Below are 72,089 nucleotides of genomic sequence, written 5' to 3' on the forward strand. Positions count from 1 at the left end.
GACTCAAAGCCTAGAAAGACCTGCAGGTTCCTTTTCTTTTGATAAGGCAACTGAAGCCTAAAGAAATAAAACAATTGGCTCAGTTGGGAAGTAAAGGTTGGATTTGCACTTGGGTAGAGCTCTTTATATACCCTACTATACCCTACTACCATCCCAGTGACTTGCTCATGGTCAGAGATTGTCAGCTATGAGGCCGGCAGTCAAAATTTATACAACATGTAAAATTGGTAATAAGCCACAGGATATGGATCAGAAAATGGTTCTTTAAAAAAAAAAAAAAGGCTAACACACTAGCTAGCCACAATGGATGACTAGTAGCTTCCTTCCTTCCATTTCTTTTGGGAAGCTGCTATAAGAGAACTGAAGTTCTCTAACAAAGCAAACAGTTTTAAGTCCATTTATTGAAAACAGCTAACCCCTCCAATGAATAACCCAGACTTTTTAAAGAGAGCTTTTTAAAAGGAATTACTGCCATCTTCCCAGAGATTAAAAAAGCTCAAGTTCTGTTCAGTTACTATTGCACAAAGGCATAGTAAGATATTCAGAATATTTAAAATAATCCTTATTTTGGGAAAAGGGATGGGATTCTGGACCTGCGGTCCAGAGGGTAAGTAACCCCCCCTCCTCCACTAATGTTGGCAGCTGCTTTGCAGAAGGTGCCCGGGGCATCGCAAGATCACATGAACTATGTGGAGTCATCAGAGTTGGCCCATGTGCATGTGGATGTGGACCCTCGGGTCTTCTTGACTGAGTCTGGTTCTTGTGGCCCTCACATGAGTCTCTCAACATCACTGAACCCAAAGTGGGGAGATCCTAAGTAGCTGGGCAAGCAGCGGATGGAGTGCTGGGCTGGCGGTCAGGGAGAGCCCAACACTAGCTGTGTCACTTTGAGCAAAACACAACTTCCGTTTGCTTGTTTCCCCAGCTCTAAAAAGGAGACAATACCACCAGCCAAACCCCGAGTTGCTGTGAGGATCAAATGAGGTGATATTTGTAAAGCACTTAGCACAGTGCCTGGCACCCAGTAGGCACTATATAAATGCTGTTATCATGATGTGATATTTCCATTCACTGCCTATTTCAAGGTGTTTGCGAGTGACGAAATGTGACAGACACCTTATCGATACCCATTTAGAAACATAACTCACGGATAATTCTCAAGTATACAATTTGTTTTTATTTACAATACCCTATAAAAATGTAAATTTAGAAACTTTTATTTTCATTAATCAGAACCAAACAAAAAAAGTAAAAGCGGAGGAAGAAAAAAAAAGAATGAAATGTCCACTTGATCGGCTGGAGGGAAGGAGGGGGAGAGAGGAAGGTAGAAATATTCAGTAAGTGATGGTTGGGAGAAAAACTGGATGTTAGTGGGAAAAGGAATGGTTGGGAAAGAAGCTGGAGGGTGGAGAAGAAGAAGAGAGGGTGAACCAAGAGTGATGAAAGAGAGGCTGGTGATAACGGAGGATTTCACTGGTTGTACAATACATATATGTGCAAAATGTTCATCTTTTTAAATAAAAGAACCTCTCCTCTCCACCACATTCCAAAAGGTGCAAACAGAGGAAACAGTATAGGATGATAATGAAAATTCATCAGATTAAATTGTCCTGGGAGCTATACCTGCTGGGGATGAACCCAGGGCCCCCAGATTAATTTTGCTAAAGAAATCAGGGCAATGCAAGGGGCTGTTCCAGCTGGGCTTCAAACCCAGACCCCTCAGTTATCCAGAAAATGGGACTTGAGTGAAACAGAGCAGGGACAGCATTTCTCCTCCAGGTGGGAGGTGGGAAAAGAAGGGAGGACCGTGTCAAACTCGGAATTCATGGTTCCAGCTGGAGGCCTCTACCCATGAAGGACCAAATGAAAAAGGTTCAAGAAGAGCCACAGGACAGCTTCTAAAGCATTCCCAGGAAGACAAGAGTGGGTGAGTGTGCAAAGAGGTGCAGTTAAGTTCCTACGCTGCTAACGCAGTTTATGGGAGGGAAGCAGTCATCCTGAGCAGTCTCTTAAGGAAGGGACAGGAAGCCTGAACTCATTTCTCTAATGGTTTCAGTAAGGAGGAAAAGAACTGAACACGTGCCGTTTCCACAGCAAAGAGATGAAAACTGAAGCAGGAGGAGCAACGAGGAGACGAATGAGGATTTCTGAGCAGGGTTGGGCACCTAATGAAACAGGCCATTGCTTAAAGATTTCTCTCGGGGTGGGTTACCCAGATTTGTGTAGGCCAGCACGGAGGGCAATCAGCCAAGTTAGATCTGGAGATGGCCTAGACACATCCCCCACATTCCCAGCTGGCTGTTAGAAAGAGTTGGTCAATAGCCCAATAAAAGATTTGCTTTTTTCCCAAGCCATCACATCACTCCTTTGGAACTCTGGAGACAACAAAAATATTGGGATTTCTATCTAATGTCCTCTCCTAGAGTCTTGTTAATAAGGGCGAGGAACTGGAAAGCATCAAACAGGGTGGGGGTTGGGGATGGGAGAGAATATTTTTGGTGGGCTATAATTTACTCTCGGCATGAATGTTGGAAAAATGTCAGATTAAAGAGATTACATCTGTGACTCTGTGGTCAAAAAAAAACCAGTGAAATTAAAAAGAATTGCGGGGCAGGGCAGGGCAGGACATGCAGAATTGTGACCTAGTAGTGAGGAGTAGAAACCAGCAAAAGTCATAGCCAGCCAAGTTTCCCGAGCAGAGAGGAGGAGGCAGGAGATCGGGCTGTCTCCAATACCAGTTATCGATGAGAAACAATCCCACAAGGCTTTGCTTTGGGGAAGGAGCCACCTTCCCTCCCCCACTGAAAACACTCCATTGGTGATGGCAGCAGTGCAGAGAGCGGCCACCTGGAGATACAGGTGCCTCCAGAGCTCTTTTACCGTATCCCCTGAACCAACCTAGAGAGAGAGAGAGAGAGAGAGAGAGAGAGAGAAAATGTTAGGCAAACAAATCCAAACAGGAGTCATCTGGTAGGTGCAACAAAGCAAGGAGACTTTATTAAGGCCAGGCACTGAGCTAAGCAATTATCTCATCTCCCTTGATTCTCACCACAACCTGTGAGGAATAATCACTTGCCCAAGGTCACACAGCTAGTGCCTTAGGCTGCTGAGTGCAGCCCCCAGCTCCTAGCTGCCCACACACTCTCATGACAAATGTCCGTCCTTCCTCCACTCCTCCCCCAACCCCCTTTCTCTCTGCTGGGATGTCTGTTTCATTCATCTCTCCTTTCTTCCTCAAGTTCGTCCCCTTCTCCTGTCTGGCTGCTAACCAGTTCCCCCACGAGATCTCACACCGGCTTCACTTACTGCAATTTTGTCTCAAGCAGGTTCAGTTTCTGTCGGTCTACATAGCGAGAAAAAAGGGATGCCAGGTTTGCTGGGGTGGAGATGGGCTTAGCCAGAGTGGCCTGGGGAATCCGCAGGAGCTCTCTCGTGGCCATGAACATCAGCTCTGTCCTGACAGAGAAAACCCACAAAAAGACTGTGAGTGAGAGGAGGGAAGCGCTCCCCCGGCGCCTCCCGGGTGTCCTCGGCCTGCCTTACTCACCACTGGTTGTCCTGCATTAACTCTGTTGACGTGTCTGAGCTGCAGAGCTCCTCTCCTCGGCTCAGGACCAGGTAGAGCAATGACAGGCCAAACTGTATGGAGGCAACAAAGACATCAGTCTGACAACCAGTCAAGCAAGCGGGCCTACTGTGTGCCAGGAGGCAGCAACGCGCTGGGGATGCAAGGAGAGTGGAGGACACCTTCCCTACTTACAAGGAGCTGACTGTCTGCCAGGGAGACCACCAAGGCATCAAGAAGAGAATAAATATGCCCCAACACAGGATGGTCGGGGTGGGTGGGGTGGGTGGGCCCTAGCCAAGATGTCACCAAAAGGGCGACACTTGAGCTGCACCAGGAAGGAGATGAGAGATGGAACCAAGAAATCCCCTTTGGCCAGATCAGAGTACAGGAGTGGCAGCGATTTGTAAAACTGAGGCCAGTCTGTGAACGGTTCTAAAGGCTGAATGGAGGGATTTCTGTTTTATTTAGGGGCTGAGATAGTCAGATCCGAGCTTTTAAAAATAAACTTAGGAACAATGCCAAGAATTTACTGGAAGGGGGAGAGCCTTGAGCAGGGAGACAAATTAGGACGTCACTGCATAAAGCCTAGACCGAGGTGGCAGCTGTGTGAGGTGAGCGAAGAGCTTGGGAGTGACGCAGACCTAGAAATGGAAAGCTCCGGCAACTAGGAGGAGAGAGAGTGGGGGAGTCAGTGCTAATGCTGGCTATAAACCTGGGAGACTGGCAGAATGAGGGTGCCTTCTGCAGGAACAGGAAATGGGGCACAGGAGTGGTTTGTGGCAGGAAGACAATTGCTGGTTGTTTTGGGCAAGATGAACTCGAGATGTTTCCATATGTTCAATAATGTTCAATACCAAAATGGTAGTGTGATGAAGTGGAGGGGGAGGCTGGGACAGGATCTGGAGAAGTAGGAGTGATCTTAAAGTAAACCCAAGTGAGCTGGCAACTTCCCTGAGGGAGCCGGGGAGAGAAAAGAGTGAGGAGTCTCTGAGTGACAGAGAATGAGGCAGCAAAGGAGAAGGATGAGGAGCAGCTAGGCAGGAAGGTTAGGCCAGGACAGAGCGGGGTCACAGTAGCCCAAGAGAAGAATCAGGACTCCTCTGACTCCTGCACGAGGAATCACACTGGGCAGTTTACGTAGAGATGAAATGGTGATCACATCATCAGGTGATGAGGTCAAAAGTCAGAGTATCAGCTGGGGAGGAGGAGGAAGCAGAGGCAGGGACCAGAGATGACTTTTCCCAAGTGTCTGCCTGAAAAGGTACATGGCCCAGATAGAGCACAGTAACTTAGGGATGGCTGCTGTTGAGTCATTTAAGTCATATCCAACTCTTCATGACCCCATGGGCCATACTGTCCACGGGGTTTTCTTGGCAAAGATACTGTACTTATTTGCTATTTCCTTCTCCAAAGGATTAAGGCAAACACAGGTTAAGTGGCTTACCCAGGGTCACACAGCTAGTATGTCTGAGTGTCTAAGGCTATAGTTAGGTCTTCCCAACTCCAGGCCCAGCACTCTACCTACTGAACTACCTGGCTGCCCCCGAAGGGATGGTAAGTTTTAGGAAAAGCTTTTTAAGGATAAGGAATACTCGGACATCAATAGGGAGAGATTGAAGATTAAAGAGGAGAGAATGATCAAAAGTTGTAATCTGTTGGAAAAGACAAGATGGAATGGAACCAAGGAAATACATATAGAATTTGGCTTTGGCCAGGAGAAAGATTACTGTTAGATAGTAGAGCAAAGGTAGAAAGCTTGGGAATGATGTTAAGGGATTCTGAAATGAAGAGGTGGAAAGAAGGGACACCCATGGAATGGTTTCAGTTTTCTCAGTAAAATAGGAGGCAAGATCCTCAACTGAGACACAGTGGGGAAGAAGGAAGTTTAGAAAAGCTCTGTAGTGAGTCAACTTGGAAAGAAGAAATGGATTATCTTGCTTCAGACAGAATTTAGTTGAAGTTGGATAACATGCAATTTAATCTACCTAGTCATCAAGATTGTGACTTCCAGCTCCATTAAGCAGCCCATTAAATAGGAGCAAAGAAGATAGATGGTGGAATAATGGAGAGTTGTCCATTATATGTAATCCTTTGCTGCCATCTCGAGCACAGAGACCTCAGGTAGTCACATGCTAACATTTCCTAACCCTTTACAATTTCTACACTAAAAGATGACATTGAAAAAGTCAATACATAAAGAACCTCCCTACTTCAGGTTGGCATGATGAGCATCATTCTGGGGATAAACCAGATCTGCCTAACTATACATACCGGGATGAGTTTACTGTTTCTTTTTCACTGTGATAGAAACAAATTCAAACTGGGAAAAAGTTGAACATAGGTTCAAATGAAAATAGGTGAAAATGCACCTATTATCTTCCACAATATGCCTGATGAGGTGTCCAATGGCCTGTGTGGACATCTCCAAAAACAGAAAAATCTTGCTGGATGGCTTGCATGGAACTGAAATCTGATTCCTAATAACTTATAATCAGATAATGAAAAGGAAACCACAAAAACAAATTGTGATACAGATCAAAAAAAGGAGAAAGTCAAGGCTTATAAGACTGACTTCACATGAGAAGAGAAGCAGCAAGGAGGCTTGTTTATCAAAACAGTGGAGGTAGCTTCTAAATGAGGATGCTTTTTAAAAGGAAAATCTAAAGATACATACAAACACTAGAAAGTAATATTGTAGCTACTACAAATCCAGAATTTAAAGAAAGCGCAAGCCAAGTCCAATTTACCAAATCCTGGAGTATTAAAGAGATGGAAGCACTTCTATTAATAAAAGCATGAATTTTTTTATCCCTAGAAATGTTAAAATTGAAAATACAAACAGATTCCAGAAGGATTTAGGTAAATTTACAGAAAATTAAGTCAAGACAGGAAGCTAGGGATTAGTCTTAGTACATACTAAGTACATACATGCTTTCAGATATGACATCAGATAGGAAAACCATCTTCCTACAAACTTCCCTAAGGTGATATTGTCAAAGGATTTGCTGGATTTTTTTTTTTCTGAACCAGAATTTGGCTTTCTTCATATTTAAATAGGGTGTCCCCAAAGTTTTTAAGCTTTAATAGCTCAAAACTGCATTTAAGACTTTTGAGATTTGCTATATGCTATTTTCATTGTCCTTCCAAAGTAACTAAGGCAACCTAAACTAATTTAAACTAAACTAAATTTTGTTGCCTTTAAGATATCCTTATCACTTAGTTTTTTGAAAAGAAGGTGAATTAACAGACAAAATTTATTTAATCGCTTGAATTCTAACACTAGGGAGGAACAGGATGAGTAGAATTAGATGCTTCTATTTCCACCCAGTCTATCCAAAGGTCTAGATTTTAAATTGCAATAACAACATACATGAAGCAGGCAACAGTTGCTCCCTAGGCCTTTATGCCAGGCCCCTGGAGCCTGCATGCACAACAATTAAAGGTTGAGAATATGCTTCAATATGGTATTCAGAGGGTATAAGGAGCCCAAGAGCACCTTGTTCTGGAGCACAGCAGTGAGGTGTGGGTTGGCGGGTGCTGGTGCAGTTGCACTTTGAGGTAGGTTCATTAGCTGTTGCAGAAGGCTGGTGACAGTCATCAATGGAAGATGATAAAGGAGAAGGGAGAAGGGATTCAATAAGCAAGGTAAAACCTAAGAAAGAAAGACAAAAACATCACACGTTAGCACTGGAATTCATATTCTTTCCATCCAAAGTAGAGGAGAGAAGGAAATTACACAGTATAATACATTGAATGAAACAAAATTCACTGAAAAGGGAGAAAATACAATGAGAGCATCCTACATCATTGAGGGCTAAAATTGATGCGATCTTTAAAAAAAAAAAAAGATCCTAGAGCACCCCAACTTCTTTATGTACATTTTATTAGCAATTTCACACCATTTCAAAGATATGAAATCCTTTTATGTATACACAATAGGATTTTCTTGAACTTAAAGACTATTTAAAATGTTTACTGTTTTATTAGAAACTTAACATTAAACACATTGATACAAACCACTTAGTAATTAATTTGAATCCTTAATAAAGTATAATACTTTTTCAGTACCTTATTTTATGTTCCCACACAGATTCTTTTCCTATAAATTCTCATTTATTTTTCATTATATATTTTTCATTTTGTATCATAAAAGTCTTTCTGGATTTCTCTGCATTGCTTCTCTATATCTTAGTTCTATTAAAGGATTCCATTATGCTAGTGTAATAAAATTCATTTTAATCATTCCCCTACTGTTGGGACATTTAGGTTGCTTCCAGATTTTTTTCTTGTAATTACATATAAGCTGCTATGAAAAACTCTGGACAGTTATTTTTGTCAGGAGCTGTTCCCAACAATGGAATCCTTGAGTCAAACAGTAGAATTCTTTTTGTAATTTTTTTCTATGTCTATTATTACCTTATTTATCCTCTTAATCACTCTGTGAGGTAAGTGGTATTATAGAGAAACTGATCTGTCTGCCTTCAGAGCAAATTAACTACTAAACCAAAACAAGAACACAACCTTTTTTTAATTTATTATTATTATTATTATTTTTTATGCCTTCAGAGCAAATTAACTGCTAAACCAAAACAAGAACACAACCTTTTTTAAATTTATTATTATTATTATTTTTTATAATAACTTTTTATTGACAGAACCCATGCCAGGGTAATTTTTTTTGCAACATTATCCCTTGCACTCACTTCTGTTCAGATTTTTCCCCTCCCTCCCTCCACCTCCTCCCCTAGATGGCAAGCAGTCCTATATATGTTAAATATATATTTGATTGCACTGCTGAGACAAGGGGTTCTTAGCTTTTTGGGGGTCCTGAACTCCCTTCAGGTAGCAAGCCAGTTAAGTCAATTGGATCCCTTTTTGGAATAACATTTTAAAATGTGTAAAATACACAGAATTGCAACTGAATTGATTACAATTAAACCAACTAGAAATATGTATTTATAAATCTTTTTAAACATTCATAGACTTACAGTTGAAGTGTCAAGCTCCAAAAAGAGAAAGAGTTAGAAAACTAGAAGGGCATCCAAGTGTTTATCTGTCCCACTTCTCATTTCTCTTTGGCAAAATAAAGAGTCCATACTACTACAGTTATCAATTCTATTTTCAAAGGTATTCATTCAGTGAATGAGATGGTAAAACTATTAATTTCTGTTCTCCAAATTCTCCCACTATAATTCAAATCCATTTCTTTCTATTTTATCCTTTAAGGAAATAACCTGATTAGTGTCTCTTAATAATTTTATGCCCTTTAAGAGAGTAAAGCCAGTGTTTTAATGATGCTAAAAAAAAAAATAAAAACTTCCTCAAATATAATCTCTCTAGGGTCCTTTACTTAACTCTAAAGTGAGACTTCAGCAAAGTGATCACTAAAGCTCTTTCCAGATTGAGCATCCTGTGGTTCTCTATACCAGGTTCCTGAGATTTTTTCAAACAGCAGCAATAGACTATTAAAACAGAAAGTCTTTTTTTTTTTTTTTTAATTTTTTATTGACAGAATCCATGCCAGGGTAATTTTTTACAGCATTATCCCTTGCATTCACTTCTGTTCCGATTTTTCCCCTCCCTTCCTCCACCCCCTTCCCCAGATGGCAAGCAGTCCTTTATATGTAAACAGAAACTGTCTACCATGACTTCTGAGTTCTTTTCTGCCATTCTGGTGTTCATCCCACATTTCCATCCTGTATTTATCAATCTTACTTTTGTTTTAAAAAACATCACTTTGGGGGCAGCTAGGTGGCACATGAATAGAGCAATAGCCCTGAAGTCTGGAGGACCTGAGTTCAAATCTGACCTCACACACTTAACAACTGTGTGACCCTGATCCTGGCCAAGTAACTTAACCCCAATTGTCTCAGCAAAACAACAACAAAAACAAAAAACCCAAACAAAACATCACTTTTTCCTATTAAACTTTATCCAGTTTTGAATTTCCTGAAACCACTTTAAAATATGTTCTGAGATTTTTAGCAAGTCTGTACAAGAATTCAAATATTACCTACATCACCTAAAAAAAGCGTTTCACAAATATTCACAAAACATGGGCTTCAGGGACATCACTTGATTCATTTTCATGACATTGGTCACAGATACATATTTACACACATTCTTGTTTTCTCCCAAATTAGAATGTAAGCTTCTTGCAAGTGAAATATGTCCATCTTTATACTTGTATTCCCACTGCAAGGCATTTAACAAATGCTTACTAAGAATAACCCATAGGAAGATAAAAGCTATAAATTAAATACATCAGGAAGAAAAGGTCAAATGGGACAGAATCAATACTGCAAACCCATAACAATATACTAGCTGCTTCTTTCTTGTTTATATGGGCTGTTCTTCTAACCTCCTGAACAAGTTCCTTAAAGGAAAGATTTAAAAATCTAAAATTGTTATGATCTCTAAGGTGTAATGGCAAGATGTCTCTCTGGAAGTATTTACCTCATCTTGGGCATCCTTCTTGATCAGAAAGGGCAGATTCCTGGCTGTTGCCATGAGGATGTCAACTGCTTGCTCTTTGGACAAGAAAGGGAGAATACGGGCAACCATTCTCTTCCCTTTACGGATACACATGATTTGCATAAAGTGGTCATCACTTGGCCTGTACAGGGAGAAAAAAATCTGAAATTAAGTCAAAATCAAGAATTCTACAGGGAGTGCCTAATTTATTCCAATTAAAATAGTACCAATTGAACATCCCATATAAGGTTACTTTACTGTGATTTTTTTTTTTTTTTTACCATAAACTTGGTCAAAGCCAACCCCTCACCCTCAAAAAAAGGATGAAAAATTTTCTAGGCCCCCGCAAAGGCTTTTGGTCAATTTTTTTTTTTTTTTGGTCAAAAGATCCAGGAGCAAACTTCTTACAGTGTATATCCGTATGAATATTTTTCCAAGAAAAATTCTTACTGTAAAAAGTGAACCAGTTTACTTTATAGAGGACTACACTATTCAGGTCCAATCCAACTTAAGAGGTCCAACAGTGACGCTATGCCCCCAGTTGATTACTGAACCCAAATGGGGTAGTAAGGCCAAAGGATGTTTTAGCACCTTTGCTATGTTTGATTTCTCTTCTTCATTTCTGCTTCTCCACAACAGAAATGCTTCTCCTCTGTCCAATTCTAGAAAAGACTTACTGCAAGGGAAGGGTTTGCCTACCACAGCTAAACGTTATGTTTTGATTTGGGAGAAACAACTGTTCTAAAAGCACTGTATATATACAGAGCAGATGACGAATAATCGCTTTACAGGCAAGAAGCAAAGACCTTATTCATCTTCTGCTCTTCCAGACAGCAACTCTTACCTCTCTTGCCCAGGCAATTTCCCCCTCAGGTTGTCATACATGTCACATATCTTCTGCTTTCTCTCCTCCTTCAGTGCTTTCCGCTCCTCTTCCAGGCTTAGAAGATAGCGTCTTTCATAATCCTCCACATCCAGGAGAAGACTATATGTCTAATGGAACAAAAGAGTCCTCTGTATTAGGGCATTGTGCCATCAGCCCTCCTTCCCCCCCTCCCCCCCGGGCCTCCCCAACCATAAGAGATTACAAAAATTGAATAGTACTGACATTAATTTAAAAGGTAGACTAAGATACTATAGATCTCTATTAAGTCTCAACTTCCCTCAACATTGTATTGTCCCATCTCCTTCTACTTAGGTGTAAGAAGCATTTGCTAAGTGACTGAAACACAGACTATACATGCCATTTATTAACCCCTTCTTGTAATTCCAATAAATGCAAATTTTATCATATTATACATATGTTTATTTATAAATAAATATGTATTCAAGAGTTATATATATGTGTGTGATCATGATATGTATATGTAAAAATGTAGCAATTTTCCACACTGGGGGTGTGGGTCATGGGGGGGTGAATGTAGGTTTAATTGTTAGAACTTACTTTCTCAATTGTAACGAGAGTCTTTCGTCTCTTGTCTCGAACTTGTTTCTCTTTGGTCTCCTAAGAAAAGACCGAACCTCAGTGCTATGTTTTTTTATCACAGCCATCCCAAAGCACATATTGAATATCTACCTGCAGGTAGTGTGGCAATCAGGTTGGGTAAACTAAACTGAACAAGGAGATTTTGTCTGCCAAAAGTAAACAATAGATGGAAGACAATACCACAGAAAGAAATACAGACAGCTGAACCAACAGTGCCCAAGCAGAGATATAACAAAGGACATAACATTCTATATAACTGAGAGGAAGTGCATACACATGTACTACATATACAATCTGTGTGTATGCACACACACAAACCTATAGATAGATAGATAAAGAGAGAGAGAGAGAGAGAGAGAGAAGGAGGGAGGGAGAGAGAGAAATCAAGGCAGAGACTGACAAGAAGAGACAGAAAAATAGACAGAAAAAAAAGAGAGACAAAGCTGAGGGTGGGAGAGGGAAGCAAAGAAATCATGAAGTTCTTTCAAGAACTAGACAGATGTCAGATAAATAACAACCCTTTTCTCTCCCCCCTCCTCCCCCTACTGCTGTATGGCACTGATAGGGACATGAAGAAGAAAAGGTGATAATCCAGATCCCTGTAAACAGACAGCTCTGCTAACACCTACATCATCTTCGCTCCGGGATGTTACCACCGCATCAATCATTTTCCGGGGATTATTCACACTAGAGACAGTAAGCTTTCCCAAAGAGCCCTCAAATTGCACTGCAAAAATACAAACAAACAAAATAAAAACAAAACAACCACAACAATGTTGGCAGACAGGTTTAAACTATGAGAAAAAAAAAACTAATCGTCTTATATCCAATTCTGAGTAATAGATTTCCCAATAATCTCTTATGCAAACTTTAACACATAGTGGGATGATTACTGAAAATATTTCACTCTTTATTTTAATAAGGGGTCATGGGAAATGTGCTTTTGCCACTAATGTTTGGCTGCTGTATTTTATGTAGGCCCCCGTACTGCTCCAACCTACTTAGCCCTGGCACGACCTCCAATACTCTCAGCCTCCAATTCAAGAGTTCAGTAGGATAATGAGACCCTTATTCACCTGGCTTGTAGGCATGCTCCAGCTTTGCCACTTGGGGGGTGATCAGTTTGGTACGTTCTTTCTTGGGGCCATCTCCATGTACTTCCTCAGCTGCTGAGAGTTTCTCCAGTTTTTCAAAATAGTTCTAAATAACAGAAAGGATTCCAAATTATCTTTAATACCAGAAGGCCTGAAATTTAATTTGTGTCAACTGACATAATACTTTTTTTTTTTAATGTATAAGGCAAAGAAAACAGATATGATGAAAAATCTATTTCAAAGTAAAATTATAATATAATTATAATTTTGCATATTGACATGTGCCTTGTCCATTTAACATTAATGATTCAGAAGAACAGATAAACAGAGTCTTCACCTTACTGATATTCCACATTTTGTTTTTGTCTACTTTGTGACTGGTCTAATCCATCAACAAACATGAGTAAATACTACTATGTGCCATAGTCTAGGGCATAAAGACAAAAGTAAACTCATAATTTCCAAGAGAGTCTATTCTAAGAGGGTAACAACACATACAAATACAAAATAAAATGTACAAAATAAATAGAAGAGAACATGGGGGGAGGGTGTCCTAGCAACTGAGAGAGATTAGAAAAGGCTTCATATAAAATTTGGCTCTTGAGATGAATTTTGAAGGAAACAAAGAATTTGAAGAGGAAGAGATGAAGGAGGAGAATATTCCAAAAGACAGGTAGTGTCCCGGAGATGAGGTGTTAGGACCAGGTTCTGACTGAACCAGAGGACAGGAAGAGGAATCACAGACACCAAACTAAAAGGGCAGGTTCAGGTTAAGTTGTGAAAGGCTTTAAAACTAAATAGTTGAGTTAATATTGAAACTAAAGGTAAAAGGGGTCCCTGAATTTTACTGAGAAATTGTTCAGTTGGTATTTAGTTGTATCTAACTTTTCATGACCCCATTAGGGATTTCTCTTGGCAGAGATACTGGGATGGTTCACCATGTCCTTTTCCAACTCATTTTGGAGATGAGGAAACTGAAGCAAATGTTCAGTCATGTCTGAGGCCAGATTTGAACTTGGGGAGATGAATCAGTCAGAGTCTAGGACCTTTGCTCTGTGCCCGATGGTGCCCCCTAGTGTCCTTAGTAGGAAGTACTATTTCAAGTCTGTCCTTAGGAAAATGACTGGGGACTGGGTACAAGACAGAAAAGGGGCTGAGACAGAAAAGGGAGCCCCGATCAGAGGCTACTTCACCAATCTGAATAAGAGAAGGCCTGAAGCATGGGGACCACCTGAGTGGAAAGGAGATGGGTCTAAGAGTGGTGTGGAGGTGGGATGACAAGAGCTGGCACCTGACAATATGCATGGGGTGAGGAGTGAAGACTCCCAGCTACACCCAAAAGGGTCATGATGCCCTTGACAGAAATTGGGGGCAGGGTGGTTTCAGGGGGAAGATGAAGAGATTCTCTCTCGGATTTGGTGAGCTTGAGAAGCTAGTCTATTTGAAATGGTCAAATCATTAATTGAAATGGAACTGACGAGGAGTGAGCTTTAGGAAGGAGCGGGGCTAGAAACATAAATCTTGGGGTCATCTTCATTAAGGTGACAGTTAAATCCAGGAGCTGCTGAAGGCACAAAGTGAGAGTGCAGAGAAAGGAGAAGCCCATCACAAAGTTCTGAGTGTGGCCATTAGGGGAGGGGCAAGATGTTCATTACAGAGAATGGGGAGAGGCTGGGCGGGTGGAAACCAAGAAAAGGCTCCACCACAAGGAGAAGAGAGGATCCAAGGTTAACAACAATATCAAATGCCACGGAGAGATCCTGGAAGAGAAAAAAAATGAAGCCCCAAAGCCATCACAGGGGACAATGATCCAATGTGGTGATCAGTGAAAACTGAAGATGTCAGTGATGGAACTGGAAGCCAAAGATGAGAGAAAAGTGTTTTTCCTAGGAGAAGGTAGGAAAAATATAGCAAGAAAAACTGAGGGGACGATAAGATCTGAAGGCTCAGGCACATTGTGGGGCTGATGATTTTTTTTTTTAAATAACTTTTTATTGATAGAACTCATGCCAGGGTAATTTTTTACAGCATTATCCCTTGCATTCACTTCTGTTGCGACTTTTCCCCTCTCTCCCTCCACCCCCTCCCTCAGATGGCAAGCAATCCTTTCCATGTTGGAATAGGTTACAGTATATCCTGGATACATATATGTGTGTAGAACCAAACAGTTTTCTTGTTGCACAGGGAGAATTGAATTCAGAAGGTATAAATAATCGGGAGGAAAAACAAAAATGCAAGCAGTTTATATTCATCTTGGGGCAGATGATAAAGACTGAAGACGAGACAGCAAAATCTTATTGAGGTAATCTGCTAGAAAATGAAGATAGGACGAGGTGGGGGTGTGGAAGGTTTGAGAGAAGCCCTGAATTGCTTCTGTGGTAAATAAGAATCAATTAGGGTTGGAGTCAAAGAATTAACTTGCTGTGGTGAAAACACTTTGAGATTAGGAAACAAAACTAGTAGACTTGGTCAGCTTGATTGAATGGTTTTCTCCAATTCCATTAAGATTACAGAGGAGAAGAGAAGGCAGATGGCAGTAGTAATCCAGGAATGGAGTTTGGCAAGGTTATGAACACTGGCAGGATAAGAGGGAATAGACCATATAGAACCAAAATGGTTAACTACAAGGTAGAAACTGAGAAGAGGAAAAAAAGGAAATTAGAACAGGAGCAACGGATTGGAACATTAAGGGGTGAAGGAATTTGGAATTGAGGATACGAATAGGTTTAGCTTTAGTAAATCTTAGGTATATTAAAATAACTTTAGTAGTAGGACATGAGGAGATATGTAATGGTAAGATGGTATTATCTCCTAAAAATTTCTTTGCAGGTTTTGATGGTAAGATTCTGTAAGTGATGGTAAAAAGTGTGAGGGATCCCATGTATAGCTGAGATAGAATGAAAAAAACCTGAGGAATTTGAAGCTGAAGATTTTTTGGAAACATCAATATATACTGAAGGTTCCTAGAAAAAGGGAGCTTTGTGGCAGCCCTCTTTGTAGTAGCCAGAAACTGGAAACTGAGTAAATGCCCATCAATTGGAGAATGGCTGAATAAATTGTGGAATATGAATGTTATGGAATATTATTGTTCGGTAAGAAACGACCAGCAGGATGATTTCAGAAAGGCCTGGAGAGACTTATAAGAACTGATGCTAAGTGAAACGAGCAGGGCCAGGAGATCTTTGTATACTTCAACAACAACACTATATGATGATCAATTCTGATGAACCTGGCCATCTTCAGCAATGAGATGAACCAAATTAGTTCCAATGGAGCAGTGATGAACTGAACCAGCTACACCCAGCGAAAGAACTCTGGGAGATGACTAAGAACCATTACATTGAATTCCCAATCCCTGTATTTTTGTCTGCCCACAGGATAATTGTACAATATTTCAGAGTCTGATTCTTTTTGTACAGCAAAATAATGATTTGGTCATGTATACTTATTTTGTATTTAATTTATACTTTAATATATTTAACATCTACTGGTCATCCTGCCATCTGGGGAGGGGGTGGGGGAGAAGGAGGGGAAAAATTGGAACAAAAGATTTGGCAATTGTCAATGCTGTAAAATTATCCATGCATATAACTTGTAAATAAAAAGCTATTAAAAAAAAGAAAAAGGGAGCTTTTATATAGATATTATGGCATATAAAGAAATACTTGAAGCAAGCACTGAACATCTTGACAAAAAATCCTGAATGACATGGGATGAATGAGTGGCATAAAGGAAGAAAATTGATGAATAAATTCAAAGGGAGAATCTAAAAGTGGCCATAGAGAGCATGAAGTATTCTAACACTCCTTCCAAGAACCAGTGTGCGAGGGTGGGACAAAAGAAATATAGCTGATGCTGAAGACAGTGATCAGTGATGCAGTTTTATCTAGGTGTAATCATGTCTCTGTAAAGAGCAGAAGATGGGAAGAACACAAAAAGAAAAGGGCTAAAATGAAGAAAATCAAGGAAGGAATGAATTCTGGAAGGCATTACAGAGGAATGGGAAGAACAAAGTGGAACACAGTAGAAGCAGGATGGAGGTGGATAGGGATTAGAGGATGTGAAATAGGGGAATGAGACATTTACTCTTGAATAAAAGTCAGCCTCCAAATAAGCTGAGTCATCTAAGATAAGGTTGCCAGTGTTCTTCCCTGGCAGAAGAAGACCGATGAGCAAAGGTAATGCCCAAAGGACCTGATGTATTAAACTAAAAGGGCCTATTGAAAATAACTAATATGTGCACAAAAAATCATTCTATTACATCCAATACCCACATTCAGCTTGAAAAATGGAATTTATCAAGTCGAGATCCAGTCAGGGATTTCAAAAGAAAATTTCACAGATAATTGTTTTTGGAAGGAGGCATAAAATAACATTATTGTCTAAGAAATATATATATTTGGAAACAGGAGTCAATGATGTAGAAAAAGAGAAGGATAACAGACCACCTAAATACTGTTACGGTACCAATAGTTTAAGTTAAAATATCTAGAAAGTCTCCAGTACGTGGGGTCTCACAGGGTAAGAAGGAAAGTATAGGTTTCAATATTTCATCACTGAAAGGAGTCCTGTATAAGTAAAATCATAAATTCATTCAAGTATTTAATTAGTTAAAATAACCAGTTAGGGATCCAGAGAGATATACAAAGAAATGGCAAATAACATGTACCTGGTAATAAAAGTCATCCAGGTAGGGATCAGTGCTTTGTAATTGCATCATCTGGATCTTCGAAACCCAGTCCTTTTCCCGTTGCAACATAAGGTTGGCATATGGGTCCTTTCGAAGCTGTTCCTGATGGTTGTTTCGGTGACCTCCTCGATCCCCAGCTGCACCATTTATAGTTCGATGCTGACTAAGGAAAAGAAAAACATGTTTAATTCACTCAAAGATTTAGAATTGGTGGGTACCTTGTTTTGATGTTATTAATAGGCCTCTAACCGTCAGCTCATTTGAGTAATTTCCCCCAACAACATGTGAGCACAAGTGAAGAAGGCAGATGGCAGGAGTAATCCAGGGCTAGAGTATGGCATGGTTATGAATACTGACAGAACAAGAGAGAAGGGATTTGAGATTAGAAGATAATATAAAGCTGAAATACTAGAAACAAGGTAGAAACTGAGAAAAGGAAAAAAGTAAACTTAGAACAGAGCCAATGGTTTATTCTAAAAAAGGAAAAGGACCTGTATATACAAAAATATTTACAGCAGCAATTTCTGTGGTGGCAAAGAATCAGAAATTGAGGGGATGCTCATCAAATAGGGAATGGCTAAAGAAGTTGTGGTATATCACTGTGATGGAATACTACTGTGCTAAAAGAAAATACCAAGGGGAGTGGTTTCAGAAAAACAAGGCAACACCTACATGAACTGAAGCAAAGTAAAGTGAGAAGAACCAGCAGATCATTGTGTATGATAACAGCAATGTTGTAATGATGACCAACTGTGGAAAACTTAAGTTATTTTGATGAATGCAATGATGTCAGATAATTCCAAAGGACTCATGATGAAAAAATGCTCTCTATCTCTAGAGAGAGAAAGGATGGACTCTGGAGTGCAAACCGAAGTATGATTATCTCACTTCCTTCATTTTTCTTACTTTTTTTGAAAATGCGGCTAATATGGAAATGTTTTGTCTGATTTACATGTATAATTGACATGTTGCCTGCCTTCTCATGAGGATGAGGAAAAGAGGAGCTAGTGGGAGGCAAAAAAATTTGGAACTCAAAATTTTAAAACAAAAAAGGTTTAAAATAATAAAAATCAACACATAGGAAATATTTTCCCCTCTGGTAGTGAGAATGAACTCCTAGAAAGAAGTCAATTTTTTAAGTTAAAGAATATAATTGCATACAATTGACCCAAGACTACTCTGAAGGATTTATGATGAAAAATGCTATCCATACCCAGAGAAAGAACTGATTATATCTGAATGTAGATGGAAACATACTTTTTTTTTCTTGAAGATTTTCTTTTGGGGGGAAATCTATGTTTTCTTTTGCAACATGAGTTTTATGGAAATATTTTGTACAACTTCACATGGGCGTTCTCAATGGGGGTGAGGGGAAGAGAGGAAGGGGAGAATCTAGAAGTCAAAAATTTAAAAATGTAACAAATTGTTTTACATTTAAGTGGCGAACATAAAAATATTTTATAATTAATAAATTAAAAATTTTAAAAATCTTAAAAATATTTTAAGAGGAAAAGAATACAATTGCATAATATTCTATATAAAAAGGAGTATAGGCAATAAGGAAAAAATGTTTGAAAATTGAGTTGAAAATAATCGATCTATCATTTACTATTATGTGAATCAGTAAAAGCTAAGTTCCTGGAGAGAATGGACCATTTACTTTTTATTTCTGCATACCTGGCAGCTTACCATGATGCCCTGGTACACAGGCAACCTATAAAAACTTGCATTGAGCTAATTATTGTTTCTTCATAACTCAAGTCTCCATTATCTTCCTGGTAAAGTGGAGATGAAATCTTTTGGCTCCCTTCTCCAGAACTTTGTGATAAATTAAGAAAAAGAATTTTTCAAAATTGAGATTCTTTAAGCACATAAATAAGTGCTATATCATTCTCTGAACTGTATGACCAACAAGAACAAGTTGTAACATCTGTCACTTGGTCATAAAGATTAGATTTGACAATACCTAAAATTTTTGTAGTCAATCAAGAATGTATATAGAATATTCACTATTTAAAAATATAGTACAAAATAATACATATACATAAATACATCCTATATAATGAATGATAACTATACATCTGTCAAGGCATTCCTGGAAATAATGAGGAAAAAGTAGCCAAAAATTTTTAGCAGAAGTTCCTTTGAAGGGCAGAAATGTGATTCCATGAAGGTGTGAATAGAATGTGCAAAAGGCCAAGGATGGAAAGTTATATGAGCATTAACATAGGCTCATTTGACTGATATGGTGAATGCAAGAGAAATACGAGAGTCAGAGAGACAATATGTGGAGAAGAGGAGAGTTCCTGCAGAAAGTGATATTTGAGCTGAGCTTTGAAGAAAACTAGGGACTCTATTACAAAGCAGAGGAGAGAACATTCCAAAGAGGGCCAGCCAATGCAAAAAGGCTGGGATAAAAGAAAGAATATCAGATGAGGTGGGATAAAAGAAAGAATGTCAGATACAAGGAAAAGCAATAAATTAGTCTAGATGGAACACAAGACTGTGTAGAGGAAAATAATGTGCAAGGAACCTGGAAAGGTGAGCTCAAATCAGATTATGGAGGATTTTAAAGGCTAAGTAGGGGTGTCAATATAAGATACTAGAGATAAAAGGAACCACTCAAGTTTCTTGAGGAGGGAGGTGACAAGGTCAGATCTGTATTTTATGAATATCAGTCTGGAAACTGTGGAGAATAGACTATAGAGGAGATAGAACTGAGGTATGGAGACCAATTAGTTGGCTTTAATAATCCCAGTGAGAGGTAGTAAGGGCCTGAAGTAGGGTGGTGATTACATGAATGGAGAAAAAGGAAATGAGGCAATTGTGAAGAAAGAATAAATAAGACTTAGCAGAGAATAAATAAGATTTGAGGGATAGCAAAGAACTGAGTATAATTCAGGGTTAATATGTCCATAAAAGTCTTGAATTTAAGTAACTAAAGAAAAGTCACGATCTCAATAGAATAAGAAAATTATGAAGATAGATGTTTTTTGAGTTATTTTATACATATTGCGTCTGAAACACCTACAGAACATACAGGTCTATTTAATAGTCTGTGACAGAGAAGTGCACTTTATAAAGCCCAGAGTTTTGGAGCTTGATTGGTTTAATCAGCCACAATCAGACATACTGTATAGACATCACAAAATCATGACATCACTTTGATTTTCAATTCCAAAAACAAACAACATGGGGTTGAGATAAAGACAAAGATCCTACAAAGGATACTAAGGAACAGCCACAGAAGTAGAGAACCAGGAGATATCAGTGCACAGAGGAGAAATATCTAAAAGGAGGGAATGGTTCATATCATCAAAGACTAGACAAGTCAAGAAGGTTAAAGTACTGAGCAAAAGCCACTGGTTTTGTCAATTAGGTCACTGGTAAACTTGGATAGGGTAATTTCATTTAAATGATGTGATCAAAAGTCAGAATGCAAATGTTAAGACATAATATGAGGTAATAAAATGGAAGTAATGGAAGTTTTTTCCTAGGAGTTTAGCTAAGAAGTTATTCAGTTCAAAATATTATAAGGAACCGCATTAGCAATGTGTTCAAAGAAATACTCAAGGACAGTAATTCTTGGTGCTATGTGTAGTCTGGATAAGAAGAATAAGCTAAGCTGCTGTACAAGTCCTGAAACAGATAAAGAAATAGAAAAGATAGATAGCGTGAATATTATGCTTCAAGAAATCATGCCCTCAATCTATTTAGAGCTAGAGGGCAAAGTGAAAATAGAATCCACTGACCATTTCTTGGAAAAAAAATTCCAAGAGAAAAATCTAGAAATATCACAGCCAAAATCTAGACTAGACTAGACTAGACTAAACATCCAAGGATAAGTTATTCTGCAAAACTGAGGGGGAAAGTGACCCTTCAGTATTTCTGATGAAAAGACCAAAGCTGAATAGGAACTTTGAAATACAAAAGGAAATCTATTTGAGCAACTAAAAGGGGTTGTATGTTGATGCAGAACTAATATTCTAATTGAAAAGAATAAACAAATGTCCCACTGGAACTTTAATCTTCAAAGGGTATTGAGGAAGTTAAATACAGAAAGAAAAACAGAAGACCTGGGGGTATACTGTTTCTTTCTGAGAGTTTTAAGAGAGGAAAAGGGAAGGAAGAGTATATTAGCATAAAAAGGAGGAAGAATTTCTCATTGTTGTGGTATGTGAGAAGAGTATACAAACATGGAAAAACGGCATTTGGAAAAGTAACATCAGATCAATCTCACTGTTATCTGAAAAAGAGAGAGTCTGCAGTATTAAACTCAACAGAGAAACAAATGTGGATGGGAGATGGGAGGGCAGAGGGAAGAGGGAGAGATAGACCAGGCATGGAATAGCCACAAACAAAACTTCCTCATCTTTAAAGTGATATTTGAAAGGGAAAAAAAAAAGAAAAACAAAGGCTATATAAATGAGTGCCATCAACTAGGGAATGGTTGAACTAATCATAGCATAAGATGGATGAGATGACAAATATGGAAATTTGTTTAAAAGGAAAAAAAAAAGATGAGATGATTTCAGAAAATCCTGATTAGTATGAACTGATGCAGAATGAAATGAGCAGAACTAAGAGAACAATTTATACAACGCTAACATCAGTCAAAGCAATGAGCAAGCATGTCTTGGGGAGGATCCATAACGAAGCTTCACAGAGAGGTGACACTCTCAAGGTATACAAAGAAGCCTGACTTTGTATATGGCCACCAAATAGAGTCATGGCATGCTTCCCTGGCTCTTGTCTTTCTATAAATGGGTGGGGAGTTTAAGAGAGACAGAGAGAAGGGGGAGAGAAAGAACTAGTGCCACTGAAATATTTTCATAAGTGCACAAGCAAGTTCAAAAAGAAAGCATGGAAAAAGCAGGGCAGTTTTCAAAGTAGCATATGGAACTCAAACAAATAGATTCATGCTTCCCACGCAATTCTGTGTTCTGCCATGCTTGTGGAAATGCTAGCAAGAAGAAAAGTCACAGCTAATGGGAGGTGCTAAAGATCAAGTAGGCAGGTGAGCAAGGTCCCAGAAAGGAGACCAGAAACAGAACTAAGCAGGCAGTGAACAGTGTGAAAAAGGATCAAAAGAGTGAACATCAACCATCTGTTTTTAAAGACTGTCAGGCACAACTTGAGATCCCACTATCAGATTGGCTAAGATGACAGGTAAAGATAATAATTGTTGGAGAGGATGTGGGAAAACTGAGACACTATTAACATTGTTGGTAGAGTTGTGAATGGATCCTACCATTCTGGAGAGCAATTTGGAACTATGTCCAAAGGGCTATCAAACTGTGCATACCCTTTAATGCAGCAGTGTCACTACTTAATCTGTATCCCAAAGAGATCATAAAAAAGGAAAAGAGACCCACATGTGTAAAAGTGTTTGTAGCAGCCCTTTTTGTAGTGGCAAGGAACTGGAAACTGAGTGGATGCCCAATAGCTGGAGAACGGCTGAAAAAGTTATGGTATATGAATGTTATGGAATATTGTTGTTCTATAAGAAACGATGAACAGGCTGATTTCAGAAAGGCCTGGAGAGACCTACATGGACTGATGCTAAGAGAACATTGTAGACAGCAACAATAAGATTATGTGATGATCAATTCTGACAGATGTTGCTCTTTTCAACAGTGAGGTGATTTCAGGTCAATCCCAATGATCTTAGGATGGAGAAAGCCAGAGAGAGGACTAAGGGGACTGAATGTGGATCACAGCATAGTATTTTCACCTTTTTTGTTGTAGTTGTTTGCTTTGTTTGTTGTTTTCTTTTTAATATGATTTTTCTTGTGAAGCATGATAAATGTAGAAATACGTTTGGAAGAAATGTACATGATTAACCTATACTGGATTGCTTGCCATCTGGGGGAGGAGAAAGAAAAATGCACAATACAAGATTTTGCAGGGGTGAATACTGAAAGCTATCTTTACGTGTATTTTGAAAAATAAAAGGCTATAAGATAAAAGAGAAATTACAAATTAAAAAAAATGAATTTTTTAGTTTAATATTAATACTTATGAAAATTAGAGATGAAGCTTATAGCATTTACAAGTAATTTTTAAAATTCAAATTTACAGAGAATGTTTCTTCTAAGTGATTCAACAAATTTCATAAATTCATTCATTCATTGCTCACTATTCTTATAAAGTAGAATATGGCAATAATAACTTCCATGTCTATAATGTTTTAAGATTTTCAGAGCAATGTTCTTACAAAAGCTCTGCAAGGCAGGTAGTCTAAGTTAACACCAGATTCTTGTAAAATCAAGGAAACCGAGTCTCTGGAGTTAAGTGGCTTGCCCAAGGTTACTTACATAGCTCAAATGTGCTGCAACCAGCATTTAAATCCAGGTCTTCAGAATCTAAGTCCACTACTCTTCAGGCTAGACCACACTGTCTAATAACTCTATTTTCACAACTGAATATCTGGGCACTGTAAAACTGCCCAGTTGAAATATTAGACATTTCTCCTTCCTTTTTTCTCCTATTCTTTCTTCCCTTTTCTTTCATACAAAAGGAACTAATGTATTTTCAGGAAACCTGACTTGTAACCTCAGATACTTACTAGTTTTGTGTGACCTTGACTAAAGTCACTTAACCTTGATTTGCCTCAGTTTCCTTCATCTGTAAAATGGGGATAATAATAGCACTAACTCACAGAGTTGTTGTGAGGATAATGCAAACTTTAAAGTGCTATATCAGTGCTATTATTACTTTTATTATTGTTGATTCCCTAATTGTGAAAACAGTCAGTGGAAAGTAGAATTCCTTCTATTAACACCATTCACACTCAGGAGAATTTGGTACTCACTTTCTATTCTGTTGCTGTCTCTGATGTAAGAGTCGACGATGCTGGGGGTGAAGGTGAGTTGTGTCTGGTCTGAACATCTGGGACTGAGGTCTGTGGGGGGAAAAAAATTTCTAAGAGTCATCCAAATGATAAGAAGCATTCTTGTATTAGGAGAGTCATCTGCTCTGCCTGCTCCTCGTTTAGCTGACAAATGGTGCTAATGTAGTTCAAGTTTATAAATGAACATCATTTTAGGACACTGAGTTACAAAAGTCTTCAGTGACTTCAGGAGAGCTGGTTGTGAAATGATATCAAAGACAATGAAAGTTCAAATCCCATATACTCATCTCCTAAAAACAGTCTTGACAAGTGAATGAAGGGCTAGCAAGAATATGTTTTTTGCTTAATTTCTCGCTCTAGTAACAAGGACCAAGTAATAGAGCACTATACTCTCTAAATAGAAAAGAAATCCAGTGAGCATCAGATAGAGTTACCTTAGGTTTTGCAGGTGAGGTCCTGGGCAGGGGGGATGCTGCTGTGCTGGGGGTGGTGTAGCTGGTGGAGGTGCGCCAAAGAAGGCACGGAAGCCAGCAGCTGGAGGAATCAGTTGCCCAACCCTTCCCTGAAGCAACTTAGGATTCATGGAAGCAAGGGGACTGTTTACAAATCCAGAGAGACGAGCAAACTGGCTGGGAGACATCCGTCCAGGCTGCGGGTATAAACGGAGACAAAATCTTCAATTCAGCTACAAAGGACTTTATGTTAAAGAGCAGCAGACTTTTATCTACCAGAAAGTATTTTCTGCATCATTAGCTTTGCTGGTGAGAAAAATTAAAAGACTAAATAAATAATTTTTAAAAATAACTTTACTGGGAAAAACAGAGCAGAAAATATGCTAAGGAGCGACAGAATACTAACAACCCAAATACTACATCCTGAGGCGAGAAAGCGAGAAACCCCATCTGGCAAGAGGAAAAGATAGCCACAGTTTTACCTGTGCTCCTCCTAGAAGCTGTGCTCTCTGAATAGGGCTGAGAACAGGTGTGACATTGGGAGGGAATGGGTGGCCCAGAAGGGAAGAGTTCTGGAAAGGAAACATGGAAAACTGAAGTGTATTTTAAACAAATAAAAAAATCAATAAAACACACTCAGTAGAAACATAAAATATACTTGGGTCATGTGCAAATAATATAAATTTAACAGCTTAAGATACTCAAGCTATCCCGGAGGACAGGGGTGGGGAACCTTTTTTTCTGCCAAGGGCTATTTGGATATTTATAACATCACTGCAGATCATATAAAATGATCAATTTCTTTCACCATTTCTTTACATGTTAAATAATCAGCTTTTCTCTTTCTATATCTTGAAATATCATTCCATCTCTTGTTTCTCCTATAAGCAAGGATGAGGAATGTCTGACCTGCAGGCTATATAAGGCCCAAAAAATCATTTGCTAAGGAAACTGCAGGCGATGATGAGCTGAAAGTTAGGTACAACAGCCTCCCACTGCTTGAGTTCTAAAAGGTGAGCAAATCGATAGTCTGGATTTGGAAAGAAGGGAAAGTTGAGGTAAGAGAAATAATTGAGCAGCATGAATCATACTAAGCCTTAGGATTTTGGGAGATTAAGAAATTGAAGTAGAGAGGTTGTAGAAGACATGTCCAAGTTCAGTATCTAATGGTGGTTAATAGGCAGCAAAAGATGGTTCAGAATATAAACACACACACAGTGAGTAGCAAAGTACAATACCGTGACTCCACAGAGCTGGTTTGGAGACATCCTCTCACCATAGGGAGCAGGATATCGCTGTTGCATTGGGGCACGAACATGAACAGGCTTCGGGCAAAGAATCTGTCAGGACAAAAAAAAAAAAAAAAAAAACCCATAGAATTGGACTTTAGTACAGGTCAGTTTGCCTTTCACCTACTCTAAGCATCCCTCCCCTCAGATTTTCATGTAGAAGTCAAATGGAAATCAATGGCCCTGCTTCTGAACAAGTTCAATCAAGGTCCTCCTGAAATTTCTCTCATAAACAACAATGTGCCCATTTTAGCTGAGGAAGATTTAGCTAATTCTCCAGTATCCCCACCCCTTCCATGCTGAGGGAGGTACTAGCAAATTCTCGGACTTGCAAATTCTCACTCCCTTGATGGCACATTTTGGTAAACAGTTTGGGATAGGGAATGGAGAAGAAAGCTGGAGGATTAACTAAGCCCCATTCTGCAGGCTGACATTCTGCTATGGCCTCTATGCTCAGCAGCTTCATGATAAACACTGTCACTATTTTGACTGTTTCAGATAAAAGTGATCCTGGCTGGGCCATACCAGCACCTCCCTCCCCCCATACCTTCCAAATGGGCCTTCCTTTTCAGCTGCTGGTTTCAGGTGGAGGAAAGTCTATGGAACAGGACTGCACAGGCTCTAGGGAAAGCAGGGATATCTTAAGGGTACAAAGGGATGTGGACAGCACTGTGTGTTCCCATTCCCCCCAGCCTTTAATTATCTGGCAGTGTTTTGGATAGTCACCAAAATATTTTTTAAAAAAACCATTAAGTGGTAACCAATCTATTTTCAATTATTAGACAGCAGCAGCAGCAATGGATAATAGGGGCATCTTTCTCTTTTTTACTCTAAATTGGCTCTTTTCCTTTCTAATTCAGTGCCTACCAAAATCTTCCCCCCCTCCGCCCAGAACGAATCCACTAAATGATTTTGCCCAGATTCCCAATAGCCTGGGCTGAGTGCGTGTGAGTGAGACCTACCTGCTGGTTAAAGCTGGGGACAGCCATCTGCTTAGGTGGGGTGCCTATTGGAACTGCTCTGACAGGGGGGCTCCCAATGATGGGAGAAGTTGAACGTCTTGGTAATGCCCGCTCAGAAAGGTCCCGTTCCTCTTCTGGGCCCTGTGGGGTTCTCTGAGGTAAGGCATATTCTAACACAGACACTGTGGGCATTTCCTGATTGAAAAGCAGAGGAATTAGAAAACTGGACACATGAGTGCTTTAGAAATTTCCAAAACATTTTGAGATAAATATGATCTGCTGTGGCAATTATAGAAGTAAATGGTCAAGCTGAATTTTAAAGCAGTGAAAAAGAATACCCCAAATTGGGGAGACAAATGCTAGACTAGATTTTTTTTAGCCATTACTGTATCTCACATTTCAACATACTTTAATAAATGTTTGCTGAAGTGAGTCTTAAGGACTCAACATATCAGATACTATGCAAGTCATGGACATACTAAAGTTTCCCACATTTTGCTAAAACGATGATATATTTCACAATAGTAAACTGTATACTCTGGATCATACATAATTATACAACCACCTGAGCAAGCAGTGGTCCTCGTATTCGTCTTAGAACTGCAGAGCCATCCCAAATGCTAGAATTGAGTCCTCCAGGCTGTGGTTTAACCAAAAAAAAAAAAAAAAAGGAAGAGATGAGCAATTGTTGGAACTCTGGAACAATTTGAATTCCCTGGTTGGTTTATTCTATTTACCCAAATGAGGATTCAGAGAGTTCAATCTGAGAAAACATACTTCATCACTTGGCCTTTGTGTAGGCCTACCACTACACCTATCTTTTACTTTGTATTCACTTTTAGTAAACATGAACACCAGCACAACAAAAAGTTACAAAGCTTAAGACGTCATTCAGTTCCATTGCCTGGGTGGAAATATCAGGAAAGGTCTATCTTCAGAAGGCCTTAGAGCCTGGGGGATCAACTCACCTGTACAACAGGCCTAGTCTGCAGCGCCCTCATGATCGCCGGGTCCTCTAGTTCATTGTCAATCACCATTTTACTAAGTCGTTCTGCCAGGTTTTCTTCATGGTCTCCCAGTAAGTCCATCTCATCAGTGCTCCCATTGCCTGTCTGTTCAACTGCTGCCACTGGCTTCTCTTCCAATTCAGCCAGGCGCTCATGTGCTTCCTGCCAATCATCATCTATAAGAAAACCACAAAGATGAAATACAACTAACAAAAGCACTAAAGATCTTATTTCATAAATCATCAAGGGACTAAGGTTTATAGGCTTATAAATTGTTGTTCTCGGATCTCTTATTTATCTGTATATGCTCTCTTTTCTTCCTTCAGAATTACCTCTACTTCACTAAGGGGAAAGAGTCCCAAAGGTCTCTAGCTAGTCCTGACCTCTCTTTCTGAACTACATAAGTTCCAATGAGCTTCTGCATGTTCCCATCAGGTTATTGCATCGATACCTCAACTTACATGTTTAAAGTACAATTCAACTTTCTCCTAAAATCTGCTCCCCTTTATGCCCCTTAATTTATCACGATCTTTCCCATTACCCAGGTCTAAAACGTCTAAGTCCTCATGGATTTTTCCTTCTCCCTTGCTTTCCATCCCACTAACTGTAAAGTTTTACATTTCAAAATAGTCTATATCTACAATCTCTCACAACCAGCTCCCTTTCTCTACTCCTAATGGCTAGTTCCAAGCTTCACCACTTTGTGTGTCCATTATAACAAACGTCTAAGTAACTGACCTGCCTTCAAGCTCTCCTTCCCTTCTCCCCCAAATATAGACACATGATGAGGTATCTGCAGTTTCACAAGCTGGCAATGTTGTATTTAATAGTTAATGCTTTCTGGCTCTTTGAAAGGGAAGGAGAGTAGTAGAAAAGCCTGCTCTTATTCCACCAAGCTTCCAGTAGCACAGGAATGTCCCTCAATTAGTCACAGTTGAGGGGGCAGCTTCCTATTATGAGACAGACCAGGACCCTCTTGAATCAATAAAAATCTACTGAGATAAGGGAGATGATTGAGCTAATTTAATAGGTAAGTTTCCTTTCTAAACTGTTTCTGATGGCACAGTTTTCAACTTACATGAGCTCTGTATCATCTCTAAAGTAGGTGTTTCTGAAAAAGAACACATAGCCCATCTTTTTGTGATCTAATATGACTAAAAGGAGACACAGCTTCTCGACTTTTGGCCCATAATCTTCCCCATCATTCTCTTGCCTGCTGTGGCTGCAGAGCAGGAGTCTGGAAACTTTGCTTTCATTTTTCTTTCTCCTCTTCCCCATAGCCCATAGAATGCTGGGTCTCCTTCCTAGCTCTCTTTGCTGGCTCAGATATGTTCTAACCTGAAGCTGAGCTTCATAGCAGAAGCACACTCTGCCTCTGTCTCCTTTGGACTCTTTCTTCCCTTTCCCCCATCCCCAACTCTGGTCCATGTGGATTGAGTCCAAAAGAATTAGAAGAGGTAACAGTGTCATTCTGTTAATCAACATGCACTAAATGCCTACCATGTGCCAGATACGGTGTTAAATATTTGAAATACAAAGACAAAAGCAAAATAAACACTCAATGCTCCCTTTATTGGGAAAACTGTGTTTTCTGTGTTTAAGGGTAAGGTTAAGAAATATAAATTTTATCATATAGAATTTATCATGGAGAGATTTATGTTGTTGAGTTAAGGGTCCCCTTCAGCCTATGGATTATGTGTAAACTAAGAATTCTTTATATTTGTGACCAGAACAGCACCTGGTATTCAGCAGATGCTTAATAAAATGCTCTTGATTATATCCATTAAATACCTTTCTTTGGGGAGCAAAATGCAGTTATTTTTGTGAGTTCTGTGTTGCTGGAATACTAAATCCAAGATTTCAAAGACCTCAGAAGTCCCAGAACCTGTGTAGATTTAGAGTAAAAGGAGATAATAACTTGTGCAATTTGGAGTCCATTAACAGCTAATTACTGCTATCAATTTAATCTTTCTAAGCAAAAGCTCTGATCATGAATGAACCTTCACATCTCAAAAATCATTGAAGATCCCTTCTGTCAAGTAAAGAAAGCTCAAATTCTCACTTGAGGCTCTACCTAACTTGGGGTGGTCACAATGAATCTTTCCATCCTTATTAGCCACAATTCCTGATTGAACATTGTACTCTTTAACCAAATTGCTACTTAATATGGAATCTTGCTCTGAAATTCTTTACTTGTGGGCTTTTACTCAAATTATTCTCTTTGCCTGGAATGCTCCCTATCCCTGTTTGCTTGTCCAATTCTTAGCTACTTTCTGAGCCTCTCAGCCAGAAAGAATTTTTCCTACCTATTCTAACACTTTATATGTTTCTTTAAACTCCCAATTTCATAGGCTCTAGCACCCCTCTACTCTCAATCTGGGACAGTTCTACCAGACATTTTTTTCTTGCTGCTACCACTATGCTACCCCTGTGTCTTTGAACTTCACTCTCATGATGACCAGAACTCTGATCACCACCCACCTTAGCTTTCCCAAACCACGTTTCCTTCCTTCTGCCAAAGCTTCTTTAATATAACCATTCCATTCTTACATCTATGAGAAACAGTCTTCTCAGACCAGTTTGTCAAGCTTAACCTCAATTCAGCAAAGAGCTCCCGAAATTTCTGCTTCTACTCTGAAGGTTTTGATAAAGAACCAAAAACAAACGGCATTTTTTCCCCCTAATTCCACTCCATTTAAATATATACAATGATTATTATCCATTCACAATATACAGTGACATTTCTCTTTGACTGTACACATTACATATTTTGTATTAAATTTGTGGATACACGATTAAATTGTCTGGACAGACTTTCAATGCTGTCTGTCTTGGACAAGAGATCAAAAGAGAAATTTCTAATTCTCTCTATACTTGATCTTATGTAGTACCACACTGAATAACTTTTTAGAGTTGGCCCTTCATTTTATAGATGGAATCTTAGAGCAACACACTTTACAAGAAACTCATTGAAAAGAAAAAGCAGAGCCAAAACTAGAACAGGTTTAAGTTCCTAATTCAGTCTTCTTTCCACTCAGCCACATAGAGATGAATATAAATTCCTTACATCTGAACCTAACCAAATATCACCTAAACTGATAAGTACAAGAACAGAGACTACTCATAAAGCAGCTTATCTGAACAAGATTTATACCTTTTAGACCACAAGTTCAATATGAGGCAACATTCAACAGTGGCCAGGAAAGTCAAGTTAAGTTTTCTGCTACCCTACAAGCTGGCCAGCCATGTCTGGAGTTAGTGGTGTTCAATTCTGCTGTCACATTTTAGGAAGGACAACCCTGAGCTGCAAAGTGTCCAACTAGAGGGTAAAGGGCCTTGAGATCACGCCAAAGACTGAAGAAGATGTATTTATTTGTTTAGCCAGGACAAGACAAGATTTAGGGGACTCAAATATTTAGAGGATTATTCGGTGAAAAAGTATTGTCTTCATTCTACTTTGTCCCAAGGAGCAAAACAAGTAACAATGGACAGAAGCTTTGGAGGGGAAAATTAAAGCTTGCCAAGGCCTGTGCTCCCCCTTTGTGGAGACCACCCAGCATAGGCTGGATCATCACTGCTTGACGAGTGGTCAAGTTCTTCTTCAGGCATCATTTGAACTAGATGATCTCTGAGATTCCTTCCAATTCTACATTTTTATGATATAGCATTACTCTAACTTGACTTTTTTTTTTTTCCTCTTTTGCCTTTTCTTAAGGACCAATATAAAATTCAATGTTGCAAATAAAAGAAATAATTACCTATAATCATTAATGATTATAGGTAGTAAATCAATGCAGCCTAGAATGTAATAAATAATTTCCCATACCTTATAACTATGGGAAAACTACATTTGACAACATTCCTCTTATCCACAATGTAATGGAAAGCATTGTAGCTTAGGAAACATTAGTCAGGAAACAAAGGACCTTCACTGACTCTGAAACAACAGTTTATTCTGGTACCAAAGATGGCAAATCTGGAAAAAATATGCCAAATGTGTTTTCAGATGCATTCAGATTTGTAAGTGCCTGCCACTCATACTGGATTCCTTGGCTTGCTCAACAACTCCCTGTTTATCAGAATAAATAACCCAATGAGAATTTTCATTATTATCTCCCTTTTTACAGTAAAAAATTTGACAAAGTTAGCTACAAATTCTCAAAGTTTTCATGGTACTAACTTTTGGCTGCAATATCTACAGAAAAGACAGTATTTGTAACACAGATGTTGTGTAAATAACGAGTTATTTCAGGCCATGATACTCCTTGTATCACTACACATCTTACTTGCCATTTCCCCATTAAAATCCCACTTCTTCTATCTGGGTACCAAATAAGACTGAAAAGAAGAGTAATATTTTCAAACTGTTAAGTTTATGATTCCAGAAGACTGATGGTTAAGTGTGCTACCCACTTCCTAATAAGAGAGGTGAACTATGGGTACAGAATTATGGTTCTGGACATGGGCAATACAGGAATTTGTTTTGCTTGACAATGCATATTTGTTACAAGGCCTTATTTTTATTTTTCCTTCTCCCAATCAGGAGGTATAGTTGGGTGAGACATGAAAGGAATTTTTCTATAATAAAAAGAATAAAAGAATAAAATCCCTGGTTTGTTAACTCCTCTGGTGAGAAAGTTCTATTTTAAAAATTAGATATTTAATACTGAATCAAGCAGGCATGTTTGCATAGTGTTAATGTACTATAACCATACCATTCTCATTCTTTCTTTCAATAAATATATAAATCACTTGAAAACAGTGTGTAGCATTTTGAGCTCCAGTGCACACATTGTGTGGTAACATTTTACTCTCTATACTTTTCACATGGTCTAAAGAATGCAGTTCCTCAGATATGAAAAAAGTTTGACCTCAATCCATGTAGGTCACAAGTGGCATTGCAAGTCAAGAAGAAAACAAGAGGTGTGATGGGGGAGGAGAAGAGGGAAGGAAGGAAATGGAGAAAGAAGAAAAGGAGGAAGAAAAGGTAGCTTGTACTCTTAAGTCACTTAAATCAAGGCCTGGTTTTTTTTTTTTTTTTCCAATCAAAAAATACTGCCTTTAAGACTCTCAGAGTCTGAGCTGCTTTTGGACTTAAGACAATCCCATCAGTGCAGTGATGGTAAACCTAGGTGGCCTTGAGGTCAACCCTGAAAGATCAAGGAGCAATGGATAAGAGCAGGAGAGATGGACACTTAGTTTGGGGACAATCACAGTTCCCAAGAAAGAGACTCTTACTTTAGAAGGTAAAGAAATATTCAATTTCAAGAAAGTTGAGATGACAGGCAAACAGCTACTTATCTGAGTTTGTTTGGTACACAAGTATTGCCTTTTTAAAACTTTTGCTTGTCCGAATTTATTACTCCAAAATAACACAAAAATTTAACTTCTATACAGAGCAGAATCATCTATTTTCTAAAGGAAGTCTGATACTTGGTACCACGGTAACCCAAAGTTACTAATACTGCCAAGGTGAATCAATCAAAAAAGCTGAGTCTTTGAACATAGAACAATTACACAAAACAAACTAAAGGAGATCATTAATTGTAATGGATGATATTTACACGATGCTGCTTTTTTTATTATTGAAGAGAGGTAGCGTGTGTATGTATGTGTAAAATCTGCCAACAGATTTTTAACTCTAGTCTGTTCTTATAAGTTTTTTTCAAAGATTTTCCCATCTTGGAAAATCCTTTTTTTTTTCTGGTTTGTTGAAACTGAAAGTTTCTGGACTGAAAAATTTTCCTTAGTCACACCTCCTCTCTAGGCTAGCAAGTAAGCTCAGAGGAAATAATTTTAATTCTCTTTTATTTCTGCATTCTGTTCTTTGTGTTGTTCTAAGAGGTACAGCAGTATCTATGTGGAGGGTTGGGAGAGAGAAAGGCTAAATATCATAAACTAAATATCCTTACAATGTATTATCTGTCCCACTTTTAGAGAAAACATATTCTAAGTAAATATCTTTGCCCAGAACAATACTGAAAGTTACTCAGAGAGCAAAGATCATCCTTTTTATGGTTTAAAGGTTAAAGATGTAATAATGCAATATCTACAAACCAATTCAGTCATAGTTCATTTTAATGTTGAAGAACTTGGTGAAAGAGTGAAAACAGAACATGCTCTTAATAGATAAATGGCTCTAAATGTTAGCACTCAATATTTTGTGCTATATTGTAACATTAGCTGTCTACAAATGCTATCATCATAAAGACAAGACAAAATGACAGACAACTCTCTGCCCTAAGACTCTATCTTCTGACTCCTTCACCCTGGTCGATACCAGTCTCGAACATCTTAGAGCACAGCATCCTTTTGGCTTGTCTCCACCAGAAGGCCTTTAGTCCCTTTCTCTTAAGGTTCTTCTGGCTGGAACCCAGAACAGTGCTCATAACAATTCCTTAGCTCTCTATGGAATTTACACAACTAAATTCCCATCCTTAAATTCTCTTTCACTTTTCTGTCTTCATCTCAATCTAAGATATATCGAAAGGTGCAGAGAATATCTTCTAAGGTCTTCCTTTCTCCTGTCAGCCTCAGCCTCATTCACCACTATTCACGTTCTTCTCTTTCCTCACTGCTCATATGTGTGTGTGTGTGTGTGTATGTTTCTTACTATACCTTGTCTTGGATTACTTGTGCACAAATGCCTCAACTCTATATTCCTACAGATATTTTTACATCCTAATTTTGTCACTATCATTATACTTACTTTGTCATTAATTTCATGATCAAAAGATGAGTAAACACTGCTTCTCACTTCTAAGAGAGTTAAGTCCAAAGAGCTCCATTGCCCACTGATCACTCAATTATTTCAAATCCAGTTCAAAATTGAAATTAATTTTAATTAATTTTTCTACTTGTTGCAGGGTCTCTCTTTCTGAAAGGCTGGTTTAATAGCAAAACTGAGCCCCAAGACAAGAGATGTTAAATTGGTGATTTTCATCTGCCTCAGAAGAGGTGCAAGAATGCTTAGAATGTGAGGTGGTTAACTTACCAACTGCACCTGCTCCAAATGTGTCATCATTGAATTGATCAATATCTTCATCCTCTTCCCCCAGAGCCTGAAAAGCATCATCATCTTCATCCAGAGGACAATCTTCTAGGGACTAAAGAAATAAGAAACAAGTGTCATGGTACTTGACAAGTCTACACACCCCTATTTCATTTTCACTTCTGAAAAGACCACTTTGAACTGTCTTCTCTGTTGAAGAATGTCGTCCATTCACTTTCATGGTGACTATGGTCTCTCTTCTACACAACTGAATCAACTTTCAGGACAGTCTTCTCTTTCAGTAGCCATCCTATTTCCCTTTTCTTCCCAGGATTTCTCTTATCAGAAATCTTGGTTTTATTGATACATTTTTTTGATACCACAGACACTTTCTAATACTTCAAACCCACTACACCAAGGTCCTGACAAGTACATTTTCCAAAACAGCCCAGCTAAATTACTTAATAGTCTGATTGCCTCTGACAGAGTATCACTTTTTGATTGTTAGCAGAAAGGATGACACGTGTGTTTAAAATAGTCTGGTACTGACAGTGTCTGTGCTATTTAACTCCAACTTTGTCTTTATTTACAGTATGCAATATTTTTTGACTATCATTTGACATATTTCATCATAATTCTAGTAAAGGGATTTTTTCTTAAATCTCAACTGCTACAAATCACAATGAAACTAATCCTCAACTTCCTTTTTCAGTGGTTTAAGTAGCAAAAGGAATTGAAAGTTAATTATATGACATTTCTGGCTCTGCATTTTAGGTATTTTTTCCCAAAAACTTATTTTGCACCATTCATTTATTTCTCAATCACTCCTTACTTTTAAATATTTCCAAATCTTCTCTCACCCCCCAACGAAGAAAACAAAAATGTCACTATAACAAGTTTTCAGCCTCATAATTCACTCCATTTTCCAACAAAGCACATCTTGATAAATCATCTCTGTCACACTTGCAAAAAAATTGCAAGGCAAATGAATTTATTCCCCTCTGTTTTTCAGTTAACCATTTCTGCTTTTAAAAAATAACAGCCTAATTATTCCCCTCTCATTTCTGCAATCATTGAAAGTCCATCACAAGTTAGTGTAATTGGGGAACCTTGTATTACGCCTCCAGGGAAATCTTCTTGCCAATTCTAGTGGGGTGAATGAACCAGAGATTTAGTGCCAATTCTCTAACCTAGTGGTACATTGGACAGGGTCCTGGATTTGTAGTAGTGAGACTTGAGTCAAAACCTTTCTCAAACCCTTACTAGCATTGTAAGCTGGGGCAAATCACAATCTCTGCCTGCCAGTTTTTTCCCATGTAAAAAGGAATAATAACAATATCTACCTACCAGGGCTGTCATGAGCATCGACATGAGATATTTGTAAAGTGTTTTGGGAAACTTTAAGCATTATATAAATGCGAAATAATAATTATTAGAATCACAGAATACAAGAGGTGTCTAACAAGCTGAAAAATAGCTTCTTGAGGGCAAAGAAGCCTGTATTTCCCCATTTTTAAGATGAAGGCAATGTGGTACAGTGGAAAGTATGATGAGTCTTGGAATCTGAGGACCTTGGTCTGAATTCAAACTCTACCACTTTACTATCTGTGTGATTTTTGTCCAAGTCAATTAACTTCTTTGCCCCTGTTCCCTCATCCATTGAGAATGAGAGAGGTTGGAATAAAGGATCTGAAATTGTTTCTAGTTCTAGATATAAAATCCTATAAAATTCAGAGAAGTCAATTGCTTTGCTTAAAATCACCAGGTTTGGGATCACAGAATTTTTAAACTGGACTCAGAAGGAAACTGAGGCCTGGCAAGTATGTTATTTGTAATGTACTCCCTCTTCACATGAACTTCTTAAAGAGTGTCTAACTTCCTTAAAAGCTCAGCTTAAGTTTCACCTCATTCATATATTTGCCCATCCTTCCCTCCATCTCTTCCCATCACTATTAGAAATCACTTTGTGTCTGTACTTGCATTTAAACTCAAGGGTAAGGGATGTTTAATTTTTAGTTTTGTATCTGAAGAACAGACTTGCCCAAGGTAACACAAATAAATAGTAAGCCACAGAATAGGGTTCTCTGTTTGTAATCGATGCTCTTTCCAGTAGCAGGCATTTATAGTTAGGTTGATCTCAAATCCAGGTCTGCTACCACTGAGAACCTAAATCCCCTAAGCTCTCTGGACAGAAGTTTCTTTCCTTGTAAAATGAGGGTGTTGGTACACAATGCTGATTAAAGCTGTTCCCAGGGCTTGATGAAATGGAAATTCTTGCTGTAAAGTCATCTACAAAGAAATCCAGGGGCCTGGGTGAGATTGGTTTCTAATTTGGAGACCAGGGCTCTTGGCCCGAGCCACAAAGGCCTGTGTGGGTGGGTGGAGAAGGACACCAGAACCAGGGGGTCCCACAGGTTTCTTTCCCCAGGGAAGTACTGGGGAAGACTGCCAACTTTGCTGGAAGCCTAAGGGAGGATGCAAATCCCAGAAAAAAACTCCTAAAGGGCTTAGAAGCAATATCACCACCCCTCCAAGCTAGAACCTAAAGATAATCTGCACATAAGGGGGTCCTTCCAAAGAGCCCCCCAGTGGCATGGGGCTCTCCAGGAGGCTCCCAACGGCTCAGGGCTCCCCAGAGGGTTCCCAACGGCCCAGGGCTCCCTAGAGAGCTCCCAACGGCATTGAACTCCCCAACGGCACAGGAGCTTCTCAACAGCACAGGGCTCCCCAGGGATTCCCACAGGCGCTCCCGGCCTTAGGCAGGCAGCTCAAAGTTAGGACCCCAGCGGTCAAGTCTACATGGAAGGCCTGGGGCGGGTTCCGAGTCCTCCTACCCTTCAGCACCTGTTCCCTTTGGTACCTCAGGATCAGAAGAGCCTGGGAGGCAGCCGGCCCAGGGCTCAGCCCCACCCCAAGGCTCCAGGAGCTACCAAGAGGACTCGGCAAAGTTAGAAGGGATCCCCAAAGTTAGAATAAAGTCCCCAAGACCCAAGGGAGTGCCCTAGGCTACAGAAAGAATGCCTCCAAGTTACACTGTAGCCCCTCAAAGTTACACTGTAGCTCTTCAAAGTTACAGGGTAGCCCCTCAAAACGTTAGCAGAGTCTCCTAAGGTTACAGAGGGACTCCCCCAAAGTTATACAGGGAGTCCTCCAGACTATACCGGACTCCCTTAAAGTTATAGAGGGAGCCCCTCAAGGTCCCAGAGGAGGCCCTTTAGGGCCTTCCAAGTTTATAGAGGAAGCCCCCTCCCCCAGGCCCCGGGACAGCCACCTCGACCCCCACTCTCCTCAGGCGGGGCAGCGGCTCCCAGGCCGGGGCGTCGGTCGGTAGTGTAACGGGAGTAACGGGCCCGGCCCCTCCCGCTCTCCCCCACCCAGTTCTCCCGGGGTGGGGGTCCCCCCTTCCCTCTGACCCCCACCCGCTCCCCCTCTTCCCGGGGGACCACTTCCGGTGGCCCGCGCTCACCTCGTAGCGAAACATCGTCGGGGGGAGGGGGGAGGGAGAAGGGGGGGAGGAGGCGGAGCGGGAGGGGGATGGGGAGGGAGGCGTGGGGAGGGGGGGAAGACGCGTCCGACGCCCCGGGCTCCTCCGCGCGCGCCCGCCACTCCTCCGCCGGCTCGCGACCCCTAGCCGCCGCCGTACGCCGCTTGCGTGCCAGCGTGCGAAGGGGCGTGCGCAGGCGCGCTGCACTGTGCCGCGGAGAATCGGAGGGCAGGGGGAGGGGGAGAGGGAGGGCCCTTCCCCGCTCGTGCGGCTGCGCTGGGCCGGATCTGGCGCTCCGCAGTCCTCGGAGGTCGGCGACAAATAGGTCCCAGAGTTCAGTTCTGCTTCTGCGCGTGGCTTCTCCCCACCCCCATTCCCTCGCCTCAACCCGGGGTTGTATTCCCTGGGGCGAGCGGCTGCTCCCCGTCTGGGGCGTGGCCGGCGCTCGTATCACGAGACATCAGTCCGCTGGGGAAGTCCGCGTGATCGTCACTGGACAGCGCCCCGCGGGGGTCACTTAGAGGCTGGCTTTCTTGCCTCGACCTTGAGAATCCTTCCCGTCCTCTGCCTGCCCTGCTCCGGACTTTCAGACTCCCACCCTCCATTCCGCCTTCTCTCCCCTCCTCGGCGGCCCGGCTGGCTCAGAGACAAAAGTGGAAGAAGGAGGAGGGGGTGGGGGGAAGAAGCTTTCTAGCGCCCCAAACGAAACGTCCACGTGCTAACAAAGTCATATAGAGAATCCTTAGTAGGAGCGGGAGGAATCCGGACATCCTGCAGGCTGCCCATCACCGGAGCGTTCCGGGTTGGAGCACAGATGGGAGCTCAGTGGGGCGTCAGTGACTGAAAGTCCTAGGCTGAGGGAAGCGCGGGTCATTGACTGAAGATCTTGGGCTGGGAGGGCAGGGGTCATTGGCTGAGTTTCCTTCCTTTCCTTCCTTTTCTTCCTCTCCTTCCTCCCTCCTTCCCTCCCTCCCTTCCTCTCTCCCTTCCACTTTGGTAACAAGTAAAACTGATACATAAATAACAAGATCTTACAGGATTACCGAATCTTTTGGCGCTAAAACAGTTGGTACTCTTTGTCTAGTGCTGGATTTAAACTTTACCAAGTGATGTCCCCTTAGTCATACAGCAATCAGTGACAAACTGAGACTGGTACCCAGCCCTCCTGACTCTAGCAGATCTATTCTCCTCAGCTTCCTCTCCTCCATAATTATGTGTCTTCATATCTAGCATGTATATGTATATGCATTTGTCTGTATGTGTCACTTGTCCTTGGTCACTCAGCCTCTTTTATTTGTCAAAAGCAGGGATCTCTAAGGTCCCTTTCAGCTCTAAATCCAATGGTTCCTTTGTCCTCAGTTTCCTCAACTGTAAAATGAGCAGAAGAAGGAAATACAGAAGCCTCCAAACTCCAAATGGATTCACAGAGAGACATAACTGAACAATATATAGCTCTACGTAGCTCTGCAGACTATATATCCATATATAATATGTGAACACAATATAATATGTAACAATATACCTAAATAATTTTATATAACATACAAGTATGCACATATATGTATGCATATAAACCTGTTTGTATGCTTCATTTTATGCACTGAATTTTGTGGTTGTAACTTCTACAAGGTCCATTCAACCCATAAACAACATTCCCTTCTATACTTCCTCACACACAAAACCATAGAATTGAAGTTGAACATTTCAATTTCAAGTTATGAGAGGCTCGAGAGACCACTAAGCTCACCTCCCTCATAGGTGAGGAAACCTGTATACACCTAGATCACACAACCCTCCTAGGATAACATGCCACTTAAGTGTCTGAGGCAGGACCTGAATTCAAGTCTTCCCAGTTCCAAAGCCTTTTATCTCACCCATTAAACCATACTGCTTTTGAAAGGTCTTCTGTGCTATGCCTGAAAGTCTTTAGTCGAAGATATCTGATGAGGAGAAACCTAAGACATCCCAAGAAGGCAACCCATTCCCTTTGAAAATCCAGCAAATTTTTCTTGATATTGTCTCAGTTGACCTGTTTGCAGCTTCCACTAGCCCTTGCTCCTGGTTCTATCCTCTAGGCCCAAAATATTCACGTTTAATTATTCTTTAAAGGATTCTAACTCAATTCACAATTCTGAATCAAATACTATAACTGTCTGGCCCATTCTATCTAATACTTTGTTAAAATCTTAACAACTCTACTCACAGACTTCCTTATATCTCATTTTAAGAGGTCTTTCAAACAAATGATTAAATGAGTGAATAAATAGATGAACCAATACATGAGTAAATGAATAGATAGATAAATGAATGAACGAATGAATAAATAAATGATGTCATGTTGATAAAGTCTCACTGGGACTTTGTAAGAACTACTTACTTACCTTGCTGAATCTTTGCTACCTCTTTTATGGCATCTAACTCCAACCTGGATTCACCTCTTCCTCTTTCCCTGTCATTCAATTACATTCAACAAGCATATTGCAAACACTATAGGCAGCTATTATGCTAAAGTTACCAAAACAAAAATGAAACAATTCTTTACATTTTTTTTAGGAGAAAAAATGTACCCAATACATAAGCTACGTAAACTATATGCAAAGGAGAAAAAAATGTACCCAATTCATAAGCTATATAAACTATATACAAAGTATATGCAACATAGTTTTTTTCAGGCAATAAACAAGTAGCTAGGAGGGGAGGTGAAGAAAGGTTTCATGTAAGAGATAGCATTTGAACTGAGCTTAGATTATCACTAATTTATCATCTGTATATGTATTTGTGTGTGTGTGTATAATTTGTACATAGTTGTTTGCATGTTATGTCCCCACTAAAATGAGAGCTCCATGACAGCAGGGACTCTTGCTGCCTTTTTAGTAGCTCCTGAGTTTAGGACAGTTCTTGGTACATAGTAAATATTTAAATCAATGCTTGTTTTAATCATTCTAAGAGGCAGAGGAGAGATAAGAGGAATCCACACAGGGGATACTGGTTATATGTAGAGGCATGGAGATGGGAAATGGAATACAAGTGGTGGGTTTCCCGTTATTGAGTATGTATAGGCTGAATAGCAGTTATGTCAACATTGTAGAATGGATTCCTATTCAAAGACCAGTGAGACAAGATGTCCTTTATGGATCTTTTCATTTTTGAGATTCTGTGTGACTTCTATTTCAGCTACTGCCATCTCTGTGAGTTTGGGTAAGCCATTTAATCTCTCTGAGAAGATAAACGGAAGCTTTCTGCTGTGAGCAATAAACATAGAGCTAGTATCCAGCAAGCCCCAATGAGCCAAGCCTTCACAAGCAGATACCTACCTACAGCATGATGTCTGGCAACAGATAGCTGACCCCAGACACAAAAAGGACTCCTTTTTCTATATAGCACCTATATGTGAAAAGTCTTATCAGGGATATGTCAGATCACAGACAGAAAAAGTACTTTTTCCATACAGTGCCTACGTGTGAAAAATCTTATCAATTTTCCTGTTTTTGCCCAATCCCCCTGTTTTTCTTACTCTTTCTTCTTTATCTAAACTCTATAAATCTCTCTCTGCAGGGATACTTCTCCCCTTATGGAGGGCCTGCTTGAATGTGTAAAATTTAAATAGAACAAATGTCTTTACTTAACTTGGAGATGATTTGAGCCAGAATTCTTTCAGATAACACTGTGACACCCCTGAACCCAACATTTCTAGATCTTTTTTCCTTACCTATAAAATAAGGGGACTAGACAACTAGATGTCCTAATAGAAAGGGATTTTAGACTTAGTGTCCAGAGGACTTGGTCTCAGATACTTTATATGTAAATATGGGCAGGTCATTTGACCTCTGACTCAGTCTTCCCATCTATAAAGGAGGAAAATAGCATTTATCTCCAAGAATTCTTGGGAGAATCAAATCAGATCATATTTGCAAAATACTTTGTAAAACCTAGAGACCGAGACATATAAATGCTAGATAATATTGTTGTTTTAATTATTATTAATAAAATTATTTGAATCCCATATTGCTTTGATGTGAACTTAATCTCTTCCTCTGTCAGGAGGAAGCCCAAATGGCTATTATCAGATATAACCAATTCCCAGACTATCCTTTTGTATAGAGTGATTATAAGGATGGCATTCTATCAGCCTTCACGGTCTATTCCCCCAACTTCAGTGCATACTCTTTTTATTCTGCTAAACTCCTCTATGGATCTAACCTGCCAGTCTATGGCTTATTCCACCTCATGAATTATTTCCTTTCTCCTAGTTAATTGTGAGTTCCACTGAGGAGCTTGTCTTTCATATGTTCTCCCACTCTATTTCATATTTACCATTCTTAGTATCTATTTTATCCATTTTGTTTGTAATCTATTCCCCTAAATAAACCTATCTTTTGCCAAAGAGAATGGCCATTGTCAATTTGTCACATTTATTTTGAACTAGGAATTACTACCATTGACCTTATCAGATCCTATTGAATGAGATCAGAAGCAGGAGGTGGGTTTCATTAGTTTCCAAACGCCAAACTAGATCAAGAGACCTAGAAGGCTCATAATCTTCTCTTAACTTTCTTGGAAGAGCTAACTCATTGTTAAATTTTTAGTGTGAACACTTTCAGTACTAGAATGTGCAACCTACAAATCAGAGTCTTACTTGATTGTTTTGTTGATTATCACTGGATTTAAGGAAGTAATGAATAAAATGTTAATGCAGATTAAACTTAAAAATGTGTCTTGAGAACTTCGTGTTTGTTGGAGATCTAGTTGGGGAACCCACAGCCAGTCTACTCTGTAAAACAATTTTGCTGAAGATATTCTTAAAGAGCTTAATTAATAGATAGCAACAATAAATTAATTAAAATAAGTGGGAAGTAGTAAATTTCTTCTTCAGGCTACCAAGTTTTCTTCCTCTCCTCACTAATCAGTACCCAGCTGAGTGCAATCATCAAGCTTAATGGATTCCTATTTCTAGCTTTGTTTTTGACTGCAGGACACCACCGTGGTTGTTGATTTGCCTCCTCTGCCCCTTCTATTCAGTGGTCCTCGTTAAAATAATAAGAGAACTAAAGTTTCACCAAAGCCTTTGAACTTTGGTTTTCCCCTAGGCAGCCAAGGAACTGGGATTCACTCATTACCTACCCACATAGTTTGTGGGGGGGATCATCTTAACCACTTATGTATGAGCTCTAGTATTCCCTGATGATTGATTACTTGGTAATGAGAACTGGGAGCCTCCTGGGATATGATGTGGATTGTGCTTTGAATAAAATACATTGAATCATATTTTAATGATTTAAAAGCCTCTGCTGAAATCTGGGGTCAAACCCACATCTCTGGAGAGGACTCCAACCTATAATTTTGGCATTCTTTTGCAAAGTTGAGAAGAAGCCAGCATCCTATCCCTTGAATGAATCACTTAGCCCCTCTTCTATTGGCAGAATCATGCCATTAAAATCTATGAATCCTGCATCGGTATGTACTTGACACAAGTCCTGTTCAACTATTTAGAACATAAACTCTCTGTTTAGCAGCTTTCAGGATGTAATTGGAGATAAACAAGGACAGCCTGAGGAAAAATTGTGAAGGAAGGGTTTCTCAATTCCTTCTCTGTAAGTCACTTTCCTGGCTTCTGGTCTCAGGACTCTCAAACTTTCTCACCTCCTCATTCTTATTAAAGTCTTTTACACTGTAGTGTGAATAAATGAGTCAACTTTTTTTTTTTTTTTTCTGTTTTAAGCCTAGGTGACAAATTAAAGGAGTGATGTTTATTCTGAGTATTCTCTAGAAGAATGGGGTCAAACTCAAATAGAAATAAGGACTACTAATCCTTGTGTAATAATCCCTGCCTGTATATTGACTTGGTTTTAAAATATATTGTTATTTATGTTTTATTATTATCAAATTTTATTTTGTCAAATATTTCCCAATTACATTTTATTTGGACTTGGCTACATTGTGGAATTGTATTGATTGAATTTGATTCCTCTGCTCTAGAAATGAGCATTTCCCGGTTGCTTTACTGAAGTATTAGTAGAAAGAGCAAGATTTTTTGGAATTTGAATTCAAATAAATTCAACAGGCAAATTTATTAAGCATCTTACTATGTGCCAGGAAATATGGGAGGTGCTGGGAATACAAAGATAAAATCATAATTGCTTGTGCACTCCAAGAACTTATATTCGTTATAAGCTTACTATGCTTGGCCATAAGAAGTGCTTCATAAATGCTTTTCATGCATTTTTTGCATTTTAAGACTGGAATTAAGAAGAGAGATTAGGGATGGATTTTTAGAATTGGGTGTCATCTGCAGAGATGATAATTTCCCCCAGTATAATGGGGGAAATCAGTAAAAGAGAGTTTGAAAAAAGAAGATTGAGGACCAGTCTGGTATATATACTCATAGATTAGGAATGGGAGATAGATGATGATGCAGCAAAAGAGACTAAGATTATTAGGAAGAGGGGAGGGGGAGAAGAAAGAGGGGGGAAGGGAAAGAAGGAAAATGGGAGGGAGGGAGAGGGGGAAGAGGGAGAGAGGGAAAGACAGAGAGAGAAATAGAAAAAACAGAGAGACAAAGAGAGAGAGAAAGAGAAGGGAAGGAGGGAGGGAGGGAGGGAGGGAGGGAGAGGGAGAGAGAGAGAGAGAGAGAGAGAGAGAGAGAGAGAGGAGAGAGAGAGAGAGAGAGAGAGAGAGAGAGAGAGAGAGAGAGAGAGAGAGAGAAAAGTGTCAGTAGAGTATCTGGAGTTTCAGAAAGGTCAATGAGGGTGATTACTGAGCAGATTCAGTGCTCATTGGAATTGCATTTAGCAATTAGGAGATCATCACTCCTCTGAGAAAGGGTAATTTCATTGCAGTGGTTGGGTCTGAAGCTCATTTGAAGAAGTAAGTTGAAAATGAACAAATGCATCTCAACAGAGAAATGGAGGATTCTGGGATAGAATAAGTGGGGTTGGCTAGAACAATTGAATAAATAATAGCTGTTTTGTTGTGTTTGATTCTTTGGGACCCCATTTGGGGTTTTCTTGGCAAAGATATGAAAATGGTTTACTATTTCCTTCTCTAGCTCATTTTGTAATTGAGGAAATTGAAGCAAAATTAAGTGACTTGCCCAGGGTCACACAGTTAAATATCTGAGACCAGATTTGAACACTTGAAGATGAGTCTTCCTAATTCCAAGCCCAGTGTTCTACCCACTATGCCTGACATAAGAGGATTACCCTCTTCTTAGTAGTTTAACTAATTTCTTTTATGATTGAAAGTTCGTTTGCAAATCTGAACCTTGAAAAGAGAGTCCAGAGTTTTAAGAACAGGTAACTGGAGAAATATGAAAAGTGGCATCATCAACACTTAAAAAAGAAGGAGAAAGAGAACCAGGTTTGAGAATGGGGAAGAAGACATTGGGATAAAATGACGAGCTTAGTTTTGCAAAAGTTCACTTTACTGGATGCCCATCAGTTGGAGAATGGCTGAATAAATTGTGGTATATGAATGTAATGGAATATTTTTGTTTTATAAGAAACGATCAGCAGGATGATTTCAGAAAGGCCTGGAAAGACTTATATGAACTGATGCTGAGTGAAACGAGTAGAACCAAGAGAACACTGTACTCAGCAACAAGAAGACTATGTGATGATCATTGTGATGGACTTGCTTCTTTTAAACAAGGAAGTGATTCAGGTCAATTTCAGCAGATCTATGATGAAAAGAGCGATCTTCTCCAGAAAGAGAATTGTGGGAAAATACTACTTTCACCTTTTTTTGTTGTTATTTGCTTGTTTTTTTTTCTTCTCATTTCTTTTCCTTTTTGATCTGATTTTTCTTGTATAGCATGATAAATGTGGAAATATGTTTTAAAAAATTGCACATGTTTAACCTAGATTGGATTACTTCCTGTCTAGAGGAGTAGGGTGGAAGGAAAGGAGGGGGAAAAATCTGGGACACAAGTTTTGAAAGGGTGTGTGTCGAAAATTATCTTTACATGTATTTTGAAAATAAAATGCTAGTATTAAAAAAATGGAGTTTGCTTTAGAAAATTTCCCCTCACAGAATCCTTTGTTAGATCCTCTTTTTTTGAATTAAACCTATAGATTACACTGTGGTTTAGAAGTTCCCCATCACAAAAACTTGGTCACCAAAGTATACTCTTCTGGTTGACAAGAAACATCATAAGTTGAGAGTATGAATTTGGGGTATTGGATCCAATCTCTTCAATTCCCCCTTAAAATCTTCATTAAGGAGAGATGTTACTCTTCCACATTCCCCAATAGCCAAAAAAGGTAGGAGATTCTAATCCAAAAGGGAAAATGTCTGCCTAGGGCTTATAGAAGCCCAAGATAGAATAATTTAATCAAGAAAATGATTAACACTTACTTTAAAATACTTGCAAGGACTTCAAAATATCTTTTAATTTTTACTGATGCAGCAAGTGGTATAACAACCATATTCTTAGAGAAGTGAGTTACAGGAAGAAATAGACTGCAAAACTCAATCTAACACCTCTCATAACTAGAAAATCTAACCATTGGAAAAGTCAAACATACAGACCTCTGGAGAAAATAAAATGGGATTAGAAAGGAATATACCTTTTTCTCAATAGTACATGGCACAAAAATAGAGCATGTACTAGGGTATTAAAAACCTCATACTATCAAATGCAGAAAGACAAAAATATTAAATGTATCCTTTTCAGATAATGATTCAATAAAAAGTAAAAAAATGGGCCATGGAAAGACAGATTAAAGATTAATTGGAAACTAAATAATCTAATCCTAAAGAATGAGTGGGTCACACAACAAATCATGAAAACAATAATTTTGTCAAAGAGAATGGCAATAATGAGAAATATACCAAAATTCATGGGATGCAGTCAAAACATTTCTTAGGGGAAATTTTATATCTCTAAATGCTCATATGAATAAAATAAAGAATAGATCAATGAATTGGGCATGCAATTTAAAAAGTTAGAACAAGAACAAATGAAAATTAAATACCAATTAGAAATTTTGAAAGTCAAGGGAGAGAAAATAAAATTGAAGGTGAGAAAACTAATAAATAAAAACTAAGAGCTGGTTTTATGGGAGGAAATGATAAAATAGAGAAATCATTCCTGATTTAATTTAAAAAATGAAAGAAGAAAATGAAATTACTAGTATTAAATGAAAGGAGCTAATTCACTATCAGTGAAGAGGAAATTAAGACAATTGTCATGAGATATTTTGCTCAATTATAAGCCAATAAACTTATAAATAAATAAATAAATGAACAACAACAAAAAAAAAAAAAACACTAGTGAGCACAGGGGGGAAGCTAAAACCTTCCCAGTAAGATCAAGGATGAAACAAGGATGCCCATTGTCACTATATTATTCAATAGTCTACTACAAATGTTAGCTTTAGCAATAAGAGAAAAAAAAGAAATTGAAGGAATTAGACTAGGCAATGAAAAAACAAAAGTCATTACAAAATTCTAGAGAATAAATTTTAAAAATACTTGAAATAATTAACAACTTTAGCTAAGTTACAAGATATAAAATAAACTCACATAAATCTTCAGCATTTTGCTATATTATCAATAACGTTCAGCAAGAGGAGACAATTCTACTTAAGTTAATTCATTTATTCAGTGCCATACCACTCAAACTACCAAAAATTATTTTATAGAGCTAGAGTAAATGATTACAAAATTCATCTGGAAGAACAAAAAGTCAAGAATATAAAGAGGATTAATGAACAAAATGCAAAGGAAAATTCTAAAACTATATTATAAAGCAGCAATCATCAAAACTATTTAGTATTGCTCAAAAAAAATCGAGTGCTAGATCAATGGAAAAGATTAGGTACATACTACAGCAATAAATGGTTATAATAATCTATCATTTTATTTACCCCAAAACTCCAGTTTTGGGGATATTTGACAAAAACTACTGGAAAAACTAGAAAATGATATGACAGAAACTAGTTATAGATCAATGTCTCACATGTATACCAAGATAAGATCAAAATAGGTAAATGACTTACCCTTTGATCCAGCAGTGTTTCTATTGGGCTTATATCCCAAAGAAATACTAAAGAAGGGAAAGGGACCTGTATGTGCCAAAATGTTTGTAGCAGCCCTGTTTGTAGTGGCTAGAAACTGGAAAATGAATGGATGCCCATCAATTGGAGAATGGCTGGGTAAATTGTGGTATATGAATGTTATGGAATATTATTGTTCTGTAAGAAATGACCAACAGGATGAATACAGAGAGGACTGGCGAGACTTACATGAACTGATGCTAAGTGAAATGAGCAGAACCAGGAGATCATTATACACTTTGACAACGATATTGTATGAGGACATATTTTGATGGAAGTGGATTTCTTTGACAGAGACCTGAGTTTCAATGGATAAATGACGGACAAAAGCAGCTACACCCAAAGAAAGAACACTGGGAAACGAATGTGAACTATCTGCATTTTTGTTTTTCTTCCCGGGTTATTTATACCTTCTGAATCCAATTCTCCCTATGCAACAAGAGAACTGTTCGGTTCTGCAAACATATATTGTATCTAGGATATACTGCAACATATCCAACATATAAAGGACTGCTTGCCATCTAGGGGAGGGGGTGGAGGGAGGGAGGGAAAAAAAATCGGAACAGAAACGAGTGTCAATATAAAGTAATTATTAAATAAAAATTAAAAAAAAAATTTACTAGCACACCACTCCAAAAAAAAAAAAAAATAGGTACATGACTGTATTTGAAAAAAAAAATACTATTGAGGGAAAAAATGGGCATATGATTTAGACACAAACGGTGTTACCTTAGGCAAATTAATAGAGCAAGGAATAGTTTATCTGACAGATCTATGGAAAAAGAAAGATTTATGACCAAACAATAAATGGAGATAAATAGATAAAATGATAGATAATTTTGATTACATTAAATTAAAAAGATTTTATGCAAACAAAAACAACTTATCCAAGATTAGAAGGAAAGGAGAAAGATGGAAAACTATTTTTCCAGCACATGTTTCTTATAAAGGTCTCATTTCTCAAATGTATAGTAACTTGAGTCAAATTTCTAAGAATACAAGTCATTCCCCATTTGATAAATGATCAAAGAATATGAAGAGGCAGTTTTCAGATGAAGAAACTAAAGCTATCTAAAATCTTATGAAAAATGCTCTAAATCACTATTGATTAGAGAAATGCAAATTAAAATAGTTTTGAGGTATCACCTCAAACCTATCAGATTAACTAATATGACAGGGGAAAATGATTAATGTTGGAGAAGATGTGAGAAAAATTGAAGCACTAATGCATTATTGGTGGAGTTGTGAATTGATCTAAGCATTCTAGAGAGCAATTGCCCGAAGGGCAATCAAACTGTGCATAGCTTTTAACCCAGCAATACCAGATGTGTATCCCAGAGATTTAAAAAAAAAAAAAAAAAAAAAGGAAAAGGACCTAAATGTACAAAAATGGTTATAGCAGCTCTTTTTGTGCTGGCAAAATATTAGAATTTGTGAGATTGCCCATCAATTGGGGAATTGCTGAATAAATTGTGGTATATTGTTGTATTATGAAAAATGATGAGCAAGTGAATTTCAGAAAAATCTGGAAAGATTTACATGAACTGATGCTGAATGAAGTGAGCTGAACCAGGAGAACATTGTATATAGTAACAGCAACAATGTGTGATGATCAATTATGATTGACTTGGCTGTTCTCAGCAATACAATGTTCTAAGACAGCTCCAAAAGACTCATGATGGAAAATGCTATCCACATACAGAGAAAGAACTCTGAAGAATGAATGCAGATTGAAGCATATTATTTTCTTTTTTTTTTTAAACAAAATCCTTTAATGGAAAGACAAAGTAATAATAAAGCATTTCCTCTATAAAGAACAATGTTTCACAGTATAAATATCATTAGTTAGAATAGTGGGCACAGGGAATATGCATTAATAGATATATAGATAGGGAAAATGTGTCTAGGATATTGAGGGATCATTATCACTACTACAAGCCATGGATGTTTCCTGATGATCCCATGCTCCTTCTATTGAACCTGCTCCCTGGTGCTTGCTGTTGGACACATAGTCTCTGCATCCATAGTCTCTCCTGCATGCTACAATTTGGTCCTATGTTTGTGAAGCATACTATTTTCACATTTTTTGTGTGTTTTGTTTTTTGTGGCTTTCCCCTTTTGTTCTGTTTCTCCTTTCCCAAGAAGACTAATGTGAAATAGTGTTTGCATGATTGCATATGCATTATCTATATCAGATTGTTTGATGTCTTATGGGAGTGGGAGAGATGGAAGAAGAAAATGTTTGAAACTCAAAATCTTATAAAAATGAATGTTGAAAACTATTTTTATATGTAACTAGAAAAAATACTATTTGCAAAAAGTACTCATACAGCAGCTCATTTTGTAGTTAGCAAAAAACTAAAAAATAAGAGAATGACTACCAATTGGGAAATGATTGATTAAATCATGCTATATTGATTTCATGGAATACTCATTTCAGTGTGTCTGACAATTTGTATCCCCATTTGAGGTTTTCTTAGATTAGATACTGGAGTGGTTTGACAATTCCTTCTCCAGTTCATTTTATAGGTGAGGAAACTGAAGCAAACAGGGTTAAGTGACTTGCTTAAGGTGACAAAACAGTACTATCTGAGACCAGATTTGAAATCAGGACTTCCTGACTACACTCCTGGAGCTCTATTCCATTGCACCAGCTAACTGTCCCCTAATAGAATACTACTGGACTATAAAAAATTATGAAAAATATGGTTTCAAAGTAGCCTCAGAAGACTTGTATGAACTGATACAGAATAAGTTAGCGAACAATTTATACAATAGTAAAGTGATAAAGACAAGAAATTTTGAAAGTTAAAATTACCGAATTAATATAACATACCCACATGTGCAAAAATGTTTGTGGTAGTCCTTTTTGTAGTGGCAAAAGACTAGAAACTGATGGATGCCCATCAATTGGAGAATGGCCGAATAAATTGTGGTGTATGAATGTTATGGAATAGTATTGTTCTGTAAGAAATGATCCCCAGGATGATTTCAGAGAAGCCTGGAGAGACTTAGAACTGATGCGGAGCAGAACCGGGAGATCATGATACATGGCAACAAGATTATATGATGATCAATTCTGATGGATGTGGTTCTCTTCAACAATGAATTGATTCAGACCAGTTCCAACTGTTCAGTAATGAAGAGAGCCATCTACACCCCGGGAGAGGACTGAGTGTGGACTACAACATAACATTTTCATTCCTTCTATGTTGTTTGCTTGCATTTTTGTTTTCTTTCTCAGGTTTTTTTCGTCTTTCTAGATCCGATTTTTCTTGTGCAGCAAGATAACTGTATGGATATGTATACATATATTGGATTAAACATATATTTTAACATTGACAATTGTTGGAATATCTGCCATTTAGGGTGGGGGAAGGAGGAGAAAATTTGGAACAGAAGTTTTTGTAAGGGTCATTGTTGAAAAATTACCCATACATATGCTTTGTAAATAAAAAGCTATTTAAAAAAAGTTTTAATACTAACTCAGCTTTCTATAGCTCTTTAAGGTTAAAAAAGGATTTTCCTTATTGTCACCAAGTAGTGAGTCAGTTAGTCAATATTTATTAATCACCTACTATATTCCAGGCACTGTGCTAAGCACCAAGGCTACGAATATGAAAAAGAAAGTTATATTCTGCTTTCAAGGATCTTATAATCTATAAGATGAAGAAAAAAAAGTAGGAGTATGGGGCAAAGAAGGAGTAACTGTCCCCTTTTTCATTTACCATATTTCAATCCTCTCTGTGTTTGATGCCCAAGGTGGGTACTAACATAATAAAATTTATAGACATTCAAAGGTGAAAGTAATGAGTGAATAAAAAATCATTTCTTAAGGACTTTATTACACGACAGGCACATTATTAAGGGCTGGGTGGGGATCCAAATCCAAACAGGCAAGACTCTCCAGTGTCCTCAATAAGCTTACATACTAACTGGAGAAAACAAAAGATAGGGGAGTGGTAGCCAGGGAGGAGTGTTTTGGAAACAGGAAGTCAGAGAGAATGGTTCTTGGGGTCAGAGGGCAATTAATTCATATGTTTTTAGCAAGGATAGTAAAGCTGATATGATGACTATTCTCAGAGATGGTATAAGGAAGTGTAAAGGTAAAAGTTCATCATTCTGAGCCAGGGACACTAAGATATGACCTTCAGTTCCACATAGGGATGAAGGCTAGAGAACAGGTAACATGGCATGTAAATGGCATTAAATCCAACTCCCTAACTTTATCCCCATTTTGTAGAAAATAAGATAGAGACTCGGTTCTTGTGATTCTAAATTCAATGTTCTTTTCCTCAAACTATAGAACTCAGCATTCTCAAGGTTTAGTCTGTAGGATTAAATCCCAGGATAAGCCAAGTTTATTCAATGATTTTTTTTTTTTTTTGTTATTGTCCCAGATGACTTCATCACTGGCCCCATTACATCAATTACCAGAAAAGGATTTCTCTGGCAGCTGAGTAGACAGAACAATTCTGATGTAATTCTTAAGCCCAGACCAGAGTGCACTGACAGGTGCGTCAGAATGACTTTGTGGATTGGTGGCGATTGTCCAAATAGGCACTTTGTACTTCAGCCATCTCATATCTATTTTACTCCTTTGAATATTTAGGGACGTTAGTATCTGCTGAAATCTAGAAACTGATGGAGATGGAGGTGGATTCTGGTTTAGGATACAGGAGAAATAAACTCCAGATGATAACTGACTATTGGAGAAGAAGGATCAAGTGGGGGAGGATGGGGATTATATCCCCACTGGAATGAAGGACTACCCCAAGTCACTTCATTGAGATATCAAGAGATGTAAAACTGGCAAGGGTTAACTGGGCAGACCAGGGTCCCTCTGAGGACCAAAATGCTGTGAGATCAGCCTCTGGGGCTCTCTAGAGGTAGGTAAAGGATTGAGGACAATCAGCAATGCCTGGAAGTTACCTCAAATCCGTTAGAAGGTAAGAGCTAAGTCTCCCCATCACAAATTTAAGAAAGTTGGTAAATTTCCTTGCTTATCAACGGAACCCTCTCAAACCAGTGTCTGCAGCAAAATGAGATCTTTCAACATTTTAGTGCCTATTTCTACCATTTCCACACCTCCCCAAACCTATTTATATCTAGGTGAAAATTAGTCAAGCTTTGAAGATAAGAAGTCAGGCTTGAAACTTGAGCAACATATGGAAGGAGATGGGAGAACTTGTTCCTAGAGGAAGGAAAAGTGGATTTGGAGCAAGAAGAAATGGGCTTGACCTTGACTTTTTGGTTTATAGCCTCCATGATCTTGGCAAGTGATTTAAACCCTTTTTGATTCAGGTTCCTTTTTTGTAAGGTGAATAATCTCAAGAGCCTGTACAGTCCTGAAATTCTATGGTTTCTCATGTATATATATGAGGCCCATGTCTTTTTCTTTTTAAGCATTAGTGAGCAGAACCTTTTTCTTACCTTCTGTGAGAAGCCTTTGCCAAACTCTCTTAATTGCCATTTTATTCTAATGGCCAATTTATTCTAAGTTTTGTTTGTATGTAGTTGTTTGCACGTTGTCTTTCCGATTAGACTGTGAATTCTTTAAGGGAAGAAACAGATTTCAGGATGGGTTTGGTTTTTTTTTTTTTTTTTTGGGGGGGGGTGGATTTCTTTGTATCCCTACGCTAAGATAGTGCTGAGCACATGTTATTCAGTTATTTCAGTTCTGTTAAACTCTTTGTGACCCCTTTTAGCAGAAATACTAGAATGGTCTGCCATTTCCATCTTCAGTTCATTTTACAGATGAGTAAACTGAGGCAAACAGGACTAAGTCACACAAGTAATATGTGTTTGAGTCCAGATTTGAACTCATTAAGAGTCTTCCTGACTTTAGGCCTGGAATTCTAGCTACAGTATCACCTAGCTGCTCTAGAAGGAATTTCATAAATGCTTGTTGACTTGATTGGATTTTTCCCTCAACTCTTCAATCAATCAACAAATATTTATGAATCTTATATTATGTGCCAGGTACTGTCCCAGTGCTAAGGATACAAATATGAAGACTGAAACAATCCCTGCTGGAAAGGATTTTACCTATCATCTGTTCCTTTGGCTCTTCATTACAATTTGAGAAATCTCTAAAGTCTGGGACCTAGGATGATCATCCCCCATCCCAAGTGGTGTCCATATTCAACCTGTATATCAACAAACCAGACCCATAATGTTTAGCCTTATTGTCCCCCTTCTTGCTACGACTAAATATAGAAACAGACAGGTAGGTCTCTTTTCTTCTAACAGAGGAAGACCCCCAAAGACAACTTTGCTGTGATGGACATTCAGATGTCAAAATCGATGCCTGCTTATACAGGTTACTTTATTCATTTCCCTCTTTTAAAAAAAAATGGGGTAGATGTGGAGATATTAGTCTAGGAGGATTTATGGTTGAGTAATCCTACCAGAGTTTAGGAAATAGATCCATTCAGACTTCAAGATCCAGTATAGGATACCCTAATTTGCTCTAAAACCCAAATCTCTAAACTCCTTAGCTGCTATTGACATCTCTTTCTCTAATCTCAGAAAAGAGGGCTTTTTGTTTTTCACAAGACATCTTTCCTGGTTTTACCCCAACCTCAGTTTTCTGGTCTTTACATTGTCTACCATCAAGCCATCAAGTTGGCAAATTATAGATCTACAGCTGTGAAGGAACTGAGTGGCTACTTATTCCAATTCCTGTTTACTTTACAAAGGAGGAAACTTAATCCCCATTCAGGTTAAGTGATTAACCCAAAGTCATACTAGTCATAAATAGGAGAGTCAGAATTTTTTTCAAGTTGGATGACTGACTCTATAATCAACAGAATTTCCATAGCACCATATGTCTTTCTCATATGATTGCTCTTAAATAAAAATAATGATGATTGTAAAATACACAGGTCTTTAGTGGGAATTCCTCTTTCCATTCCTCCCTTGCAGACTCTTTCCTCCTTCCCAGTCAGAGTTCCCAGAGGCTTTCCATTGAGGTAATTTAAAACATTCAGAAGGTTTCATCTAACAACAATAATTCATATTCATTTCTGGGGGACTACAAGGTTGAAAAAGCATTTTCTTTACATTAACCTGGTGTGATAGGTAGTGGGTTATTCTTCCCATTTAATGAAGACACTGAGGTATTGAGAATTGAAGTAACTTGCCCATATCACCCAGCTAGGAACTATCTCGAGTAGCATCTGAGCCCAAGTACAAAAGTAATGTGTCATCTGTTTCTGGGAAGCTGACTTTATGAGATCTCTTTTCACCAAATAGCCCAGACCTTTCTTGATCCTTTCAGGCAGCTTAGGGAATAGCAGTGTCCTAGCAGAGCTAGGAAATGGCTATTCTCCAGGTAAGGTCTTCACAGCATCAGAGAAAAAAAAATCTCTTCCCTACTAGTTTTGAGATCAAATGCTTTAAGATAAAAACGACATGTTACTTGATTAAATATCTTTTTGTTTTGAACTGTGCTCTCTGACTGGCTAGTAAAAGGAAACACATTAGTGGGGGCTTTGAACTATGATTTTGAGAGAGTTCTCACCTATGCAGTGCAATAAATCCGGGATAACTTTTCGAGTGACTCAGAAATGGGAGTGAGCGCTCTAGATTGTTGAACTATAAATGGCCTTGTAAGCCATTTAGTTCTCCCTCCATTTTATAGGCCAGGAAAATGAGGTCCAACAAAAGAAAGATGATTTGATTAAAGCTATGTTGCAAATTAGTGGCAGAATGGAAATAGGCCCTAGTTCTCCTTAAGTCCAGCCAGGAGTTCTTTCCACTATATGCAGTCTCCACAAGCGATTAATGGACCATATTATTTTCTAAGTTTTTTTTTTTTTTTAATTTATATTCACCATGTGAATAAGATTTATTGTACATCTTTATACTGAGGCACAGGAAGACATCACAGAAAACCAGTAATACCGCTGAAATGCAAATATATCTTCTGTCAATCAATGCTGTATTTGATGTAGCAACACTCAAAGCCAACCTTATAGGGGTATAACGTCATGTCAAGCACCTAGGACGTATAGTTAGTAGACCCGAATTTACATTCTGCTGAGACAATTCCTGGTTCTATGGCCTTCAGCAAGTCACCTAAGTTCTGTGAGCCTCAGTTTCTTTATTCTGTCAAATAGGATAAAAATACATACATCAGTTAGCTCAACAGGTAGTATACCAGACCCTAGCTTCTTCAATTGTGGTTTGCAGTGCCATATGGGGTCATGTAACTGAATGTGTGGGTCACAAAATCATGATTTATTATCAGTAAATATTTGATATATATACCTATTTTATGTCTACATAACCAAGGTCATGTGAAAATTTCTCAGATGAAAAGAATTGCAAAAAGAAAAAGTTTAAGAAGCCCTGTACTAAAAAGTATGCAGAAATTGAATCAGAAAGGCCTGGGTTCAAAACTTGTCTCTTGATACTTATTAGTTGTGTGACCCTAGATAAATTATTTCACTTCTTTAATCTCATAGAACTCTCAAAGACTCTTAAGTTGTGCACCTGTATTGCTTTTTGTATGAAAAGTTTTTTTAGAAATGCCTCCCAGAAACAGGTTTTACATAATTCTACTTTTACCTACTTTCTCTGACTCACATTTCTGGAGGACTTCAAGATGACCTTTCTTACAGTCACACATGAGTGGGGCAGAATGGCTAGCAGTAAGAAAACCTAACATGATGAGTATGTGCTGGGATACCCTGGGAGACATAAATTTGAATTCTGCCTCAGGCACATACTTGCTGTGTGATTCATAAATCACTAGGGATGATAACATTTGAAGCACCTGCCTTCTAGAGGGACTGTGAGAAAAGTACTTTACTAACTTCCAAGACTATGAAAAAAAATATTTTTTTTACAATAATTATTGGCATTTCCATAGCACTTTACAATTTCTAAAGATATGAATGGAAATTTTCCTCTTGATTCTCATCACTACCAGGTGAATAAGGTGCTCACTGCTTAATTAAATGTCTTTGGAAATGCTGAATTGTGTAATCTGGCTGACTAGTAAAAGGAAACCTACTAATGGGGGTCCATGAGCTGGATTCTAACCTGTGTAATGCCTCAAATCTGGCATTGCTTTTCTGATGTGAGAGAGTGCTCCAGTTGGTACAAAAAGAGCATTTGAACAGTTGAAGATGAGAAAACCGAAACTTAAGTGATAAATCTCAGAGACAGAATTTGAATCCAGGTTTTCCTTTATGGAATCAGAAAGAGATTCCCCACATTTTTCATATGAGGAAATTGAAACACAAATGTTAATTGATTTTCTTAGGGTCACACAATTACTATGTTTCTGAGGCAGGATTCAAATCCAAGTCCTCATTAGAACTATTTCTCTTTTGGGGTCTAAAATTTAATTCTTTGTGCATGTTTAACATGTATTGGATTACTTGCTGTCTAGGGGAAGGGGCAGGGGAAAGAAAGGGAGAAAAAATCTGGAACACAAGGTTTGACTTTCCTAGTAGAATGGTAGGTTAGGATTTCCTATCGTTTCTCTGAAACTTATTAAGTCATTTTTCAATCATGTCCAACTCTTTATGACTCCATTTGGAATTTTCTTGGCAAAGATATTGGAGTGATTTTCCATTTCTTTCTCCAGCTCATTTTACAGATGAGAAAACTGAGGCAAACAGAATTAAGTGACTTGTCCAGGATCACACAACTATTGAGTATCTGAGACCAGATTTGAATTCAGGAGGATGCGTCTTCTTGACTCCAATAGTAGGATGCATGTTTACTTATTCTAGCTCTTCTTCTTCTTTGCCACAATTTTAGGAAGGAGTGACTACTGTTTCTCAAAGTTCTCATTATTTCTACCTTAGCAACCAATTTTTCTATGGTGATGAAGACCAGGTTCAGAATAGCAGTTCCTTAGGTTGGTTCCATCACTTTTTAAAAAGATTTTAATAAGGTAAGAAATTGTTAGTTCATCTGCTTTGTGCAACTTTGAGCAATAGCTTTCAGCTATTCTCTGTGTAATTGAAGTCCCTCATCATTATTTCAGCTTGTTTCAGTGCCATATCCTATTCCCTTTCTGTCCCAGTAGTCTTCAGTGGCAATACCATCTCTTTTTCTGTCTCCCTTGATATTTCCTCAGTTTTTCTCCACCATGATTTTTTCCTTCTTTCTTTCATGTCCTTCTCCTTAACCTATAATGCTACAGTGCCTTGCTCCCTTCTTTACTTATCCTATTCTTTTCCATAAGATATAAGCCTCCAAAGCCATATTTATTCATGACTAACTCACTCAATAAATTCTTAATGTCACTCATTGGTTAAATTTGAGTTCACCTTGGGTATGTACTCATCCCTGGGTCATTTCATTAAGGATCTTCCAAATTGTTATCAAACCATCAATGACTTTTCTTTGGATCCTACTAGTCAACAAGTTCTGAGTCTCCTAAATAAATGATCATCTAGCCCTCATCTCTCCATCTTATTACAAGAAGAGAATTGATTCTTGCCCATTGTTTTCCTATATGTACTTCACTTCAAGGCAGTAGAGTGAAGATAGAAGGAATCTGGTAAGACCTGGTTTATATGTTCACTTCTGATACATAAATGTAATCTTAGGTAGTCACAACCTCTCAATGTTCTGGGCATCTCTCTGAGAATATAAATCACAAATAAAGTGCCAACCTGTAATAGCAGAAGGAATTTCTTCACATATAAATTTCTAATTCCTATGACAACATAGATCTAGTCCTTATGCATTTGGTTTAAATAAGTCTACAAAGAAATTTATTAATATTTTTATTAGCATTCAACAAAATCAATACATTCAATTAGAAAATTTTGTCCCTTCACAGCTTTTTTTTTACTAGAATATAGTTTTTTCCAATTTATTAATTTTGAAATTTCTTCTAATCACTTAGATCTATCCTTATTTCTGAATGTGGTTTTACTGGGGGGGATAACTGAGTTGTTTCTCAGATATTTGATTTCTTTATGGTTAATATAAATGGCATTTCTTTTCTAAACAAAAGTTTTCTTGGATTTGTTGGTAGTGTAGTAATATATAAGACTTTTGGGATAGACTTAATATGAATCATACAACTTTGTTGAACTCATTTTTTATCCCAATTTTTGGTCGAGTCTGATAGCCTGATGAATTCTTGAATATGATTTGTATGTTTTTTTCTTTCTTTCTTTCCTTTCTTTTTCTTTTTTTCTTAAGATTAAATCAACTAGGAATTTGACTCAACTATTTGATATTATAGTCAAGAATGGGACAGCTTGTACTTGCAAATCTATCTGGCAATGGAGGTTTTAAAGGAGTAAATGTTGTCACAGTTGAAGCACTGAATACATCTAGTTTCTAGAGATAGCCAACTAAATTGCAAGAGGATCAGGCTGAGGACTGAGTGTTCTTGGAGCCTTCCAAGTAAACAGGGTCTCAAGAGGCAATCAGTTCATTTGACAGAGTTGGATGACTGCATGTGTTCCTGTTGGCCACCACTGAGGAAACTAGCTTGGGAGGGAGAGGCTGTTGATTTCTTTGGAATAACTAGGAAATAGGCACTCCTGTCAAGAAGCAGTAAAGGCAAAAAAATGTATATGGAGTGTCTAAACGGCTTCTTCCTTTCTGAGTCAGTTTCTGGCTATATCTATGAGACACCCAAACAGATCAAAATAATAAGCACAATCAGTGATTCACCTGATCAGTTAACATTTATTAAGCTCTTATTCTGTACCAGACACTCTACTAAGCTGGGGACAAGGGGACAGAATTCAGCCAAATTTTAAAATCCTATAAACATTTACTAAAAAACCTGCTATAAAACCTGATAGGCTTTTGGCATCATGTAGACACGTTCCCTCAAAAACTGCCTCTTTTCTGAATTGCTAAGAGAGAAGGTGGATAGGGCTGCCTGTCATGACCAAACTAGGTTTTTGTTTTATTCTTGCCTTTCCTATAGGACCTGGCAAAACGAGAACTAGTCCTTCATGGAATAAATTTTATTTCAGTCAATTTGGCTTTAAAGAGCATTCCTTGAAAGTAAATCCTACTTTCCTATCAATTTCTTTCTTAAAAAAACAAAACAAAACAAAAACGTAGAGCTATTTTGCTATCTTGAATTGAATGGAAAAGAACTTCAAGTAATTGATGTAAGAACTCCAAGAGATTTTCCTTAAATTTGACCAAATCACTTCCACAATAAATTAATTCTATGGCTCCCTAATTTTTAAAGAGTCAAATACAAAATCCTAAGCTCATAGGATCATAGTTTTGGAGTGGAAGGCATCATGGAACCCTTTGAGTTCAATCTCCTCATTTTACAGATGAAGACACTGAGGCACAAAGAAGTTAAATGAGTTGCCCAGAATTACACAGCTCGTAAGTATCTCCTTTACATGGAATTTAAAGTTCTTCAAAATCTGACTTCAGTTTATCTTTTCAGCTTTACTAGATGTTACTCCCCAATATTATACATGATCATATTCTATATTCCAGCCAAATGGGCCTTCTTGCTGTTCCTTACACATGGCATTCTATTTTCCTTCTTCCTCCTTTTTACTGGCTGTATTCTGTGCCTGCAATGTTCTTGTCTTCTCTGCTTCTCAGAATTCCTTGTTTCCTCCAAAGTCCAGTCACATTTCACTTTCTACATGAAGCCTTTTTTGATTGCTTCAGATGCTAGTTCCTTCCCCCTCAAATCATGTTGGGTTTATTTTATATGTATATAAGTGTTTGTATCTGCATGTGTAAATGTATATATATATTTATATATATATATATATATATATATATATGCACACACACATATGTATGTATATATATATATATATCTGCATATATAAACCACATTATATATATATGCATATAGGCACACTATATATATATACATATATGTGCATTCACATATATATTCATAAAAGTTATCAATATTATCAGGCTTATATGATGTGCTGTTGACTTTTTGTGAATTCGTTCTTTTTAATTTCTTTTGTATTTCTTTGGAAGACTCTCTGGGGGAAAGAATGTATTTAGAAATAAAGGTAATGTACAAACTAAAAATGTATCAATAATTAAAAAAAGAAATTGTGCAAGTATTTGTTATTCATTTAGATGGAAGTTTGACCCGATTCCAAGAGTTACAAATGTGAAATTAGGGAATTCCCAAGCATGAAAGACTTGCCCATGGTCTATAGAAGGACAGATAACACAATTTCTGAAAAGATTCTTGGAGTAATGGGGAAGTTTGAAAAATTATCCTATGGATATGACACTAGATCCAAATCATGGAGTCAGGAACATTTGTATTCAATTTCTCTGCCACAGCTTAACTCTAAGATCCTGACTGACTTAATTGACCCCTCATGCCTCTGAGTAATTTTTTCTGAGACTAAATTACAGATGAGTTCTCCATTTGCATTTGGAAACGAAATTGGGGAATCTCCATTCAGCATTACTCACAAAAAGTGAAATCCAAGATCCTATAAACACCTGGAATGCAGAGCCTTTTCTTTTTATTCCTAGCACTTAGCCCAGTTTCTATTATATAATTGGCATTTAATAGATGCTTACTGATTGACTGAAGGTATTAGGACTATAGTAAGATGAATGGCATTGAGAGCTTAAAATCATGTTTGAGGTAAGTTTTATTATACTGAGTTTTAATATTGTCTTTTGTTTTTATACCATAGTTATTTTCTCCTAACATGGTCTATCGCTCTTCCTTCTCCCTAGTGAACCCTTCCTTATCATAAAAAAAAGCATTTCAGCAAGGTCAAACATTACAGCAACCAACTTTGACAGTATGTACTGTATTCCCTATCTGGAGTAGCCATTTCTCTCTTGAGAGGAGGAAGATGTGTTTCTTAATCACTTTTCTGGAACCTGAGCTGTTTATTATAATATATTAGAATTTGACTGATTTTTTTTTTCTTTTTTAGCCTTAGTAGCATTTAGATCATTGGAAACACAATGTTTCCTAGTTCTCTTTGTATTGCTTTATAGATGATCATTTTAGAAGGGGGGAGAACAGGGAGTAAGTAAAGATACAGAGATAGGAGAGGAAGGTGGATCTAGTGGAAAGAATGCTCTCCTGGGAATCAGGAGAGTTCTATATTCAAATCTTGTCTTACGGCTACTAACTGTGTGAACCTGGGCAAGTCATTTAACTTGAAGCTATTTTCCTTATTTTGCAACTAGGATAACAATAATAATTGATAGGGTTGCTGTAGGACTCAAATGAAATGTAGGAAAAGTGATCTCTAGCTATTGGCTGTTCTAATTAATTCATAGTTCAGGAAAAGGCTGGTTGGGGCAAATGACTTTAAAAAAACAAGGAGATTCTTTTGGATTGCTGAGGGAGTGCCAGATCATAATCTGGAAAGCTAAACAAAGGAATTAAATTTTGTCCTATTGGCAATGGGGAGATCTAGAAAGTTCCTGAGAAAAAGACTTTTTGCTCTGCCCAGTGTAATGAGAATTGTGCTGAAGGAAGATGAATCAGCAGCAGCATGCAGGAGGAGAGAAAGACTAGAAGCAGAGAAACCAGTTAGGAGACCATTGATGAAGGAGATAATAGAAGATTGAATCTAAGTGGTAGTCATGGGAATGGAAAGGAAGACATTAAAGAAACATTTTGAAGAATCAACAGAAATTGGTAATTGAGTGGAAATGAGTGGATGAAGGAAAGAGAGAGGTCAGATGTCTCTGGTTTCAAGAAATATTGCTATGTCATTCCCACGCTCAAGTTTTATATCACAAGTGAGATAGATTGTGATGAGTACTGAGGAAGGAATGCCCATATCAATGAGATTGGGCATCTATTAAACTACTAAAGTATCACATTTTCCCTGAATAAGTTTATGGCTAACGCAGGACATGTTTAAGCCTGAACTTTCTTTTAACTCTGGGGTTTCAAATTTATTCGTCCATCCTTCCATCCATCCAGTCCATCCTTCCATCCATCCATCCATCTTTCCTTCCATCCATCCATCCATCCATCCATCTATCCATCCATCCATCCATTCCATCCATCCATCCATCCATCTATCCATCCAGTCCATCCTTCCATCCATCCATCCATCTATCCATCCATCCAGTCCATCCATCCATCCATCCATCCTTCCATCCTTCCATCCATCCATCCATCCATCCATCCATGCATCCTTCCATCCTTCCATCCAGTCCATCCATCCATTCATCCTTTCATCCATCCATCCATCTATCCATCCATCCATCCATCCTTCCATCCATCCAGTCCATCCATCCATCCATCCATCCATCCTTCCATCCATCCAGTCCATCCATCCATCCATCCATCCATGCATCCATCCATCTAGTCCATCCTTCCATCCATCCATCCATGCATCCATCCTCTTTTTCTTTCAACAAACATTCATTAAGCAATAGGAAGAGTACTATGCTGGATGCTAATGAAGATACACAATTTAGATAAAACAGAGAGGGGAGAGGAAAGTGAGTATAGTGGAAGTGTATTTGACTGGGAGTCAGTCTCTATCCTTAGTGAATTTATAGTCTAATAATGGCCTAAGACCCAAATGCCGCACACACACCGATTTTAAGGTGGAATAGGCCCTTGCATTTCACTGGCATAGGGAGTTTCTGCTGGAGAACTCACTGTACCAATGCATTCATATTCTTCCACACTTGTTTGGGATCGTGGAGAGTTTAACTGACTTGTTCAGGTCACGAACCAGAATGTCTCAGAGGGAGGATCCCGGGAACTGCGGACTCTAAGGTCATTTCTCTATCCCACGTGCAGCTCTTGCCCGCTGAGTCCCGAAGAAAGGACTTTGTGTTCTGAAGCTGGGGAAGTTAAAAGTTAGAATGATTCTGGTTCCAACAAAACCCTCCTGAAACACTAAGGTCCTCATTCCTCTGACAGGCCGCAGGAGCGGTTTTCATGGAAAACCGCACGGAGACGGTCTGGTTCTTCTTCCGCCCGTTCTCGCCTCACTTCCAGGTGCAGATGCTGATTTTTGCGGCTTTCTTGGCTATGTACCTCATCAGCCTGGGCGGGAACGCCACCATTGGCCTCGTGGTGCAGGCCCACCCCTCGCTCCACACTCCCATGTATTTCTTTCTGGCCAATCTGGCGGTTCTGGAGATTTTCTACACGTCGGCCATCGCGCCCTTGGCCTTGGCCAACCTCCTGTCCATGGGGAAGACTGCGATCTCCCTCCCCGGCTGCGGCGCCCAGATGTTCTTCTTTGTCTTCCTGGGGGGCGCCGACTGCGTGCTCTTGGCCGTCATGGCCTACGACAGGCTGGTGGCCATCTGCTACCCGCTGAGGTACACGCTCCTCATGAGCTGGCGCCGGTGCCGCCAGCTGGCGGCGGGCTCCCTGGCGCTGGGCTTCCTGCTGTCGCTGCCCCTGACCCTGCTGATTTTCCGGCTCCCGTTCTGCGGCCGGAACGAGATCTACCACTTCTACTGTGACATGCCCGCGGTCATGCGCCTGGCCTGCACGGACACCCACACGCACGAGACCGCTCTGTACGTCATCAGCTTCATCGTGCTGATGCTCCCCCTCGCGCTCATCTCCACCTCCTACGTCTACATCGTGGCCGCCATCTTGCGCATGCGGTCCGCCGAGGGCCGCCGCCGAGCCTTCTCCACCTGCTCCTCGCACATCTCCGTGGTCCTGCTGCAGTACGGCTGCACCAGCTTCATTTATCTGTCTCCCAGCTCCAGGTACTCCCCTGAAATGGGCCGAGTCGTGTCAGTGGTTTACACCTTCATCACGCCCATCTTAAACCCGCTGATCTACAGCATGAGGAACAAAGAACTCAAAGATGCCCTTCAGAGGACGCTGGGAAAGTTATCGTGGGCACGGTGCAAATGAAGGGTTCCATGGCCCTGGAAAATGGGCCTGAATCACCGGCGGGGGTGGGGGTAAGGAGGGCTGGAGCGGGAATCAGTTATGTCCAATTCTCTGTGAGTCTCTGAACCACACTTGTCCCCGTTCTTGGCAAAAATGGTGGAGCGGTTTCTTATTTCCTTCTTCAGTTCATTTTACAGATGGGGAAACTGAGGCAAAAAGCATTCAGAGATTTCCCCAGATTCACCCAGCTAGTAAGTGTCTGGATTTGAATTAATCATTTCCCATCTGGATTTCTATACTAACAGTTGTGTGATCATGGACAAATCCCTGAAACTCAATGTGTTCATCTTTAAAATGCAGATTATCTGAATGACTTTCCTCACAGGATTGTTGTGAGGGAAATGTTTTATAAACCTTAAAGTGCTTTTAAAAATGTTCGTTTTTATTAAAGACTCCTGGACTCAGAGCCAGGAAACCAGAGTTTGAAATCTGTCACTTACTACCTTTATATATTACCTAATACCTATATACTCCTAGAATTTTGAGAGAAATATAACCTTACTCTAGGGGACCTAATTCATTAGTATGAATATGAATTGAGAAAAGGATCTGCAGAGTATATATGAGATTACAAATGGATTAATCCTACCAATATCTCCTGCCTTTCATAGATTTTTGGATTAAAGTCACAGCTGGTACGTTACAAATTTATGCTATCTAATTTTTTTCCATTTTAAATATGTTAAAGTATAAATTAAATACAATATATGTGTACATGTCCAAACAGTTATTTTGCTGTACAAAAAGAATCCGACTTTGAAATAGTGCACAATTAGCCTGTGAAGGAAATCAAAAATGCAGGCGGACAAAAATAGAGGGATTGGGAATCCTATGTAGTGGTTCATACATTTCCCTGAGTTCTTTCACTGGGTGTAGCTGGTTCAATTCATTGCTGTTCTGTTGGAGCTGATCTGTTTCATTTCACTGTTGAAGAGGGCCACGCCCTTCAGAATTGATCCTCATATAGTATTGTTGTTGAAGTATACAATGATCTCCTGGTTCCGCTCATATCACTCAGCATCAGTTCCTGTCATTCTCTCTAGGCCTCTCTGAAATGATCCTGTTGGTCATTTCTTACCGAACAATAATATTCTATAACATTCATATACCACAATTTACTCAACCATTCTCCAATTGATGGGTATCTACTCAGTTTCCACTTTCTAGCCACTACAAACAGGGCTGCCACAAACATTTTGTCACATACAGGTCCCTTTCCTGTCTTTAGTATCTCTTTGGGGTATAAGCCCAGTAGAAACACTGCTGGATCAAAGGGTATGCACAGTTTGATAACGTTTTGAGCATAGTTCCAGATTGCTCTCCAGAATGGCTGGATGTGTTCACAATTCCACCAACAATGTATCAGTGTCCCAGTTTTCCCACATCCCCTCCAACATTCCGCATTATCTTTCCCTGTCATTCTGGCCAGTCTGACAGGTGTGTAGTGATATCTCAGAGTTGTCTTAATTTGCATTTCTCTGATTAATAATGAGTTGGAGCATCTTTTCATATGGCTATAGTTTTAATATCTTCATCTGAGAATTGTCTGTTCATACCCTTTGACCATTTATCAATTGGAGAATGGCTTGATTTCTTATAAATTAGAGTCAATTCTCTATGTATTTTGGAAATGAAAATGGTTTATCAGAACCTTTGACTATAAAATATTTTCCCAGTTTATTGCTTCCCTTCTAATCTTGTCTGCATTAGTTTAGTTTGTACAAAAAATTTTCAATTTGATATAATCAAAATTTTCTATTTTGTGATCAAATAATAATCTCTAGTTCTTCTTTGGTCATAAATTCCTCCCTCTTCCATAGGTCTGAGAGGTAAACTTATCCTATGCTCTTTCAATTTATTTATAATCTCATTCTTTATACCTAGGTCATGAACTCATTTTGACCTTATCTTGGTGTACGGTGTTAAGTGTGGGTCAATGCCTAGTTTCTGCCATACTAATTTCCAATTTTCCCAACAGTTTTTGTCAAACAGTGAATTCTTATCCCAAAAGCTGGAGTTTTTGGGTTTGTCAAACACTAGATTATTAAAGTTATTGACTATTTTGTCCTGTGAACCTAACCTATTCCATTGATCAAGTAGTGTATTTCTTAGCCAATACCAAATGGTTTTGGTAACCACTGCTTTATAATATAATTTTAAATCTGGTGCAGCTAGACCACCTTCATTTAATTTTTTTTTCATTAGTTCCCTTGAAATTCTTTTTGTTTTTCCATATGAACTTTGTTGTTATTTTTTCTAGGTCATTAAAATAGCTTTTTGGGAGTCTGATTGGTATAGCACTAAATAAATAAGGAAATAGATTAAGAAGTATTGTCATCTTTATTATATTTGCTTGCCCTATCCAAGGAGCATTTAATATTTTTCCAATTGGTTAGATCTGACTTTATTGGAAAGTGTTTCGTAGTTTTGTTTATATAGTTCCTGATTTTCCCTTGGCAGATAAATTGCCAAATATTTTATATTATCAGTAGTTACTTTAAATGGAATTTCTCTTTGTAACTCTGTTGGATTTTGTTAGTGATATATAAGAGTGCTGATGACTTATGTGGGTTTATTTTGTATCCTTATGCTATCTAATCTCAACTGGGTCCTTGCTTTGACAAGACAATCCTTTTACTCCTCCCTAATTATCCTACTTACTTCAGAGTCTATTTCAGACTTAAAAAAAAATTCTCTTTGTGTGTCCCATACCACCCTGTTAGTTAAGCATCTCACTTCATGATTATTGAGTAAATAGAGATTATTCACCATGAGCCTTCTATTCTTTTCTTCTTCACATTTAAAATCCCTTTGATGTCAACCTTCATTCTTTCCTCCTCTACTCAAAAGTCTAATTAAAAGGTGGCCCTTATCAGCAAGGCTGACTTCTCATCTCCATTTCCTCCTACTTCCTCTAACAAGTATACCCCTCTTCCCAATTATTCCCTTTTTCATTTCTCTTTTTTCCTTTCCCTCTTTTCTTTCTTTCTTTCAATCTCTTCCTACCTACAAGTTCTTTTACTTCTGCCTATTCTCCTTTTCCCTCAAAACAACTCTCAATAGACTATAATCCTCTCAAGCTATTATACCATATCTCATCTCCATTTCTCAGCTTAACTACAAGGATGGCAAAAAAGCTCTTTACACCCATCGCCCCTACTGTTCCTTTCATGCTGCTGAATGCTCTGTAATTTAGTTTGGGAGGTTCTGAAGGAAAATGTGGATGAGGAGAGGTATTAGACTGATGAGCAAACTGAAGGGCCATAGAGCCATTGGGCCGAGCTCACTGTACTGGCCTGTGAATCCTGGACAGTCTACCATGCCATTCCAGGAAAACAAATTGCTTCCATTCAAATCATTTTAGGAAGATCCTGAAGATGACCTGGCAGTATAAAGTAACAGACCCTAAGGTCCTTTCTCAAAGCTGAATGGTCAGCTATTCAAATTCTACTGCAGGCAGTGTGACTCCAATGGACTGGTCACTTAACCTGATTGCCAAATGCCTGTTTAAGAGACTATTTTATAGAGGAGTCACACAAGGCAGGCACTCACCAAGAGGTCAGAAGAAGTTATACAAGGAGGCTCTCAGGGTCTCTCTGAAGAACTTTAGTATCGATTGTGAGATATGGGAGACTTTGGCACAAACACCCAATGTGGGGTGCCTACATCAAAGAAGGGGCTATGCTTTATGAGCAAAGCAGAATTGCAGTGACTCAAAACAAAGTAGAAATGCACAAATCTAGGAACATCTCCATCCCAAATGTTCAAATGGACTGTTTGTGATTGTCCAATTTGTATTTATCTGATCAGTCACAGTTGAACACACTGTACCTTGACCCCAGTATTGTGATATCATTGTTCTTCTAATATGAAGGACAAACAAGTCTAGCTTCTGTTATTGTCACTCAACTGAAATCATTCTCTCCATTGTTCTCTTAATTGCCAAATTGGATAGATCTTTCTCAGTCCTCATCCTTACCCCTCTCTTCAGCACTTGACACTCTTTAAATCCTCTTCTTTGTTTTTATGACACTGCTCTCTTGGTTCTCTTTCTACCTGTTTCCTAAGTCATCTTTGCTGGCAGATCATCCATATCCTGCACCCATACCAGGAGGGTAAGGATACTAAGGTTCCATCCTATGCCATTTTTCTCTTCTGATTATATTTTATCACTTGTGACTGTATCAACACCCATGAATTTATTTACCAATTCTATGCAGATGACTCTCCAGTCTTTTTAACCCAACCTTTTCTTTCTACTGAGTTTTAGTTGCTAATTAAATCTCCAATTTCCAATTGCCCATTAGACTTTTCAAAGTAGATATCCCATTGATACCTAAAATTCAACATGTCAAAAATAGAATTGATTAGCTTTCTCTCCTAAACCCATTTAGGGTTTCCTGAATTTCCCTTTTTTTTCTGTTAAAAGCATCATTATCCTTCTAGTTATCCAGGATTGCCACTTCAGCATCATCTATGACTTTTCACTCTTACATTCACTCCACATGTTTAATTAGTATTCAAATCTTTTCATTTTTATTTCCATAATACTTCTGTCACAGTTCAGGCCTTCCTCATCTCATTAAGATGTTATTGCAAAACATTTCACCAGAAGCCTTTTGTGATCTTCCTTAAGTTGTCTTTGTCTTTATAGAGATTAGTACGGTACTTGATACTAGTGCGTCTTTTTGTTTCTAATCTTCCCCTTCTCCAATTTATTCTCCACACAGCCGCTATGTCTCTGTCCTATTTAATAAACTCAATAAAGTCTCTGCACAGACCTACGATGTTTTTCTTCTTCATTTCCTTTCCTTGATATCCTGTCTCCCTACAAGAGACCTTTTCTGATCTTTCTGGGTTGAGTTTTTGGTAAAGATTTGTAGAGATTAGCACAGTACTTGACACACAGTAGACACTTAATAATTGCTTGTTGAATTGAATAAGAGAAATGAGTGAAGTCTGAGTTGCAATTCCTAGTTTGAAATAAATGTGTGACAAATTCACAATGGCCATTATCTTTGCCAAAAGGGACATTTATTTAGGAGACAAAATGATGAGGTAAAATAGGAAGCGGGAGATATAAATATGAAATAGATTTGGGAGAGCAATAGGGTGACCAAGGAAAGAGTGTGGAAGAATCCATTAAAGGATTAGGCCATGAGATATGAGTAAACTTTTGACTGGTGGGCTAAATCCATAGAAGAGTGCAGCAGACTAACTAGAGTTAGCCATAGTAAGGAGAAAGACGCCACTAAAGGGAAGACACTATTGTTGGAATCTTTACAAATTGTTAAGTCATTAGAGTTGATAGAGACAATAATTTTCTAATTTAGCATGGTTCAGTATCATTGATCTGATCTTACAAGGAGCATACCCTTTAATCCTCAAGGTCAGGCAATTGAGGAAAGAAGAAACAGAGACATTAAGACACTCCTCCAAAAACAAAAGAAAGGGGGAGCCACGGGTAACCCTAGAGAACTTCTAAATTTAGTTCTCTATACCATTAATTAATTTTTTAATCTTTGATAAAGATGCACTGGCTCCAGCAGACAGGTTTTATAATCAACCAGAAGAGCAGTGTCCAGTGCGAGCATCTCCACTCTCTTTAGATAATCACCAGGTGATGTGGAGAGATCCAGAAAGTGGTAAATGGAAAGGACCAGATAGGTTAACTGCTTGGGGAAGAGGGTTTGCTTGTATCTCTACAGATGGAGAAGGAATCAGATGGGTGCCAATGAGCCGCATTTGCCTTGTCCATCAGAAAGAAACAGAAAAAGAGAAAAACCTTAAAACAAAGGAGAAGATTTAAGAAACATCTGACACTGAAAGAGCATGGATGACAATGAGACTATTAAAAGAACTTTAAAATCTTCAGCTTTCAGTTCCTGAAAAACCAGCAACAATCATCGGATTCCCTGAGATGAAACAGAAAAAGAGAAAAACTTCAAAACAAAGGAGATTTAAGAAACATCTGATACTGAAAGAGCATGGCTGACAATGAGACTGTTAAAAGAACTTTTAAAATCTTCAGGAATCATTGGATTTCCTAACACAAGATGAGACTGTTTTAGTTCTTGAAAAACCAGCAAGAATCATTGGATTCCTTGAGATGAAAAATTGTTGATGAGGCTATTGCAGTACTTCAGAGCTTACAGGAGCTATTGTATTCCTGGCACATGAACTAATGGACAATGGATTCCTTTTGGACTATTTCTAGGACTTATGGACATGTATAAATTTTCATGTTGATTCATGTTATTAGTTACATTACTACTAGCCTGTGTTATATTGCTATGTGCTTATGTAAATTATGTGTAATGCCTCCCATATTGATGGATTTATGTATATACCATGTATAGCTGTTTCAAGTTTTGGCCCAAAACATCTTGTAAGATCAGATCAATGATACTGAACCATGCTGAATTAGATAATTATTGTCTCCATCAACTCTAATGACTTAACAATTTGTAAAGATTCCAACACACTCTGAGGGAGAGGGTGAGAGAGAGAGAATCTCACAGCAGGCTTAGTCCAGAAAAAGACTTAACAAAGATCATCATGAGCACATTTTTTAATAGGAGAAATATATAACTTTAAGGGAAAGAAGGGAAGAAAAAAAAATAACAGCTTTATTTTCACTAATCCTTAGGTGGAAATAAGCATTTCTTTCTATCACAAATTTTTAAAAAATATATTTTAAGGAGTCTAGATTTCATCAGACTGGCAAGAGGGTTGCTAATAGGGGAAAATGTTAAGAACTATTGGACTAAGTTAAGAGGGACTTTTGGCGGATGGGCTTCCTCTTGTTTTCTTGAAGTTAGAG

The 72,089-nt window shown here is 38.6% G+C and overlaps 2 protein-coding genes across 4 annotated transcripts; one reads left to right on the forward strand and one right to left on the reverse strand.

Annotated features, from left to right (window-relative positions):
* Positions 1-1,151: 1,151 nt before the first annotated feature.
* PATL1 (PAT1 homolog 1, processing body mRNA decay factor) lies at positions 1,152-38,479 on the reverse strand. Of its 3 annotated transcripts, none has more exons than XM_051963887.1 (19): positions 38,333-38,478; positions 34,870-34,981; positions 27,837-28,051; positions 27,431-27,508; positions 26,869-27,063; positions 25,856-25,957; positions 25,100-25,189; positions 24,600-24,814; positions 24,127-24,216; positions 17,292-17,475; positions 12,605-12,728; positions 12,158-12,255; positions 11,487-11,546; positions 10,887-11,035; positions 10,025-10,184; positions 7,065-7,220; positions 3,548-3,639; positions 3,307-3,456; positions 1,152-2,898 (listed from the first exon to the last, which is right to left on the reverse strand). In XM_051963887.1, the coding sequence occupies exons 1-19, from the start codon at positions 38,345-38,347 to the stop codon at positions 2,877-2,879; spliced, it is 2,307 nt and encodes a 768-aa protein (XP_051819847.1). In that variant the 5' UTR covers positions 38,348-38,478; the 3' UTR covers positions 1,152-2,876. The 3 variants fall into 3 exon arrangements, with proteins under 3 accessions (XP_051819847.1, XP_051819848.1, XP_051819849.1); XM_051963888.1 differs by having other exon boundaries at positions 27,434-27,508; positions 38,333-38,477; XM_051963889.1 differs by lacking the exon at positions 25,100-25,189 and having other exon boundaries at positions 38,333-38,479.
* Positions 38,480-63,837: 25,358 nt separating this feature from the next.
* LOC127541639 (olfactory receptor 10V1) lies at positions 63,838-65,227 on the forward strand. The gene has a single exon (XM_051966858.1). The coding sequence runs from the start codon at positions 64,286-64,288 to the stop codon at positions 65,225-65,227; it is 942 nt and encodes a 313-aa protein (XP_051822818.1). The 5' UTR covers positions 63,838-64,285.
* Positions 65,228-72,089: the final 6,862 nt, after the last annotated feature.

This window comes from Antechinus flavipes, chromosome 6 (assembly GCF_016432865.1).
Source record: "Antechinus flavipes isolate AdamAnt ecotype Samford, QLD, Australia chromosome 6, AdamAnt_v2, whole genome shotgun sequence".
In the NCBI taxonomy this organism is placed as follows: domain Eukaryota; kingdom Metazoa; phylum Chordata; class Mammalia; order Dasyuromorphia; family Dasyuridae; genus Antechinus; species Antechinus flavipes.

What these genes read in the sequence shown, in the direction of transcription:
- PATL1 (XM_051963887.1), bottom strand. An exon ending in AGCTTCTAGGAGGAGCACAG is followed by an intron (nt 24,815 to 25,099) that starts GTAAAACTGTGG and finishes TTATACCCGCAG; the next exon opens with CCTGGACGGATGTCTCCCAG. An exon ending in CTCTCGTTACAATTGAGAAA is followed by an intron (nt 11,036 to 11,486) that starts GTAAGTTCTAAC and finishes TTGTTCCATTAG; the next exon opens with ACATATAGTCTTCTCCTGGA.
- LOC127541639 (XM_051966858.1), top strand. Translation starts at nt 64,286, where the DNA reads ATGGAAAACCGCACGGAGACGGTCTGGTTCTTCTTCCGCCCGTTCTCG.